Raw genomic sequence first — 72,089 nt, forward strand, 5'->3', positions numbered from 1 at the left:
TCTGTTGAGCTGTGTGGTGGGTGCCTCGGTCGAGCTGTGTGGTGGGTGCATAGGTGGAGCATCTGTGGTGGGTGCATTGGTGGAGCTGTGTGGTGGGTGCATCGGTGGAGCTGTGTGGTGGGTGCACTGGTGGAGCTGTGTGGTAGGTGCCTCGGTGGAGCTGTGTGGTAGGTGCCTCGGTGGAGCTGTGTGGTAGGTGCCTCGGTGGAGCTGTGTCTTGGGTGCATCAGTGGAGCTGTGTGGTGGGGTCATCTGTGGAGCTCTGTGGTGGGTGCATTGGTGGAGCTGTGTCGGAGGAGCTGTGTGGTGGTTGCATCAGTTGAGCTGTGTGGTGGTTGCATCAGTGGAGCTGTGTGGTGGGTGCATCAGTGGAGCTGTGTGGTGGGTGCATCAGTGGAGCTGTGTGGTGGGTGCATCAGTGGAGCTGTGTCGGTGGAGCTGTGTGGTGGGTGCATCAGTGGAGCTGTGTCAGTAGAGCTGTGTGGTGGGTGCATCGGTGGAGCTGGGTGGTGGGTGCATCAGTGGAGCTGTGTGGTGGGTGGAGCTGGGTGGTGGGTGCATCTGTGGAGCTGCGTGGTGGGTGCATCTGTGGAGCTGCGTGGTGGGTGCTTCTGTGGAGCTGCATGGTGGGTGCATCTGTGGAGCTGTGTGGTGGGTGCATCTGTGGAGCTGGGTGGTGGGTGCATCTGTGGAGCTGGGTGCATCTGTGGAGCTGTGTGGTGGGTGCATCTGTGGAGCTGTGTGGTGGGTGCCTCGGTGGAGCTGTGTGGTGGGTGCCTCAGTGGAGCTGTGTGGTGGGTGCCCCGGTGGAGCTGTGTGGTGGGTGCCTCGGTGGAGCTGTGTGGTGGGTGCCTCGGTGGAGCTGTGTGGTGGGTGCCTCGGTGGAGCTGTGTGGTGGGTGCCTCGGTGGAGCTGTGTGGTGGGTGCCTCGGTGCAGCTGTGTGGTGGGTGCATCTGTGGAGCTGTGTGGTGGGTGCATCTGTGGAGCTGTGTGGTGGGTGCCTCGGTAGAGCTGTGTGGTGGGTGCCTCGGTGGAGCTGGGTGGTGGGTGCATCAGTGGAGCTGTGTGGTGGGTGCATCGGTGGAGCTGGGTGGTGGGTGCATCTGTGGAGCTGTGTGGTGGGTGCATCTGTGAAGCTGTGTGGTGGGTGCATCTGTGGAGCTGTGTGGTGGGTGCATCTGTGGACCTGTGTGGTGGGTGCATCTGTGGTGCTGTGTGGTGGGTGCATCTGTGGAGCTGGGTGGTGGGTGCATCTGTGGAGCTGGGTGGTGGGTGCATCTGTGGAGCTGGGTGGTGGGTGCATCTGTGGAGCTGTGTGGTGGGTGCATCTGTGGAGCTGTGTGGTGGGTGCCTCGATGGAGCTGTGTGGTGGGTGCTTCAGTGGAGCTGTGTGGTGGGTGCATCGGTGGAGCTGTGTGGTAGGTGCCTTGGTGGAGCTGTGTGGTGGGTGCATAGGTGGAGCTGTGTGGTGGGTGCATAGGTGGAGCTGTGTGGTAGGTGCCTCGTGGAGCTGTGTGGTGGGTGCCTCGGTGGAGCTGTGTGGTGGAGGCATCTGTGGAGCTCTGTGGTGAGTTCATCGGTGGAGCTGTGTCGGTGGAGCTGTGTGGTGGTTGCATCAGTGGAGCTGTGTGGTGGGTGCATCTGTTGAGCTGTGTGGTGGGTGCCTCGGTCGAGCTGTGTGGTGGGTGCATAGGTGGAGCATGTGTGGTGGGTGCATTGGTGGAGCTGTGTGGTGGGTGCATCGGTGGAGCTGTGTGGTGGGTGCATCGGTGGAGCTGTGTGGTAGGTGCCTCGGTGGAGCTGTGTGGTAGGTGCCTCGGTGGAGCTGTGTGGTAGGTGCCTCGGTGGAGCTGTGTCTTGGGTGCATCAGTGGAGCTGTGTGGTGGGGTCATCTGTGGAGCTCTGTGGTGGGTGACTCGGTGGAGCTGTGTCGGAGGAGCTGTGTGGTGGTTGCATCAGTGGAGCTCTGTGGTGGTTGCATCAGTGGAGCTGTGTGGTGGGTGCATCAGTGGAGCTGTGTGGTGGGTGCATCAGTGGAGCTGTGTGGTGGGTGCATCAGTGGAGCTGTGTCGGTGGAGCTGTGTGGTGGGTGCATCAGTGGAGCTGTGTCGGTAGAGCTGTGTGGTGGGTGCATCGGTGGAGCTGGGTGGTGGGTGCATCAGTGGAGCTGTGTGGTGGGTGGAGCTGGGTGGTGGGTGCATCTGTGGAACTGCGTGGTGGGTGCATCTGTGGAGCTGCGTGGTGGGTGCATCTGTGGAGCTGCGTGGTGGGTGCATCTGTGGAGCTGTGTGGTGGGTGCATCTGTGGAGCTGGGTGGTGGGTGCATCTGTGGAGCTGGGTGCATCTGTGGAGCTGTGTGGTGGGTGCATCTGTGGAGCTGTGTGGTGGGTGCCTCGGTGGAGCTGTGTGGTGGGTGCCTCGGTGGAGCTGTGTGGTGGGTGCCCCGGTGGAGCTGTGTGGTGGGTGCCTCAGTGGAGCTGTGTGGTGGGTGCCTCAGTGGAGCTGTGTGGTGGGTGCCTCGGTGGAGCTGTGTGGTGGGTGCCTCGGTGGAGCTGTGTGGTGGGTGCCTCGGTGCAGCTGTGTGGTGGGTGCATCTGTGGAGCTGTGTGGTGGGTGCTCCTGTGAAGCTGTGTGGTGGGTGCCTCGGTGGAGCTGTGTGGTGGGTGCTTCAGTGGAGCTGTGTGGTGGGTGCATCGGTGGAGCTGTGTGGTGGGTGGCTCTGTGGAGCTGTGTGGTGGGTGGCTCTGTGGAGCTGTGTGGTGGGTGCCTCGGTGGAGCTGTGTGGTGGGTGCCTCGGTGGAGCTGTGTGTTGGATGCATAGGTGGAGCTGTGTGGTGGGTGCATAGGTGGAGCTGTGTGGTGAGTGCATCGGTGGAGCTGTGTGGTTGGTGCCTCGGTGGAGCTGTGTGGTGGGTGCATCGGTGGAGCTGGGTGGTGGGTGCATTGGTGGAGCTGTGTGGTGGGTGCATCGGTGGAGCTGTGTGGTGGGTGCATCAGTGGAGCTGTGTGGTGGGTGCCTCGGTGGAGCTGTGTGGTGGGTGCATCGGTGGAGCTGTGTGGTGGGTGGCTCTGTGGAGCTGTGTGGTGGGTGCCTCGGTGGAGCTGTGTGGTGGGTGCATCGGTGGAGCTGTGTGGTGGGTGCCTCGGTGGAGCTGTGTGGTGGGTGCCTCGGTGGAGCTGTGTGGTGGGTGCTTCGGTGGAGCTGTGTGGTGGGTGCATCAGTGGAGCTGTGTGGTGGGGTCATCTGTGGAGCTCTGTGGTGGGAGCATCAGTGGAGCTGTGTCGGTGGAGCTGTGTGGTGGTTGCATCAGTGGAGCTGTGTGGTGGGTGCATCGGTGGAGCTGTGTCAGTGGAGCTGTGTGGTGGGTGCATCGGTGGAGCTGTGTCGGTGGAGCTGTGTGGTGGGTGCATCTGTGGAGGTGGGTGCATCAGTGGAGCTGTGTGTTGGGTGCCTCGGTGGAGCTGTGTGGTGGGTGCCTCGGTGGAGCTGTGTGGTGGGTGCCTCGGTGGAGCTGTGTGGTGGGTGCATCTGTGGAGCTGTGTGGTGGGTGCATCTGTGGAGCTGTGTGGTGGGTGCATCTGTGGAGCTGTGTGGTGGGTGCCTCGGTGGAGCTGTGTGGTGGGTGCTTCGGTGGAGCTGTGTGGTGGGTGCATCGGTGGAGCTGTGTGGTGGGTGGCTCTGTGGAGCTGTGTGGTGGGTGCCTCGGTGGAGCTGTGTGGTGGGTGCATAGGTGGAGCTGTGTGGTGGGTGCCTCGGTGGAGCTGTGTGGTGGGTGCCTCGGTGGAGCTGTGTGGTGGGTGCCTCGGTGGAGCTGTGTGGTGGGTGCATCAGTGGAACTGTGTGGTGGGTGCATTGGTGGAGCTGTGTAGGTGGAGCTGTGTGGTGGGTGCCTTGGTGGAGCTGTATGGTGGGTGCCTTGGTGGAGCTGTGTGGTGGGTGCATTGGTGGAGGTGTGTGGTGGGTGCCTCTGTGGAGCTGTGTGGTGGGTGCCTCGGTGGAGCTGTGTGGTGGGTGCCTCTGTGGAGCTGTGTGGTGGGTGCCTCTGTGGAGCTGTGTGGTGGGTGCATTGGTGGAGCTGTGTCAGTGGAGCTGTGTGGTGGGTGCATCGGTGGAGCTGTGTGGTGGGTGCCTCGGTGGAGCTGTGTGGTGGGTGCATCGGTGGAGCTGTGTGGTGGGTGCATCGGTGGAGCTGTGTGGTTGGTGCCTCGGTGGAGCTGTGTGGTGGGTGCATCGGTAGAGCTGTGTGGTGGGTGCCTTGGTGGAGCTGTGTGGTGGGTGCATCGGTGGAGCTGTGTGGTGGGTGCATCGGTGGAGCTGTGTGGTGGGTGCATAGGTGGAGCTGTGTGGTGGGTGCATCGGTGGAGCTGTGTGGTGGGTGCCTCGGTCGGCCTGTGTGGTGGGTGCCTGGGTGGAGCTGTGTCTTGGGTGCATCAGTGGAGCTGTGTGGTGGGCTCATCTGTGGAGCTCTGTGGTGGGTGCATCGGTGGAGCTGTGTCGGTGGAGCTGTGTGGTGGTTGCATCAGTGGAGCTGTGTGGTGGGTGCATCGGTGGAGCTGTGTCGGTGGAGCTGTGTGGTGGGTGCATCGGTGGAGGTGGGTGCATCAGTTGAGCTGTGTGGTGGGTGCATCTGTGGAGCTGTGTGGTGGGTGCATCGGTGGAGCTGTGTGGTGGGTGCATTGGTGGAGCTGGGTGGTGGGTGCATCTGTGGAGCTGTGTGGTGGGTGCATCTGTGGAGCTGTGTGGTGGGTGCATCTGTGGAGCTGGGTGCATCTGTGGAGCTGGGTGGTGGGTTCATCTGTGGAGCTGGGTGGTGGGTGCATCTGTGGAGCTGGGTGGTGGGTGCATCTGTGGAGCTGTGTGGTGGGTGCCTCTGTGGAGCTGTGTGGTGGGTGCCTCGGTGGAGCTGTGTGGTGGGTGCTTCAGTGGAGCTGTGTGGTGGGTGCATCGGTGGAGCTGTGTGGTGGGTGGCTCTGTGGAGCTGTGTGGTGGGTGCCTTGGTGGAGCTGTGTGGTGGGTGCATAGGTGGAGCTGTGTTGTGGGTGCATCGGTGGAGCTGTGTGGTGGGTGCCTCGATGGAACTGTGTGGTGGGTGCATCGGTGGAGCTGTGTAGGTGGAGCTGTGTGGTGGGTGCCTTCGTGGAGCTGTGTGGTGGGTGCATCGGTGGAGCTGTGTGGTGGGTGCCTCTGTGGAGCTGTGTGGTGGGTGCATTGGTGGAGCTCGGCCAGTGGATCTGTGTGGTGGGTGCATCTGTGGAGCTGTGTGGTGGGTGCCTCGGTGGAGCTGTGTCAGTGGAGCTGTGTGGTGGGTGCATCGGTGGAGCTGTGTCGGTGGAGCTGTGTGGTGGGTGCATCTGTGGAGGTGGGTGCATCAGTGGAGCTGTGTGTTGGGTGCCTCGGTGGAGCTGTGTGGTGGGTGCCTCGGTGGAGCTGTGTGGTGGGTGCCTCGGTGGAGCTGTGTGGTGGGTGCATCTGTGGAGCTGTGTGGTGGGTGCATCTGTGGAGCTGTGTGGTGGGTGCATCTGTGGAGCTGTGTGGTGGGTGCCTCGGTGGAGCTGTGTGGTGGGTGCTTCGGTGGAGCTGTGTGGTGGGTGCATCGGTGGAGCTGTGTGGTGGGTGGCTCTGTGGAGCTGTGTGGTGGGTGCCTCGGTGGAGCTGTGTGGTGGGTGCATAGGTGGAGCTGTGTGGTGGGTGCCTCGGTGGAGCTGTGTGGTGGGTGCCTCGGTGGAGCTGTGTGGTGGGTGCCTCGGTGGAGCTGTGTGGTGGGTGCATCAGTGGAACTGTGTGGTGGGTGCATTGGTGGAGCTGTGTAGGTGGAGCTGTGTGGTGGGTGCCTTGGTGGAGCTGTATGGTGGGTGCCTTGGTGGAGCTGTGTGGTGGGTGCATTGGTGGAGGTGTGTGGTGGGTGCCTCTGTGGAGCTGTGTGGTGGGTGCCTCGGTGGAGCTGTGTGGTGGGTGCCTCTGTGGAGCTGTGTGGTGGGTGCCTCTGTGGAGCTGTGTGGTGGGTGCATTGGTGGAGCTGTGTCAGTGGAGCTGTGTGGTGGGTGCATCGGTGGAGCTGTGTGGTGGGTGCCTCGGTGGAGCTGTGTGGTGGGTGCATCGGTGGAGCTGTGTGGTGGGTGCATCGGTGGAGCTGTGTGGTTGGTGCCTCGGTGGAGCTGTGTGGTGGGTGCATCGGTAGAGCTGTGTGGTGGGTGCCTTGGTGGAGCTGTGTGGTGGGTGCATCGGTGGAGCTGTGTGGTGGGTGCATCGGTGGAGCTGTGTGGTGGGTGCATAGGTGGAGCTGTGTGGTGGGTGCATCGGTGGAGCTGTGTGGTGGGTGCCTCGGTCGGCCTGTGTGGTGGGTGCCTGGGTGGAGCTGTGTCTTGGGTGCATCAGTGGAGCTGTGTGGTGGGCTCATCTGTGGAGCTCTGTGGTGGGTGCATCGGTGGAGCTGTGTCGGTGGAGCTGTGTGGTGGTTGCATCAGTGGAGCTGTGTGGTGGGTGCATCGGTGGAGCTGTGTCGGTGGAGCTGTGTGGTGGGTGCATCGGTGGAGGTGGGTGCATCAGTTGAGCTGTGTGGTGGGTGCATCTGTGGAGCTGTGTGGTGGGTGCATCGGTGGAGCTGTGTGGTGGGTGCATTGGTGGAGCTGGGTGGTGGGTGCATCTGTGGAGCTGTGTGGTGGGTGCATCTGTGGAGCTGTGTGGTGGGTGCATCTGTGGAGCTGGGTGCATCTGTGGAGCTGGGTGGTGGGTTCATCTGTGGAGCTGGGTGGTGGGTGCATCTGTGGAGCTGGGTGGTGGGTGCATCTGTGGAGCTGTGTGGTGGGTGCCTCTGTGGAGCTGTGTGGTGGGTGCCTCGGTGGAGCTGTGTGGTGGGTGCTTCAGTGGAGCTGTGTGGTGGGTGCATCGGTGGAGCTGTGTGGTGGGTGGCTCTGTGGAGCTGTGTGGTGGGTGCCTTGGTGGAGCTGTGTGGTGGGTGCATAGGTGGAGCTGTGTTGTGGGTGCATCGGTGGAGCTGTGTGGTGGGTGCCTCGATGGAACTGTGTGGTGGGTGCATCGGTGGAGCTGTGTAGGTGGAGCTGTGTGGTGGGTGCCTTCGTGGAGCTGTGTGGTGGGTGCATCGGTGGAGCTGTGTGGTGGGTGCCTCTGTGGAGCTGTGTGGTGGGTGCATTGGTGGAGCTCGGCCAGTGGATCTGTGTGGTGGGTGCATCTGTGGAGCTGTGTGGTGGGTGCCTCGGTGGAGCTGTGTGGTCGGTGGCTCTGTGGAGCTGTGTGGTGGGTGCATAGGTGAAACTGTGTGGTGGGTGCATCAGTGGAGCTGTGTGGTGGGTGCCTCGGTGGAGCTGTGTGGTGGGTGCCTCCGTGGAGCTGTGTCTTGGGTGCATCAGTGGAGCTGTGTGGTGGGTGCCTCGATGGAACTGTGTGGTGGGTGCCTCTGTGGAGCTGTGTGGTGGGGTCATCTGTGGAGCTCTGTGGTGGGTGCATCGGTGGAGCTGTGTCGGTGGAGCTTTGTGGTGGTTGCATCAGTGGAGCTGTGTGGTGGGTGCATCGGTGGAGCTGTGTCGGTGGAGCTGTGTGGTGGGTGCATCGGTGGAGGTGGATGCATCAGTGGAGCTGTGTGGTGGGTTCCTCGGTGGAGCTGTGTGGTGGGTGCCTCAGTGGAGCTGTGTGGTGGGTGCCTCGGTGGAGCTGTGTGCTGGGTGCATCTGTGGAGCTGTGTGGTGGGTGCATAGGTGGAGCTGTCTGGTGGGTGCCTCGGTGGAGCTGTGTGGTGGGTGCCTCGGTGGAGCTGTGTGGTGGGTGCCTCGGTGGAGCTGTGTGCTGGGTGCATCTGTGGAGCTGTGTGGTGGGTGCATCTGTGGAGCTGTGTGGTGGGTGCATCTATGGAGCTGTGTGGTGGGTGCATCTGTGGAGCTGTGTGGTGGGTGCCTCGGTGGAGCTGTGTGGTGGGTGCTTCAGTGGAGCTGTGTGGTGGGTGCATCGGTGGAGCTGTGTGGTGGGTGGCACTCTGGAGCTGTGTGGTGGGTGCCTCGGTGGAGCTGTGTGGTGGGTGCATAGGTGGAGCTGTGTGGTGGGTGCCTCGGTGGAGCTGTGTGGTGGGTGCCTCGGTGGAGCTGTGTGGTGGGTGCCTTGGTGGAGCTGTGTGGTGGGTGGCTCGGTGGAGCTGTGTGGTGGGTGCATCGGTGGAACTGTGTGGTGGGTGCATCGGTGGAGCTGTGTAGGTGGAGCTGTGTGGTGGGTGCCTTGGTGGAGCTGTATGGTGGGTGCCTTGGTGGAGCTGTGTGGTGGGTGCATCGGTGGAGCTGTGTGGTGGGTGCCTCTCTGGAGCTGTGTGGTGGGTGCATTGGTGGAGCTGTGTCAGTGGAGCTGTGTGGTGGGTGCATCGGTGGAGCTGTGTGGTGGGTGCCTCAGTGGAGCTGTGTGGTGGGTGCATCGGTGGAGCTGTGTGGTTGGTGCCTCGGTGGAGCTGTGTGGTGGGTGCATCGGTGGAGCTGTGTGGTGGGTGCATCGGTGGAGCTGTGTGGTGGGTGCCACGGTGGAGCTGTGTGGTGGGTGCATTGGTGGAGCTGTGTGGTGGGTGGCTCTGTGGAGCTGTGTGGTGGGTGCCTCGGTGGAGCTGTGTGGTGGGTGCATAGGTGAAGCTGTGTGGTGGGTGCATCGGTGGAGCTGTGTGGTGGGTGCCTCGATCGAGCTGTGTGGTGGGTGCATCTGTGGAGCTGTGTGGTGGGTGCATCTGTGGAGCTGTGTGGTGGGTGCCTCGGTGGAGCTGTGTGGTGGGTGCTTTGGTGGAGCTGTGTGGTGGGTGCATCGGTGGAGCTGTGTGGTGGGTGGCTCTGTGGAGCTGTGTGGTGGGTGCCTCGGTGGAGCTGTGTGGTGGGTGCATAGGTGGAGCTGTGTGGTGGGTGCCTCGGTGGAGCTGTGTGGTGGGTGCCTCGGTGGAGCTGTGTGGTGGGTGCCTCGGTGGAGCTGTGTGGTGGGTGCATCAGTGGAACTGTGTGGTGGGTGCATTGGTGGAGCTGTGTAGGTGGAGCTGTGTGGTGGGTGCCTTGGTGGAGCTGTATGGTGGGTGCCTTGGTGGAGCTGTGTGGTGGGTGCATTGGTGGAGGTGTGTGGTGGGTGCCTCTGTGGAGCTGTGTGGTGGGTGCCTCGGTGGAGCTGTGTGGTGGGTGCCTCTGTGGAGCTGTGTGGTGGGTGCCTCTGTGGAGCTGTGTGGTGGGTGCATTGGTGGAGCTGTGTCAGTGGAGCTGTGTGGTGGGTGCATCGGTGGAGCTGTGTGGTGGGTGCCTCGGTGGAGCTGTGTGGTGGGTGCATCGGTGGAGCTGTGTGGTGGGTGCATCGGTGGAGCTGTGTGGTTGGTGCCTCGGTGGAGCTGTGTGGTGGGTGCATCGGTAGAGCTGTGTGGTGGGTGCCTTGGTGGAGCTGTGTGGTGGGTGCATCGGTGGAGCTGTGTGGTGGGTGCATCGGTGGAGCTGTGTGGTGGGTGCATAGGTGGAGCTGTGTGGTGGGTGCATCGGTGGAGCTGTGTGGTGGGTGCCTCGGTCGGCCTGTGTGGTGGGTGCCTGGGTGGAGCTGTGTCTTGGGTGCATCAGTGGAGCTGTGTGGTGGGCTCATCTGTGGAGCTCTGTGGTGGGTGCATCGGTGGAGCTGTGTCGGTGGAGCTGTGTGGTGGTTGCATCAGTGGAGCTGTGTGGTGGGTGCATCGGTGGAGCTGTGTCGGTGGAGCTGTGTGGTGGGTGCATCGGTGGAGGTGGGTGCATCAGTTGAGCTGTGTGGTGGGTGCATCTGTGGAGCTGTGTGGTGGGTGCATCGGTGGAGCTGTGTGGTGGGTGCATTGGTGGAGCTGGGTGGTGGGTGCATCTGTGGAGCTGTGTGGTGGGTGCATCTGTGGAGCTGTGTGGTGGGTGCATCTGTGGAGCTGGGTGCATCTGTGGAGCTGGGTGGTGGGTTCATCTGTGGAGCTGGGTGGTGGGTGCATCTGTGGAGCTGGGTGGTGGGTGCATCTGTGGAGCTGTGTGGTGGGTGCCTCTGTGGAGCTGTGTGGTGGGTGCCTCGGTGGAGCTGTGTGGTGGGTGCTTCAGTGGAGCTGTGTGGTGGGTGCATCGGTGGAGCTGTGTGGTGGGTGGCTCTGTGGAGCTGTGTGGTGGGTGCCTTGGTGGAGCTGTGTGGTGGGTGCATAGGTGGAGCTGTGTTGTGGGTGCATCGGTGGAGCTGTGTGGTGGGTGCCTCGATGGAACTGTGTGGTGGGTGCATCGGTGGAGCTGTGTAGGTGGAGCTGTGTGGTGGGTGCCTTCGTGGAGCTGTGTGGTGGGTGCATCGGTGGAGCTGTGTGGTGGGTGCCTCTGTGGAGCTGTGTGGTGGGTGCATTGGTGGAGCTCGGCCAGTGGATCTGTGTGGTGGGTGCATCTGTGGAGCTGTGTGGTGGGTGCCTCGGTGGAGCTGTGTGGTCGGTGGCTCTGTGGAGCTGTGTGGTGGGTGCATAGGTGAAACTGTGTGGTGGGTGCATCAGTGGAGCTGTGTGGTGGGTGCCTCGGTGGAGCTGTGTGGTGGGTGCCTCCGTGGAGCTGTGTCTTGGGTGCATCAGTGGAGCTGTGTGGTGGGTGCCTCGATGGAACTGTGTGGTGGGTGCCTCTGTGGAGCTGTGTGGTGGGGTCATCTGTGGAGCTCTGTGGTGGGTGCATCGGTGGAGCTGTGTCGGTGGAGCTTTGTGGTGGTTGCATCAGTGGAGCTGTGTGGTGGGTGCATCGGTGGAGCTGTGTCGGTGGAGCTGTGTGGTGGGTGCATCGGTGGAGGTGGGTGCATCAGTGGAGCTGTGTGGTGGGTTCCTCGGTGGAGCTGTGTGGTGGGTGCCTCAGTGGAGCTGTGTGGTGGGTGCCTCGGTGGAGCTGTGTGCTGGGTGCATCTGTGGAGCTGTGTGGTGGGTGCATAGGTGGAGCTGTCTGGTGGGTGCCTCGGTGGAGCTGTGTGGTGGGTGCCTCGGTGGAGCTGTGTGGTGGGTGCCTCGGTGGAGCTGTGTGCTGGGTGCATCTGTGGAGCTGTGTGGTGGGTGCATCTGTGGAGCTGTGTGGTGGGTGCATCTATGGAGCTGTGTGGTGGGTGCATCTGTGGAGCTGTGTGGTGGGTGCCTCGGTGGAGCTGTGTGGTGGGTGCTTCAGTGGAGCTGTGTGGTGGGTGCATCGGTGGAGCTGTGTGGTGGGTGGCACTCTGGAGCTGTGTGGTGGGTGCCTCGGTGGAGCTGTGTGGTGGGTGCATAGGTGGAGCTGTGTGGTGGGTGCCTCGGTGGAGCTGTGTGGTGGGTGCCTCGGTGGAGCTGTGTGGTGGGTGCCTTGGTGGAGCTGTGTGGTGGGTGGCTCGGTGGAGCTGTGTGGTGGGTGCATCGGTGGAACTGTGTGGTGGGTGCATCGGTGGAGCTGTGTAGGTGGAGCTGTGTGGTGGGTGCCTTGGTGGAGCTGTATGGTGGGTGCCTTGGTGGAGCTGTGTGGTGGGTGCATCGGTGGAGCTGTGTGGTGGGTGCCTCTCTGGAGCTGTGTGGTGGGTGCATTGGTGGAGCTGTGTCAGTGGAGCTGTGTGGTGGGTGCATCGGTGGAGCTGTGTGGTGGGTGCCTCAGTGGAGCTGTGTGGTGGGTGCATCGGTGGAGCTGTGTGGTTGGTGCCTCGGTGGAGCTGTGTGGTGGGTGCATCGGTGGAGCTGTGTGGTGGGTGCATCGGTGGAGCTGTGTGGTGGGTGCCACGGTGGAGCTGTGTGGTGGGTGCATTGGTGGAGCTGTGTGGTGGGTGGCTCTGTGGAGCTGTGTGGTGGGTGCCTCGGTGGAGCTGTGTGGTGGGTGCATAGGTGAAGCTGTGTGGTGGGTGCATCGGTGGAGCTGTGTGGTGGGTGCCTCGATCGAGCTGTGTGGTGGGTGCCTCGGTGGAGCTGTGTCTTGGGTGCATCAGTGGAGTTGTGTGGTGGGGTCATATGTGGAGCTCTGTGGTGGGTGCATCGGTGGAGCTGTGTCGGTGGAGCTGTGTGGTGGTTGCATCAGTGGAGCTGTGTGGTGGGTGCATCGGTGGAGCTGTGTCGGTGGAGCTGTGTGGTGGGTGCATCGTGGAGGTGGGTGCATCAGTGGAGCTGTGTGGTGGGTGCATCTGTGGAGCTGTGTGGTGGGTGCATCTGTGGAGCTGTGTGGTGGGTGCATCGGTGGAGCTGGGTGGTGGCTGCATCGGTGGAGCTGGGTGGTGGGTGCATCTGTGGAGCTGTGTGGTGGGTGCATCTGTGGAGCTGTGTGGTGGGTGCATCTGTGGAGCTGGGTGGTGGGTGCATCTGTGGAGCTGGGTGGTGGGTGCATCTGTGGAGCTGGGTGGTGGGTGCATCTGTGGAACTGTGTGGTGAGTGCATTGGTGGAACTGTGTGGTGGGTGCATCGGTGGAGCGGTGTGGTGGGTGCATCGGTGGAGCTGTGTAGGTGGAGCTGTGTGGTGGGTGGCACTTTTTATAAATCATTAGTAAAAGAGATCAATGAAATTCAACTAAAACCCATATATAGCAGAAGAGGAGAAAGCTCTAGTAACGGGATTCAGGATGAATGTATATCTTTGAAGCAAATCGCCAGCATGTGAAAGGTGTAAAATAGCAATCAGCATAAAACGAAAATGCCAGCAAAAGACTTTATAAAATTCTGTGTGGCCCTGATAAAATAATTAGAGCGTTAATAGCAATCAGCATAAAACGAAAATGCCAGCAAAAGACTTTATAAAATTCTGTGTGGCCCTGATAAAATAATTAGAGCGTTTATTATATCATGACCAACAATGGTTATTGTTTGAAGAGCAGCATGCGAGATGGTTAGGGGCTGCAGTATAAACAAGCCCTCTGCATTGCTGTGGTGGGAAGGGGGGCCGGGAGCAGCAGTCTTTGATGTGCTGACCGGCCGGCCGTGCATGACTAATTAGGGGAGGAGAAATGCCGGCAGGAGGAAGCTTGAGATGCCTGAGGAGGCTGGTGGCTTTGATGTGCACGCGCTCTCGGGCACTCAAAGAAATCGCCGAGTTGGTTTAACTCTGTTTAAGCTGCAATATAGCTCGCCAGCTATGCGCAAGCGCACAGCAGGCGAGCCCTAAAAATTATAGGGGGAACCCAGGATAACTCTAAGAATAATTGACATTACCACAGTATGTAAAACCATGTGTAATGGGTGTCCTCTAAGTTTAGGCGGTCCCCTTTCCTGATAGTAACAGATATAGGAGAATTTGTGAAATGTGTACATGTTAATTTATGAGATTGATAGGTGTAAGTGCCAGACAGAATGGCACAGGGCATTGATCAATGTGTTTACATTTTAGGGTAGTAGTTATTTGATGTATAAAAGCAGTAGGTCACCAACAACTGATATGAGTAATAATTGCATATATTGTTTTTGTAGAAAACTGTCCTGAAGAAGGTGAATATTCTAGACAAATCACCGAAACGCAGCGTCGACTTCTGTTTTCTTTAATTGTGAATTGTAATATTAATACCTTTTGATTGTGTAATTTGTTATGTTTTTAAATTTGTATTGATGGATTGTTTTTATCATGAAGTGATGGAATAAATTGTGTCCCATGTTTATCCTTTTGTTTTTGCATTTGTTATGATCAGCTGTTGGTTTGACCTTTTTTAAATGATATTTTTATATTAGATGCTGGTAACTGTATGGTTAATATATATTAGAACTTGTGGTGTGTGCCCTTTACTTATCTACATTCTTAATACTAGTGATTAGGGACGTCTTTTGTGTCTTTCTGCTTACCTCCAGGAAGAAAAAGGTTCTTCCCCTAGGGAATGACATCTTGTTTTCGACACCCAACTGGTGGCCAACTGATCTGTGAAGAAAGTTAAGAATATAGGGATCATCTTTGATGATAGATTGATGTTTAAGGACCACATTATTACCTTAACATCATCAGTATTTTTCATCTTAAAAATTATTAGGCAGATATGCCCTTTTATTGCCTTAGACCTTCAGAAGTCAGTGGTCACTGCACTTGCCCTGTCCAGGTTGGACTATGGTAATGCCTAATTCCTTAATATTAAGAACAAATGCTAATGAAACTATAGATGCTCCAGAATGCCGCCGCAAGAATGCTTTATGGCATTTCTAACTACAAATCAGTCTCCCAAGACCTATTAAATTACACTGGCTACCAACTCACAAAAGAATCCAGGTCAAATCTTTATGCATAGCTTTCAAAGCGCTGCATACTATTGACCCAGAAACTATAGATGCTCCAGAGTGCGGCCGCAAGAATGCTCCTTGGCATTCCTAAATATAAATCAGTCTCCAAAGAACTGATTAAATTACACTTGCTCCCAACTCACAAAAGAGTCCAGTTCAACTCTTTATGCATATCTTTCAAAGCGCTGCATAATATTTTCCTAGATTTTCTAAAAAAGTATATAATTTGGTCCTTCCAATGAGGTCACTTAAGATCATCCAGTGCCAAATTCCCTACTGTCACCCAGGATAAAAATGAGCTCAGTGGGGTGGATGAAGTTTCATTGCAGGATTAGCGAGACCCTGGAACTCCATTCCCATTATACTCAGAGACAGTACAAATCTTCTATCCTTCTGTAATTAAAAACGTGGCTCTTTAACAACTAGTCATTGTATATGTAAGATCCTTATGTGCCGAAAGCGCCAAGACGCATCTGAGCATTGAAGTTCTTTATAACATTGAAATCAAATCGAATCTTGTTTCAAAGGACACTTGGAAGGAGTGCAGTGAACCAAGAGAGAAAGTGAGGAAAAATGAGGAGGAGATACTATGAGAAGGTAGATAGAATTGGATGTAGGGAATTCTCCAGTCCTTAGCTATTGCATAAAAAAGATCTCACCCTACCACGACTTTCTCAGTAGACTCCTGTATCTGATATGGAAACATCTTGCAATAAGATTTGGCATGAGAGCTTGAAGAAAGAAAGCCAACACCCTGTGACTTATGCTGGCACCCGGGGACTAGAGCTGCTTTCCAAGTGTGAAGAGGTTGGCCTCCTGTCACCTCTAGTAACCTATCAAAATAGCAGTCTCTTGGAAATATGTTACCTTTTTACATTTGCCCTACGCATAAGATCAGCAATAAAAGAAATGGGTCCTGACCCCTTTTTTCTCTCATTTTCATTTTTGCATGCCCATGATGAATCGTGTTTGGCAAGTTGGTCTTCTGGCCCTGACAAAGTTGCTATTAAAGTCAGATGCAATTAAATATGTTGGCCAGTCGTAACCATTGGTCTTAGTGAAGAAGAAACCATGAAACTGCACCCTTACTCAACAGTGCTGTAGAGGCTCCTACATGGTAATCACACAGTAACATAATGTTTGTTTACTGTTAATAGGGCAGCCAATTTGGCTTAACAGATGCTTGTAGTATAAAATTTATGAGTAACAATATGATTAGAATTGCAACAAAAGTTTAAATTCTGATATGAGCAGTTGGGGCCCGTGGTTGGAGTTCAGTGGGGCGGAAAGGCGGTGCGGGGAGGGGCAGGTTGGAGTGGTAGTAAACACCGGAATATGGATGATTGCAGGTAAGTAAACAATTAAATGAATACAATGAATTTCGTAGCACGCGCAGCATGGCATTTTGCAATGCAGGGCGCGCAACAAAATTCATTTTATTCGTTTAATTGTTTACTTACCTGCAATCATCCATATTCTGGTGTGTACTACTCCCCACCCAGCTCCCCCCTCCCCCCCGCCCTGCCATCTGCCCCACGGACCTCCTTCCATGGCCCGCAACTGCAGAATGAGACAGTGAATTAAATATTGCTAAAGTCTCTAAGAGTAGTGATCTTCAAACTCTCAATCACCCCTGCCATCCGCTTCACAACACTTTCCTCTGCAGTCTCTTAGTCTGATAGACACGTATGCTATTTTCCTCCCCATGTTCCTGAAATCATCTGTTTGCATATTTAACGCCATCCCCTCATTCTTTAACTGTCTTTTCATGCTATCTGTGAGAAATTAAGATGTTGGTTGACTGGGGTGTGAGCCCTTTTCAGGCAGCAACCACAATCCTTTCAAGGGTGAGGCACAAACCAACCCTAAATCAACCTGTGCTCTACCTTTTGGTAGCTTGGTACAGAGCAGTCAGGCTAAATCCAGAGGTAATGTTTAAAGTATTTGTGCACCACTTCAAACAGTAACAAAATGAAGAGCACCACACAAAAATGATCCCACACCACTTTAGATAATTAGAACTTTCCTTAATGAATAAAACAATACCAAAACTACAAAATCCAATGAGTAGTACCAGAGATATGCAATTTTAAGGATTTTAGTAACAATAGCGCCAAAATGTACAAGGCACCAACTGTATATTTCTGGTCGCACCAGACAGGGAATAAGTCACAAGTTCAGACTCATCGTGATAGAATGTTGGCCAGCTACAGCGACTCAGTTAGGCCGACTAAAGAAAGTACCTTAAATCCTAGTTTGGGGTACTGAAACAATGCATCTGTTCTGAGATGCAGTAAGGCTGCGATGCAAGGATGTCATCAACGAGGCTTGTGATGCAAAGTACGGCCTTGAGGATGCAGTGCACAGTCAGGGCGAAGTGTCAATTCAATGAGCTCCGAGTCCACCATGCGGAGTCAGTCATCATCAAGGCTGTCGTCGACGAGCGATGTGAAGGCCTGTGCCAAGGATGCATTGCGCAGGTTCCACTGGCAAAGCAGGTCTTTGTGACGGGCCAAATCCATGCAGAAACGGGGATCCATGGGTTCTGCTTTGGGTTTCACCAGCAGCAAAGGAGATTCATTGGTTCCACTGGATCCCCAGAGGCTGACAGAGCACCATAAGCCCACTTCCAGCACTAGGGTGGCACCACTTGGCAGGGTAGACTCATAGATGGCAGGAGCAGGTGCAAGATGGTTGGAAGCCTGTTATGTGACTGGGGCTTCAGATCAGGAGGCCAGCCAACTAGCCCTTGGCATCCCTTTCCGGGTCGGACTGTCCGCAGCGGGCACTGGACGTTTCCCCGGTGGGCCGCCAGGGTGAGGCTGGTGTTGGACCCCTGGGAGACATTTTTGCTATGGGGGGCTGGTTTTAATCCAATATTGACCCCCTAAATCAAAAGCAGCAGGAGTGGTGCTTCCAACTAGCACCCCCCCCCCACCAGAGACTGGCTGAGCTGTGTCCTAGGGCCGGTTTAAATTCTCAATCCGGCCGTGGTCACTCTGGATTCAATAGATGCAGCTCCAGTCCTCCTCAACCAGGCAAGAGGTTAGCAGAGGAGGGCAGCAGTTACTTCAGAGCAGCAGTCCAACTGAGTAGCAGTCATTTCAGCAGAGTATCCACAGGTCCAAAGTTTACTGAAGCAATGGTGTCTGAGGTCCAGTTTTTATACCCAGATGTGCCGTTGAAGTGGGGAGAAGCTTCTAGAGGCATGCCTTTGAAGTGTGCAGGTGCTCTGCCTTCTTGACTACAGGGGTATGCAGCCCTTTGTGTGGAGAAATAACACAGCCTATTCAAGTGTAAGTGGGGCTGGGCCCAGCTCCGCCCTCCCATCCTGCCAGTGATGGTCCCTCCAGTCACCTCTAAGCTTTCCATTGTGTGTTGCTGTCTAAGAGGAATAAACAAAGCACAAGTGTCAACTACATACAAGCCATGTGGCCCAGAGTCAGGCTGCAGGCACCAAATGGTTAAGATAAGAAAATGCCAACATTCTAAAAGGAACGATACTAATCCAGTATAGGACCAATGAAACTAAATCAAAGGTTCCAAACCAATTGTATGTGAATTCTTAATTATATGTTCTAAATCCTTTAAATTACTTTAGAATAATACGAGACTTAAACTGTTTTGCTCAAGTTTGAAGTTTAGACAATTAATACAACTACATCTAATCACCATGGAGACACCACACTTACTCAATCATTTCATACAATCACTCCACACTCATTCATCACCCACTCAACTATCCAGGCGTATTACAAAAAGTTCACCAACTCGTTAGGCTACCATGATTTGTTTTTTTGGGGGAGGCACAACCAAGAAGGGAACACAGCGTTATAAGCCAAACAACAACAATATTATACTACAGTCTTAAGGAGGCACACAACATATAATAACAATGATAGCTTTCACAGTAAAACAAACTGTTATTTATAGTGCACCAACAACCAACTTATTGTCAACACGTTTGTTTGACATAAAAAACGCTAAGTCAGGTCGATGCATTTCGAACCCAATTAATAGCAGGGTTCTCTTCAGGACCAAAAAATCTTAGTCAAAAATCAGAGGGGCCTAGTCTGCTCTGCAAATTAACAGTGTGTACTGTGGTGTCTCGGTAAGAGACTTCTTAAAGCGTCTTCCACCAAAGCCGTCAAGTTCCCATATTGAAGACCGGTATTGTTTTTGAGTCTTTCTGTGCATGAGCGAGGCTGGTATTGAGGGTCTGGCTCACGAGTGGATGCGTACATTCTTGGCGAATAGGCAATTTCAAGTTCACTGTCCACCTTTTAAATCTGAGGTGCGTTCACTCAAACACGGGGTGCCTAAGGGCTCAATTTTGAGCCCGACTTTGTTTAATCTTTATATGGCGCCCCTGGCAAAACTGGTTGCGACGTACGGGGTTGAAATAGTGTCATATGCTGATGTCACCCAGCTGGTGGTGACACTGTCTCAGCCCCCGGAAGAGGCCTCAGCCAACTTTACAGCTTGTTTGAGCGGACTAGCAGGATTGATGCACACAAATTGTCTACACCTCAACGCTAATAAAACTGAACTCCTAGTGTTGGGGAAATCTCCATCCATTTGGTCGTCGGCATGGTGGCCTAAAGAACTTGGCTCCGTTCCTATACCATTGGAACAGGTTAAGAATTTAGGGGTCAAACTCGACGAGAACCTGTCCTTTGAACATCACACCAGAGGGATAGCAGGTAAATGCTATGGGATCCTCAAGATCTTACGCAAGACCCTGGACTCGCTTCCTGGAAATAGCAGGAAAACGCTAATCCATACTCTGGTGACGCCCCATCTCGACTATAGTAACGCTTTATACTTAGGTCTGAGTAGGAAAGGCCTTCATAGGCTTCAATGTGTTCAAAACGCAGCAGCAAGATTGGCTCTTAACCTCTTTAGAAGATCTTCAGGGAAACAAGCCTTAGCGCGACTCCACTGGCTCCCTATACCGGAGCACATCATATTTAAAAGCATGTGCATAACCTACCGCATTGCTTATGAGGGAGGCCCTGTCTATCTCCAAAAATTACTGACCAAGTACTACCCTAATCGTTATCTACGATCCCAGGGCTGTATGCTCTTTCAGGTGCCCAGAATCCAGCGGGCACGGATGGGTGGCCGGTCTTTCAAATATTTGGCCAGCAAACAGTGGAATGACCTCCCCCTTGAGCTCCGCATGGAGACATCTGAAGTACATTTTAGGCGCAAACTGAAAACTTACCTGTTTCCCAATCTCTAAGATCCTTTCGCCCTTTCCTTCAGCGGCCTCTGTCTCTGGGGTTCTGGTCTAGTAGTTAGTTTTAAAGCGCGGGGACACACTGTTGCCTAGTGTAACCAGGCGCTATACAAAAGGTTTTATTATTATTATTATTATGAGCAATTCAAAATACTTGTATAAGGAGGCACTTCCACAGCGTTGGACTTAGTTATTCTTCTGACCAACGAACGTCAAAGGAGAGAAACCGCCTGTCTGCTAACTTGAGAATTCATCGGCCGTTCTTCCATTAACTTTCCAACGCCAATGCTGAGGATGGTGAAGTCAAAAGGGTTGGGGATGACCCTGCAGAAAGGGCCAGGCTCAACTCTATCATTCAGCAGGTACTTCATTGCATCCTCTTCAACATGCCCTCTCTCTCACACTTGCACACCCACTTACTCTCTCTTCACCAACATCTTTTTTCCCTTTGGCTCTGGCAATATTTGAACAGCTGTATACTACCTTCACACACTTCCCTTTGAAGTCATAGTTATGCAACCCGCACTCTTCTTTTCACTTTGTAAGAGGTCAGGGATAGGAGAAGCATGTGGTCTGAACACTGTTATGACACACTGGCAGGTACTATGAGAAACTCACTCTGCCCTCAACCTCAATTCCAAAGCTGTAAATTGGGCCTTATCATGAACACCCACCCACAGTCTGAACTAGCCCAGGCACCAAGAGATGGCTCAGCTTACAGTGTCTACTATACAGCAATGATATGTGATATGTTGCATGAAGGTAACCCATTTAATAAACATCCAGAAAAGACAAATACTCATAGGAACACGAAATGAAATAAAGTATGTGAACAGTAAACAGGCACTACACTGCTTTCATGGAATACCTTAAGAATTGTTACAGGAATCATGGAAAATTGATCAGTGTTTTTGCCTGTAAAGTTAAGGAGATGGATATAGGTAGGTGATATTTTCAAAGTCAGTTGTTAATTACTGCTGGGTCTGAGAAATGCCAGGACCAGCCTCACTTAATGCCCTGACACCCACCCTCCAAGTTACAATTTGAAAATGATCAAGGGTGGATGGACAGGCTATCCACCCATAAATAGGGTATGAATGATGAGATCCCCTGGGTACATTTAAATAGGCCATATTGATATAACATCAGTGTAAAAGCAACACACATTATAACTGGTGAGATCCACTGGACACAATTGAATAAGTCATAAAATGTAACATCAGGCTGTAAAGAATTTGCTCCATTACTGGACTAATGATTTTAATTCACCAAGGAAATGGGCAACATTAGAAAAGTGTACCACTACGTTTGGGGAGAGTCACAAACACAGCACTTCCTAGATTGGATATTTGTATGTAACCTTAGCACATTTCCAAAGATTATTCTCAAAACTACATTTTTTCTGTGCACCAAAAAAGAGAAGTTGATAGGCACTTCTCAGGGGCTCGAACCCTAAACTCAAATTTCCCAGATACACCCTATAAACATAACAATCAAGATAGATCATGCATTGTGAGTAACCACAGAAGTCGACGTATCGCATGCAATGTCAACATCATGGTGCGTACATCTGAAGTTAGTGAGTGCACACTGATGCATCATGTGATGCAGTAGCTCACTATAAGTATGTAAGTCTCAGAAAGCCTCACAACACTTAACATGCAGGGGGTAGAGACTTCAGGTAGGCAAAACATGGGGAGCGATTAATAGAGTGGGAATATTTGAATCTCAGTCTCCTCATAAAGGCATCACACAGATTCCACTGACGTTCGTATGGACCATTGTTTGGCAACTTGAAGCGTTGAGAGGTAGCCAAAAACCGAAATACATTTCGAGAACCATGAAACCAATGTGGCTTTACAATAATGACAGAGAAAATGGCATTCTACCTAAAAGTTTCTTATCCAAGTATTAGTCAAATCATAATCAACGAAATTTGGAAAGATTAAGCAAATATATCAATGCAGCAAAAATATTGGGATGCTCAAGTACTCTAAAATTAGCTATTATAAAATGCGGAATAGTAAGTGTCAATGTGTAAAGAATATACCCAAAGTAGGTGTTCTATATAGAAACTTATCCTATCGAAATTAAAGAAAGTCAGGTATTTCTATGAGAAGGAAAGAAGGTCTCAGTATAAGGCAAACCTCACTATAGGTGCAGAGAAAATTAAAGAGTGTCCAGCATGAATCTTTCCACTTGGGGTGAAAAAATTAAGCATAGAGATGTGCTCTCTTCAAAGTCAGGGTAAAGGTCTGCCCTAAGTAACTATGGAACACTAATTAAAAGCACAATCAAAGGTTTCAGAACATCCATACTTCGCTCATACAGTCCAGAGCCAATTCCATGGTGAAATTTGCTGGGAGTTGGAAAACCCCCTGAATTCTTATCCTCATATAATTTTGTACACATCTGCTTGCCCTTGAGAGATGAATCTTCCTAGTACGCAAGGTAGAGGAGGTTCTGTTCACCATCATCCCTCCACTCCTGCTGCCAACTTTCCATTCTTACACCTTACTATCAGTCTAATACATAACAATAAACGTTTTCTCTGAATAACAAGGAACTTAATAAAACACTTGCAGAGAAAAGAAAAACAGCACAACGGCAAACTTTAAAGTTTGCAATGTTCAACTATGGCCTAATATCAAGCTAAGTTAACTCAAGAATCAAAATGGATGCACATTACAGTATTATTAATTATTCGCAGTTGAACAATCATCACTAAAGTGTAAATACATTCAGTAAATGTGTCTACATTCATTATTATTCAATTCAGTACAACTACATATAATTTCTTAATATGCTAAGAAATGGTGGCCGACTACAATTTTATTAAGGTGAAACACACAAGTTAATGAAGCTAAACACACATTGAATCTGTAAGCTACATGTAAATGCATATAAATGATGTATAAAAGTTGGAGCCTGAATTTACGTTGCTCCAATCCCCACTCTGATAGCTAGAATAGCCATCACAAATTGAAATTAATCTTTCTTCAAACCATCTAAGAAATGTGTTGTATTCAACATCTTGAAGCTGGAATTTTCCATTGTTTTACTTTCATTGTAGAACTTACACTGGCTCTCCTCTAGTTCTATATCGCTTCTCTTTCTCTTAACTCCCTTTCCTTCAACCACTACATTCATTAATCTTATACACGTAAAATCATTTAAACATAGTAAATAAGCAAATTAGACTAATTGAAATGATTATGATAGGCCTCCATTAAGCACATACAGGACCACTACCTATAATACTGAGCCGACTACTTACAGTAAATCCCTTTTCGGTACCTTCCCAAGTACCTAGAGTTTTCAAATCCTTCAAATCCTGTTTCAAGTCAGTGATGTTTTCCACAAACCCTTTTATCTCCCTAATCTTATCCGGTATATAGGTTGGCATTGCTGGACTTTCAGCATCTTACAGACTATGCCTTCCTTTGCCAACAAAATATCTATTGCAAGGTAGTTATCACCATTTCAGTATCAATAGCCAACAATGATCCAGCAGTACTAGTTGCTAATTTATCAACTATGGTAGAAAGCGTCCTAGTCTTCAATATCACCTACTGTTTCAGAAGCACTAGTACTACATTTAGGCCACCCAGAGAAACCCAGTTCATAATTGCCTAACTTCTCTACATGATAGATCTTTGGAAATACTACAGTTAAATAACAGTTGCAGGCCCAATTTCTGGGTAATTCAAAATATGTGTGTGGGCCGCACATGTAATAGACTCCAGGAATAATAAGACAACTCAAACGTTTGTTCACACCTCTTTTCTCTCATGAACTTATCAAATACCATATTTAATTGCCTATACACTCACAACTTGCCTCTGTGTTTGTCATGAATACGCAACTCACAACAAGTAGTAGCATTAAAATATTGTGAGAGGAAGAAGAGTATCCAGTAGCCCCCCTCCTGTGTCTCCCAAGCCCTGCGATCACCGGAGAGATACACAACTTTCCCAGTCACAACAGGCCTCAGGAGAAAAAGGAATTGGAAAAAGCAAAATACACAGAGGAATAATTGGGGTTCAAAACTGGATGTTCACTTAGACCTGAATGCCTCCACAGCCTCCCGGGCATCGGTTGGTCTGAAAAATACAATCATAATCAAAAAGTCTCTTTAAACATACAAGTCTTTTTCTTTCTTTGTGTTTATATTTTTAGGGCATGAACTGGTCCTACAAATTCCAGAGCAGAGAATATGTGCGCACATTTCAGTCTTGGATCAATGGATGAATAGTAAGTGACTACTGATGTTAATTGAAGCATGCGTTTTACCTAATTTAGAGGGATGGATTGCTTTTGGTAAATGCTTCTCTTACTTTGTTTTTTGCACAAGACCTCAAACAGGAAAGACAACATCAGTGCCAGCTGTTGCCACAATGAATGAATCAATGTATTTTATATAGCGCTCAGCTACTGTAACGACCAGATTTTCGGACCAGATAGAATCAGCTCACCAAGACACCACCAACCCGGCCGAAATGTAACCACCTCCCTCCTCAGGACCTACTTACCACGGTACCTGGGTACCTACCTGAGGATGGGGAATTAGCAATATACAAGTTTAGATTCTCTAAAACACCACCAAATCCATAGGGATTACTAAAAACAATCACTAATCGCTATGGAATTCCATATTCTAAACCACACTCGTATCTTATAGTCTTGCGGCAACGTAGGCCCAGACTAGGCTACCCTGGGGCAGTTCTGCTTACTTATCATTACACACTGACCACAATCAGTGCTCACACAAGCCACAATCCTGTGGGTATATACATTGACCTCAATCAATGCTCTCATTAATGCCACTCTCTCTAGCAGCAATCTCACTACGCACCGTATCCTCCCGGTGCTCTCACAAGCCACAATCATGTGGGTATACACATTGATCACAATGAATGCTCTCACTAATGCCACTCTCTCTAGCGGCAATCTCTGTCCTATAAATACCTTCAGCTCTCTCTCTCTCTGTTGGGAAGTTTCTCTATATATCTAATATCTACTGGGAATGTAATATTATATTTTATGTGGTAGACAGTTCAATCCTCTCACACAAGAATGGCCAAATCACAATATGCAAAGGTTATTCTCTGATTTAGGCGCTCCCTGCTCCCTTGCTCAGTTACCACTTACCGGGACGGGGAACACATCCGTCCACATAACAGCATCTGACTAGAAGAAAGGTTAGTTTAATCAAGAAACAACACTTGTACAGCTGAACTGGGGTCCCTTTATTACACAATAGCAAATTATAATATCACAATAACTAGCAATCTAGGCATAGCCTGAAAAGTAAAGGGAAATAGACACATCTAAGGAATACATAAAGCTTTATTACTAACACATCCACATATAGCTGACAGGAACTGTAGATAGCTAAAAAGGGAAATAGATTATAACAGACTGCACACCGCTGAAAGAAAAGGGATTAATCAGTGTAACAATACAGTAGGGAATATAGCTTAGGAAATAAAGGACACGATTAATGTATATATATATATATATATATATATATATATATTCGTTTCCCAACAGAACTCCTTCCGGATCCCTCGACCCGTGAAAGGTGGCGTGGACGCCGGCGGAGTGAAACCGACTAAAATAAGTTCTCAATAAGCACAGTCCATATCCCCTTGCCACTAATTGATCTCGCTCTGCTCCTTTGATATGGGATTCCTCTTCCCTTCACTATCCATTTGCAAATTCTGTGCGCATGCGCGCTTGTATTTCCATGCGCCTCTGAGTGAGCCCCGAGTCTTACACGCATTGCGATCCATGGGTGTAGGCAATATGTGACTTAGCGGTCTTTTTGGTGTTATTTGCCCCCTCTTTCCGCTGCGTTATTGCCGTGAGTAGGCAGCTTTCATTTACATGTTGGCATTGTTTGATTTACATGTGATGGTAACATTGTTCTCATAACATGTCGACAATTAACTTTATCAATACTTCAGTTTGTAAACGTACTACTTTACATACTTTACTCTCACTATGATATGAAAGGAAAGTCCTCTCTCTATTTCCACTGTTTTGTAATATATGGCACTGATTTGTTAACACCAATTCACGTGATCAAGCCGTTTGTCGGCGAAACGCGTTGTGAATTAAAACAGCACTGGCTCTAATGTGGTGTCTCCGAGTTGTTTCCTGAGAGCGTGGGATATGGACTGTGCTTATTGAGAACATATATATATATATATATATATATATATATATATTTATATATATATATATATATATTTATATATATATATATATATATATATATATATATATATATTACCTACTGGCGATAGCCAGTAGGTATATATAGTTAGGATTTTTTCTCCATGGAACTTTTGAAAATTCTATGCCTAATAACTTTGGCGTTTGTGGACGGAATTGGCTGAAATTTTCAGGAAAATGGCACATTTTGTTTCTGAGCAGCTCCTGGAAATTTGGGGGGGGTTCGTCAAGGGGGGCCGAGAAAAAAGGGGGGTCCCAAAACGCGTTTTTCCCATGTTAATTTCCATAGGGCGGTTGGCCTCACTTTTAGCCCGAACGGCTGAATGGATTTCCACGAAACTTGGCAAAATTGTAGGGACTGTTAGCCCGATGTGCCTTTGCTAGGTCTCAATATATGTGCTTCAGTGAATTTTGAGAAATTAACGTTTAAAACAAGATATATATCTGTAACAGCGCTCCGGGCAGCGCTCCGGTTCGCAAACTTTTCGCGTATCGGAACTTTGCGAAGCGAAGCTGATTGGCTCTCCGATGTCTGTCAACATTCTAAACAGTCCGGAGTGGCCGCCATCTTGTCTCTCGGTAGGATCGAGAGACAAGAGGAGGCCAAAACAAAGGGGGAAATGAAGGAAAGGGGGCAAGGTAGACCCCTTCTGACCCCCTAGGATTGATGAGGGGGATATTATAGAGCCACGCCGGGCCCAAAAAAAAAAAAAAATTCTGATTTTTTCGCCGTAGAGACGCGTCTTGGTACGCGAACCGGGCAGCTAACCAGGTAGCTAACCGGGAAGCTAACCGGCAGTGTAACGGGAGTCTGAGGAGTAGCTGATTGGCTGTCAACATTGTAAACAGTCCGGAGCGGACGCCATCTTGTCTCTCGGTAGGATCGAGAGACAAGAGGAGGCCAAAACAAAGGGGGAAATGAAGGCAAGAAAGCAAGGTAGACCCCTTCTGACCCCCTAGGATTGATGAGGGGGATATTATAAAGCCACGCGGGGCCAAAAAAAAAAAATCCGATTTTTTCGCCGTAGAGACGCGTCTTGGTACGCGAACCGGGCAGCTAACCGGGAAGCTAACCGGCAGTGTAACGGGAGTCTGAGGAGAAGCTGATTGGCTGTTATCATTGTAAACAGTCTGGAGCGGCCACCATCTTGTCTCTCTGTGGGATCGAGAGACAAGAGGTGGAAAAAAAAAAGGTGTAAATGAATGAAAGGGGTAAGGTAGACCCCTCCTGAACCCCTAGGATTGATGAGGGGGCTATTAAAGTTCCCTGGGGGGTGAAAAAAAAATTTTGATTTTTCGCGGTAAAGGTGCTTCCTGGTACGTTAACCGGGCAGCTAACCGGCAGCGTAACGGGAGTCCGACATATTGTGTTTTTTGAACGTTTGTGATATGTGCACGTGTGGATTTTGTCTAATTAAGATTAAAAAAATATATATATATCTTTAAGCGTTTTCTGGCGCGCTTACGTTTTGGGTTTGGTTTGCGCTGCAGAGACGATACGTCACGGTTATGCTATGCATCATGAGGCGTCTCACGGGCTACGTGATACGTCACTTAATAAAGAATATATTTTACAGCTATAGATATTAGCTTTTAAAAAACCAATGAAATTCACAGAAAAAACCATACGTTATAGACCATATATAGTTAGGAATTTGCTTTTACAAAACCTTGAAAATTCACTGAAAAAACCATAGGTTATAGACCATATATAGTTAGGGATTAGCATTTAAAAAACCTTATTTTATTTGCACAAAACCATTGAAATTCCATATATAGTTAGTTGCACTAACTATATATCGCGGACCCGCAATCCACTGCTAATGATGTCACATATTACATCATTCATGACATGGTCAGTGACATCACTGATGACATCACTGATGACATCTCAAATGACATCACTGATGACATCACTGATGACATCTCAAATGACATCACTGATGACATCACTGACATCTCATTTGACATTACTGATTACATCACTGATGATATCATTTATGTGATAATACATCTTCAGACTCTAATATAACCTTGATACACTCAGTGTAAACAGGCACTCACAGACTGTCACACATCCATGGAGTTACTCACACACCTAGTCAGTCATGCAAAGAATCAATCACATCTCCATTTCCTCAACTATACAGTTATACAAACTTTACTTATTCAAACATATAATAACACATATTTACTCTCTTATACAATCCCTGATACAAGTTCACAATGATCCATACAGCCACTCACACATTCACTGGCTCTTATGCACAGTTATTTATATATGTCAACTCTCACATGTACTGTGTTTTACATATGTACTTACTTTGACATGTAGCACTGCGATATCCATTCACTCACCAATACACTCATGCACACAGTCAACCGCCCATACAGCTGTTTCCACATGCACTTTTGAAACCATACATCTAGTGAATCAACTGCTCACACATCTATGCACAGAGTCATACACCTCCCAGCCACCCACACACACACTCAGTCTCCCATACAAATACTTGGGCAACCAATCAATAACCCATATAGTTACTCATATAGCTACTTATCAACACATGCAACAGTTTACAGAACAACCGACATAATGATGCACAAATTAAGACAGTTTAGTCACTAACCCATGCACTCAGTGAGACACATTTAATCACTCACTCATACAGTCAGTCATGCACCTACTAAATCCTTCATCCAGACACTTATACATCCACTCATTCTTCAATATGTAAGACATATTTTTACTTTACAGAAACATACAGTCACTGGATGTTGTCATCAGTGATGTCATCAGTGATGTCATTTGAGATGTCATCAGTGATGTCATCAGTGATGTCACTGACCATGTCATGAATGATGTAATATGTGACATCATTAGCAGTGGATTGCGGGTCCGCGATATATAGTTAGTGCAACTAACTATATATGGAATTTCAATGGTTTTGTGCAAATAAAATAAGGTTTTTTAAATGCTAATCCCTAACTATATATGGTCTATAACCTATGGTTTTTTCAGTGAATATATATATATATCAATCAATCAATCAATCAATCAAGCATTTATATAGCGCACTACTCACCCGGAGGGTCTCAAGGCGCTAGGGGAGGGGGATCCGCTACTGCTCGAACAGCCAGGTCTTGAGCTGCTTCCTGAAGGCGAGGTGGTCCTGGGTCAGGTGGAGGTGGGTCGGGAGGGAGTTCCATGTCTTGGCGGTGAGGTAGGAGAAGGACCGTCCCCCTGTGGTGGCTCTTCGGATTCGGGGGACGGCAGCGAGGGCGTGGCCGGTCGATCGAAGCTGGCGTTTGGGAGCGTAGAAGTTGAGGCGGCTGTTGAAGTATCCTGGTCCTTGGTTGTGTATGGCTTTGTGAGCGTGGGTGAGGAGACGGAAGGTGATTCTCTTGTTGACCGGGAGCCAGTGCAGGTCTCTCAGGTGTTCTGCGACGGGGGATGTCCAGGATGAGTCGTGCAGAGGCGTTCTGGATCCGCTGAAGTCTCTTCTGGAGTTTGGCGGTGGTTCCTGCATAGAGGCAGTTGCCGTTGTCCAGACGGCTGGTGATGAGGGCCTGGGTGACCGTCTTCCTGGTCTCGGTGGGGATCCACCGGAAGGTCTTACGTAGCATGCGCAGGATGTTGAAGCACGACGAGGAGATGGCGTTGACTTGTCTGGTCATGGAGAGGGAGGAGTCTAGGATGAAACCTAGGTTGCGTGCGTGGTCTGTTGGTTTGGGTGCGCTGCCTAGGGCGGGGGGCCACCAGGAGTCATCCCAGGCGGAGGGTGAGGATCCCAGGATGAGGACTTCCGTCTTTTCCGAGTTCAGTTTCAGGCGGCTGTTCTGCATCCATTTGGCTACCTCTTTCATCCCTTCGTGGAGGTTGGCTCTGGCGTTGGCGGGGTCGTTGGTGAGGGAGAGGATCAGCTGGGTGTCGTCGGCGTAGGAGATGATGTTGAGGTTGTGCTGGCGTGCGATGTCTGAGAGGGGGCTCATGTAGACGTTGAAGAGGGTTGGACTGAGCGAGGAGCCTTGAGGAACGCCGCAGATGACTTCGGTGGCTTCAGATCTGAACGGGGGGATGCGAACTCTCTGTCTCCTTCTGCCGAGGAAGGAGAGGATCCACTCCAGTGCCTTCTCCTGGATTCCGAAGTTGCTGAGTCACTTCACTAGTGTGCGGTGGCAGACAGTGTCGAAGGCCGCGGAGAGGTCTAGGAGGATGAGGGCTGCTGTTTCTCCGTTGTCAAGCAGGGCTCGGATGTCATCAGTGGCTGCGATCAGGGCGGTCTCGGTGCTGTGGTTGGCCCGGAAGCCAGACTGCGAGATGTCGAGGGATCCATTCGTCTCGAGGAAGGTGGCCAGCTGCTTGTTGACGGTCTTCTCGATGACTTTTGCAGGGAACAGGAGCAGCGAGATGGGGCGGCAGTTCTTGAGGTCGGTGGGGTCGGCTGATGGCTTCTTTAGTAGAGCGCTGAGTTTGGTGTGCTTCCAGCTCTCCGGGAAGGTGGCGGTGTCGAAAGAGGTGTTGATGATGTCCCGCAGGTGGGGTGCGATGACAGCATCGGCCTTGTTGAAGACGTGGTGAGGGCAGGGGTCGGTCGGAGATCCGGAGTGGATGGAGTTCATCGTGCGGACGGTGTCTTCGGTTCTGATCTGGGTCCAGGCGCGGAGGGTGGTGGTGGGGGGCGATGGTTCGGTCGTGGCGTGCGTCGGTTGAGTGCTGAATGAGTTCTGTTTGTCCGCGATCTTGTTGTGGAAGTAGGAGGCGAGGGAGTTGCAGAGGTCTTGCGAAGGGGTGATGTCGTTGTTTCCGGCGTTGGGGTTGGAGAGCTCTTTAACGATGTTGAAGAGTTCCTTGCTGTTGTGTGCGTTGTTGTCCAGTCGTTCCTTGAATGCAGTTTTCTTGGTTGCGTGGATGAGTTGGTGGTGTTTTCGGGTGGCGAGCTTGAGGGCAGTCATGTTGTCCGGTGTTGGGTCTCTGCGCCAGGTTCTCTCGAGGGCTCGGCAGTTCTTCTTGGACCTCTTGAGTTCTTCGGTGAACCATGGGGCTTTCTTGCTGCCGGGTCTGCTAGGCGGGGTCCTCAGGGGGCGAGGTCGTCAGCGCAGTCGCTGATCCACTTCGTGAGGTTGGTGGCCGCTTGGCTGGGGTTCATTGCGCTGGTGGGTGGGTTCTTGCTCAGGGAAGTCGTGAGCTGGTCGGCTGTGATCTTGTTCCAGCTTCTGCGTGCAACCTGTTGTTGGTGATGGTGGATCGTGGTCCTTCTGAAGCTGAAGTGGACGCAGCTGTGGTCCGTCCAGTGGAGTCCGGTGGCGTGGCTGAAGGCGATGTCCTTGCTGGGCACTAATATAACAGGACAGATATCACCTGATTATTATGAAGTCTTGTTCTAGCTGCCATCTGGGTCCCACTCTCGTCTGTGCCTTGGCTCATTTCAGATTCTCCCCTGCACTCTTGGACACACATCTGCGCCGATCACTCTGCACTGGATTCCTCTCTACCACAAACTGTCTTCACCTTCCAACTTCAGTCTAATGATATAGTTTCTGCCGCTCTGATAACCGTTCGCTCCACTAGCTTCTTCACTCTGTCTGATTGTTCCAGCTCCAATGTCCAACTCACTCCAGCTGCTCCCAAAGACTAATCCACGATATAACTTCAGTCTCTTCCAAAAGGTATCACTCCAAACTCCAGCGGTTAACTGCCTGCTCCAACTGATCACAACTCCTTCTGACAAGTAACTGCTTCTGACTGGTTTCTTCAGCTCCAAAAACCATCTGCCTTCTACCATTCCAAGATTCATCTGACTGCTCCAAGATCCATCTGACCGCTCTCTTCAACTCCAAACACCATCTGACTATTCTGCCTCTCTGCACTTCGCTAATATGGAATGCTCTCTCCTCATGGAAATTTCCAACAGAAACTCTCCCACCGAATTCCTGTGCCAGTTCCAAGGCTCTCCGCGCAACTGCAGTGGCCATTTGCATGTTACGTCTGGACCCAAGAGACAAACACATTTCTTCGATAAGAACCGGTCTCTGGTGGTTTTCCCCTAGCACACAACAGGCTTAACTATAAACATTACCTTTACCCTGCAAGCTCCTCAGTCAGCAGAGGCAGAAAGCAAAATGGAGACTCTCTGGTTCTGGGCCTTGTAGGCCCGAAAAGGATGAAATAGACACTTAGCTCTATACACAAACCCTACCAATAGGTAATGTAAAGTCAGAACTACAGGATCCACCCACTACTATAGGTAGAATGATGAAAGGACACATAATTATGTCAAAGCCAATAGGCAATAGATGGATTAGAGTCAGAAATAAGGGATCTATCATCATATAAAGCGGCTATCCTCTAGTTTATGCTTCTAGGTCTGAAAAGAGGCCTGAAAAGGACCAAAACAAGCTAAGAATAGGGATCTAGGATGGTAGCAATCTAAAGTCACCATCACTCAGAAATAGAGCCAAAAACCCGGTCACTACAGCTACTCAGAGAGTGTCCTGGCACTCACCATAGAAGAATAGGTGAGAAGGGGCGGTGCACCCAAAAGTGTACCCAGTCCTAAAGCTTAAAAAGATACAAATTCAGGGCCTTCTTGAAGGGTTGTTCCTCGGTTAATAATCTCACAGGAGCAGGCAGCTGGTTCCACTTACCTGCTGCTGTGACCATAAAGGAGGACCACTTCTCTGATGTTTTCGGAAACGGGGATTTTTAACAGGCCAGCACTACCAGACTGCAACAGTCTTCCTCGTCTGTACTCCTTGATCCTCTCGTTGGAGAAATCAAGTCAGCTTAACTTCAGCTGAGGGTCCTGCCAGCACATCAGGGCTCAGTACCAGATTGACATGCTGACTTGGACTCACCAACTTGGCCTGGATTTTGATGATCTTTTCTTCAAAGAAATCACTGAGTCCATCACAAAGGACCTGATTGTTATCACTCTCTGATGAGAGTCTTTGCGTTGCCAAATATCCAGGAGAAAAGACCAGAAAGAAATCCAGGAATAAAGCAAAAAATACAGGAATATTGCATACAAATACGCTTCAGGCTTTTAAATTGTTTCTAATTATAGGCTTCTGAACGCACTTTTTATGACAGTGTCTGAGAGTCCGTAATGCATCCAGCACAATCTAGGTGGGCGGGGCCACAAGAGGAGGACAAAAGACTAGATTGAGTCTCCTATACTGGTCTGCCCTTCTCCGGCTGTTGATTGCACCGCACTCCCAAGATTGGGATGCGTGGCAGCAACCCTTACAGTGCACAGTGTTGCCAATTTAAAGTTAATGTAGGTTGGGTTCCCATCTCTTTATGTTTCATTTCTTCCTTTGTCCATGTATGTTTCCCCACATCACTTCCCATTTCTTTTCTCTCCTCAATCATCCTTCTTCTATCTTCTAACTTGTCAGTAAATTTATTTTCAATTGCAGTCATGGAACAAGTCAAATTCTGTTTAGGGCATAAGCAGTGTCAAGCTCAGATATGGGACGAAAACTATTTCCATCTCATTGGCATTAGTGTGTGAACTCAAGTGTTTGGGCATAAGAGCTTCTGAAAAGGCTAAATCCTAATTCAAAAAGCAACACTCAAAGTAATCCTGTCGATATAAAAGACTAAGCAAATGATGACAAGTGATACCGCAGATAAGAGGAACATGATGAAAGGTAATACCCTCAGCTACTGAAGGAGACAATTGGGTGCAGACATAGCAATTCTTCACCTCCATTGTGCCAATATATTTATACACCAATCTAAAATACGCGTTACGGGGTGGGAAAGTTCCCCTTTGAAGCATCCTTATATAACAGCTTAAAAGTAAAATGGTGACATTTTTCTACAGCAGAAATAGGAGTGGTAGGTTTGGGGGTGGGCCTAATGGGATCAGTAGGAGTTGGGGAACTTAATCCTACAAGCAAAGCAGCTAATACTAAGATAGGAATGATTAATACTCCCGCTATTATCATTTACCTACACCTTTCAGGATTATAGGTATTCATTGCTTCACCTCAATTAGACTGCTGAGAGTAGAAATAACAGCAATCAGACTTATTCTCTGCAATATTTCTACTTGTGCAAAATGCAAAACTGATTTTGGTGATACAATATAGTTGTACTGTTACCACCAAATTCATAATGAACTTGGGCGATGTCACTGTAGGCATAATACATCAACTCAGGGTCTGAATACCTCCTGCAAGGCACCTGTATGTACCCCATTTCGGTCTTCTGACTAGTGGCTGTTTGTCATCACTGTCACTCAACTCGCTGCTCTCAGTTTCGTCTGTTACAGTTTGTGGTATGCTTGTTTGCTCTCTTCACCCCCCCCCACTGATCCTTGAGGGTGTCCAGCCAGTAATGGCCGTGCTTCAGTGATTGGCACTGTGACATCATCAATGGGACACTCCACTCGCTGAGTATGCAATCTGTGAACCCAATTAGGCAGTCTGCGGGATTTGTCAGCAATATTGGTCACAAGAATACATTGAAAAGGGCATTTCCAGCGAGGTTCCAGACCTGTCTTCCTGACATGTTTTTTCAACAGAACCCAATCTCCAGCACTAAGGTCATGGCACTGCTCCTGATGTTGGAGAGTGGTGACAGCTCCGACCTGGTGAGACACAGAATGCATAAAATTGATAGATCTGTTATGATGCACTTACCTGTTGTATAATCATAATCTTACAATAAGAATATATGAATTTAAACCCAAATTCTTATAAAATTGTAATTGTAATCCAACAGACTGCATGTGATGCCCTACTGTTGTTATAAAATATCTGGGTGATATGATATGATGTGCCCAGTGATGGTGTTATCCTCAGCGTTCTTATGACATGTGCAACTAAGAAGTGTTTGCTTTATTACACTAACTGTTATGTTAGGCATAATATTTTCAGTGTGGTGTTCATGACATGTGCCTTTATAGGTGTGCACTTAGTGCACTAACTTGTATGTTTATGAGCACTGCCTTATAGCAAAGTGATTTATGACAGTGTTATGACAATTGCCTAGTGGCAAAGTGACTTATGTGTCTGTGGTCTATGTGTTTTACATATAATACAAAGGATATTTTTATATAGCCTTGTGTGAAGTCTCTTTTGTGGTGTGCCTAGTGTGCCACTGGTTTGTTTATGTGTGTGACGTGCAAATGCATTGCACATTGCCTCTGGTATGAGCTTGACTGCTCTGCCAAGCTACCAAGGGGGTGAGCAGGGGTTATCTTGGGTGTGTAAATCCCTTACCTGACTAGAATGGTGGGTTCTGCTTGGCTTAGGTGCACACCCTAGCCAACCAGAAACCCCTTTTCTAACAGTGTGTTATAGATGTGTATCTATTTTATTTTTCTTCTGACTCCTTAAAAACTTCCTAATTAGACCGATTATGTTTCCCATTGTATTTATAGTTCCCCGATTAAAGTTTTTTTTCCTAAATGCATTGAGATTTAGAGCAAATTGTTAATATAAGAAGATGGGTATAGTGATACATTGTCATAAGTAGATTCTACAAGTGTGGCGCAACAATTGTGTATGAATCATGAAAGTTGAGATCATCATTTTCCAATAAACAGCTTAATGCATTGAAAAACGTCAGTCTCGTTTTAAAGAAGAGTTCGTCAACCATCAAGGAACAGGAGTAAAGATTGGTTATCCTGGAAGCCTGTTGGCCACACAGTTGTGCGCTTTGGGTCTAAGCCTGCAGGCCACACAGTTGTGCGCTGTGGGTCTGATCTACCTTTGTGGTTCAGCTGTTCATGGAACACAGAATGTATCTCATCAGCCAGTCCTTTGCAGTAGTCCAGAATCATATCATCTGTGATATTTACAAGTGGTTTCGCAGGTATGGCTGGCATCTTCATTGATCGGCCTGTGGTGATCTCATGAGGCAACAGCTCTGTTCTCCGATCAGGAGTACTGCAAAGGCTCATCAGCACCAAAGGCAGAGGATTCGGCCACTTCAGGGATGTAGAGCACACACTTTCGCCAGAAGAGACTTCAACATTCCATTAACCTGTTTAACAATTCGTGAAGCCTCAGATTGGTACATACAGTGCATCACTGTTCCACTTGCAAAGCTACACATAACAATTTCAAGATCTCATTATTAAAATGAGTCTCTCAGTCTTTTTCCAGAAACATCAGAAACCCAAAATGAGATATCAACTCCCTAAACAACTTTGCTTTGCTACAGTGAGACTGTCATTCTTCCTAGTTGTGTATGCTTAACTCAACAGGAGAAAATCCAAACGGTGACCAGGACTTATCTCAGCCCATTACCCACAGGCATGTCAATAAAATCCACTTGCAATCTGTTAAATGGACCTCCTGATCTCCACATGTGCCTCATTGTCACGGAGGTTCTTCTCCCTACATTCATCTGTTGACACACAACACATCGATGTCATAAATTCTCAGTCATCAACCTGAACCGGGGAATAACCCAATTATGTCGAAACAACCTGGCCATATCATCTCTCCCTACGTATGCGGGACCATGAAAATGTCTAGCCATTGGAGACAACAGGGAATCAGGCAACACTGGTCTTCCATATGTGGACACCCAAATATCATGCTTATACTTAACACAACCTACTCTGATCCAGCCCTCTCTGGCAACTAGTTTTGCAACCTTTTGACCTCCTCCCAAGTACCAGCTACAGACAGCAGAGGATTTAAATAGGGCTTGTTTGCTGGTTCATTTGCAAATATCCTGTTAAATGCACAGGACCCATGAGCACAGTACTGGGTGACTTCATCAGCATACCAGTTACCAGCTGTCAAATCATTATGTCCACTCCAATTACATTATGTCCAATTAGGGGCTCTCTGTATGCCATGAGGAACTTAGCACCACATCAAAACCCTATTTTTGGAACCTAAAGGAAAAGAAGAATTGGCTTGTAACAGAATGGAGAAAAAAGCTTGTCACAAATCGACGCAAATCAACAACAAAAAAACACTCAGCCTCACATGGTATCTGGAATAATATCACAGCTGGACTCAGTACCACAAGATAACAGAGGACAACAATATTATTAATTATCCTAACGTCCTGCATGACCTTGTATTTATGGTGGGTTTCTGCAGTCCCATAATGGGTATATTACACAGACTCCCCATTATTTCTCTCAGAAAGCCATGTTGTATCATTGACTGAATCACTACAGTGATTCCAGCTATAGTTTCGGATGTGAGATTGTATTGGGGCATTCTAGGGTACTCACTGTCTGCTCTAATAGTTATTAAAACAGGTTTGACACTTTTAATGAGACTAATGTCTTAATTTCTTTACCCAAAAAGACCCAGACTTCGGGTTTCACTGTATATTTAAGATATGAGGGTACGACTTCAACAGTCATCAACAGATACGTTCTGACAGCTGTCGCTTGTCTGGCTAGTTTATAATCAATGTCTTCATCATGAGTTTGAAACTTAACACTGTCTAGTTTGCAGTATATAGTACAATTCAACTTGCATAAGTAGTCCTCTCCTAGAACGTTTTCTGGACTGGAACACATATTACAAATTAATGGTCTACCTAAAACAACCCTACTTTTACAGGTACTTTTTCAAAATGGGATTAGTGATATGTTTATTGGAAAACTTCCACAATTTGGATCTGTTTTCACAAGAGGGGTAGGTTTGGGGTTTCCGCTGTTGAGTGGAACGGGTAGCACCAGTGTCGAGAAAGAACACTTGATGGCCATTCATCTTACCTTCTACAAATGGACGACCCTGGTCTACGTCCAAGACTGAGCCAAGTATGCAATCTTCCTCTCCCATCACGCACTGTCATTGTGATTGATAAGAGCTGTAGCCCTCTGAAGAAACAAATACAGTGGTATTGTTAAAAAGTGGCTTGGTTTAAAAAAGAATTTGAATTGGCATGTGGACTGTGATTTAAGTTAAACTGAAGGTTCTCCATGTTTTATTTGCAGAATTAGGGCTTGGGGTAGCTCTATCACTGAAGCCTGAGATATAGTAAGATTTTGAATTCTTTGCACTGGAGTACTCTGCATTTGCACAGAAGTAACATTCTTTATTGGTGTGGGATTTGCATTTTGTACCTGATTGTCATTTAGCCCCCTACAGGGATTTAAACGGCACTCCCGCTTCCAATGACCCAACTTATTACAATAATAGTATTGGTTAGATCTCTTCAACATTGTAATATCAATCCTGGTGTTTGTATCAACTGGACCATTACGACCTCTACCTTGTGAACCACCACTTCTACCATGCATTGTTTTCCCTCCAAATGGGTACTCTACACCTTGCATTGCACCAATATTTCCTACATAGTATCCATTCTGGAACCACTTCTGAGCCAATTTAGTTTGAACCAACATACATTTTTTAAAGCTGTTACTGCCTCATTTCCTGCTCATCACTGCAGTATTTCACATACCAAATGATCTCATCTAACGGCGTATTATGCCATCATATCATGTTTTGCTGGATATGTACACTGATCTATGGCCGTAAGCCAAGAACAGACAGAAAACTGCTCATATTTCCCCTTTCTGGATTGTAGACCCCACTATGTTCCTTAAACACCTTCAACAATTGCTCTTAATAAGCAGGCACTGACTCTATTGCCTCCTGGGTAGTACGAGTTATCTTCAACCAGACAATCACCTTCTGTGGAACCTTACCTTTCAAGAATGCTATCATCTACACATACATTGTCATCACCTGAGGAAAAGGGGCATTTGTCCTAGACATTCTTGGTGGTTCTGCATTTGACCACTGTATGGACACCTTATATTCAGCCCACAAATCCCTAGGACCCACTATTTCACATCCTCCCACAAGACTTTTTTTTAGAGTTTTACAAACCGATCATCTTGGGTATACCACTGATCAGGATTTTTCCTTCATTTTTTTAAACTATTCGTTTTATTGATAATAATGATGACACTTTACAAGCTTTATCATAAGTCTTCATACAGAGCAATATCTTCACAATGAATCCTGAATTATTGCATCTGTTCTTGTCCTATGTTGCCAGGGGAGGTGCACATATGTCTCTTCTATAAGCGTTCCAATATCCCCATATTTGTGACCACTTATTGGGACAACCCCTTGATTCATATATTGTCTTTTCCATTAACATACACCAATCCATGTCTCTTTTCCATGCAGTAGTAGTTGGTGCTTCTTGTGCTCCCTATGTTCTGGCAATGTTACATTTCGCAACTATCATTCCAAGCGTCACCCAGGTTTTCTCTTTGCTATTTAGGTCTGTGGGTTCCCAGATATGTAATAGGCATAACCCAATCTTGAGGTCTATCTTTGTTCCCAGCACTACTTCTATACATCGGATCACTTTTGCCTAATATCTTCTAATGCGTACACATTCCCAGATAGTATGGATAAATGTACTCCCCTGACCACACCACCTCCCACACTCGGGGTCGTCTCTGTAGCCCATTTTCACAAGTGCTTGACCTGATAAGTAAACTCTATGTAGCACTTCGAGTCGCACCAGCCTGAGTCTTGAGGAGATTGCAATTTCTCTTGGGGGTGCCAAGGCTTTCTGACAGTTATCGCCCTCCAAGTCCACAATATCTGTTTCCCAATGATTATGGAGTTGCAGGAGGAGATCGGGCATGTTATTGATTAGTTTCTGATATGTCATAGAAATAGCTTTTTTGTGCATGAATTCCTCAAGGATTCTATCTTCGAGTGAGGAAGACTCCGGGGGTGACAACCCTTGGGATAGCAGCTTGCTGGGCGGGTCTTATTTGTAAATACCTAAACCTCTCTGTACTTGCCAGTTCAAATTATTTTTGTAACTGCGCAAAGCGATCACCTCTCCCCTTTTCCACAAGTCCTCAGCCGGGAGATTCCGTTAATTTTATTATCAATTTGTAAATGTGGCACGATCACCACTGTTAAAAATAGGGTCTCTGGTTGGCAGTGGTCTGCACCCTGTCCAAGTAGGGACCCTCACTCTAGTCAGGGTAAGGGAGTCACACAGCTAAGATAAACCCTGCTCACCCCCTTGGTAGATTGGTGCAAGCAATAGGCTTATGTCAGAGGCAATGTGTAAAGCATTTGTACATACACTCACAGTAACACAGTGAAAACACTACAAAAGGACAACACGACAATATCACTTTTAAAAGGTTAAAAACAGTTCAGTTCATAGTCATCTATGGATCCTGCACTTTTAGCAAAAAGTACCTGGGATGTGTCAAAATAAAGACAAAAGCAGGTACAGTGGAGGTGAGGAGCAAGAAAAGCAAAGCAATGTGTTGCTTCCTTACTCTCAGGAGAGGTGATGCATCAGTTCCTTCCTGTGTGAGGAGGTGATGCATCTATCTTCTGACATGCAGCCTTGGTTCCTTACTGCTGTGTAACGTCGATGAAGAACCTGGTGCCCAGAGACGATGCATAGAAAATCCAGACGTGCTGTGTTGATGCGGCAGAACAGGCGCTTCTTCGATTTCACAGCCGCAATGCAGGTTATCCCATTATTTCTTCAGCCGCCCACAGCACCCGCATCGAACTTGAAGTGTGCGCCACAGACGTCGATGACACAGTACTTGGGCAGGGCCGGACTGGCTACCGGGCGCTTTGGTGTGCTGCCAAGCTGGGGGCTAAATTCACTGCGGTGGGGGCTGATTTCCTTGATGGGGACCTGCCTTTGCTTGGAATAAACACAGCAAAATGAATTGTATTAAAGCATACTTTAAAACCATCAACAAAATCAGCCCCTAGCTTGGCAGCACACCAAAACGCCATGTAGCCAGTACGGCCCTGTTCTTGGGACTCGGGTTATGGTGATCTTTTAGCCACACAGCATGTGCTGCATTGATTCTTCAGCCGCACAGCGGAGTGCATTGAGTTTTCAACCGCATAACAGTGCTGTGTCAGAAAAATGTTGCTGAGAGTCGATGTGTGGATTTTCTTCTCAGATTTACCAGATTCCATTTCCAAGGGCCCAGGGAATGGATTTGGCACCACTTGGCCAGTCAGGGCTCTCAGCAGGGCTCTCAGCAGGAGAGCCCAGGCACTGGTAGGTGAGGTCTTTGATGGCCCTGAGACTTTTTAACAGGAGGCAAGCACGCAACGGCCCTGGAGAACCTTGGAAAGTAGGATGTAGATCCAAAGTCCAGTCGTTTCACTCCCAGGCCAGAAGCAGGAAGCAACAGGCCAGCACAAAAAAGCAACAAGCAGAGTGTTAGTCCCTCCTACAGCATCCAGCTATTCTTCCTAGCAGAATGTCCTCTTAGTCTAGAAGTGTTCTGAAGATTTGGTGTCACAGCTCCAGTACTTATACCAGTTTCTGCCTTTGAAGTAGGCAAACTTCAAAGGAAAGTCTTTGTAGTGCACAATACCCTGCCTTTCCCTGACCTGGCTCTAGACACACTACAGGGGAGTGGAGAAAGCTTTGTGTGAGGACAGGCACAGCCCTATTTAGGTGTCAGTGACAACTCCTCCTGCCACTCTTGCTCAGGAACACCCATTAGCCTGGTGATGGGCCATCAAGATATGTAGGAGCACACCTCAGCTCACTTTTTGTGACTGTCTAAAGTGAATGCACAAACAGCCCAACTGTCACCCTCCCTAAGACGTGGATTCCACAGGCAGGAAGAGGCACACAATGGTAAAGCAAGAAAAAGCCCACTTTCTAAAAGTGGCATTTTCAAACACGCATTTTATAAAACAACTTCACTAAAAGATGTATTTTTAAATTGTGAGTTCCAGGATCCCAAACTTCAAATCTCTATCTCATCCTAATTGTAAGATATACTTGTTAGAATTTACAAGGTATCTCCAATGATAACCTATGGGTGAGCTAGTCCTTGCAAAAGTGAAAAACAAAATTAGCAATATTTCACTATCAGGATAGGGAAAACACACCAGTACATGTTCTACCTCTTAAATACACTACACCCTGCCCACGGGGAAACCTTGGGCCTACCTTAGGGATGCCTTACATGCCAAAAAAGGGAATGTTTGGGCCTGGCAAGTGGGTGCACTTGCCAAGTCTACATGAAAACTGCCCATACAGACACTGCAGTGGCAGGTCTGAGACATGGTTGCAGGACTGCTCATATGGGTAGCACAATCAGTGTTGCGGGCCCACTAGTAGCATTTGATTTACAGGCCCTGGGCACAGACAGTGCACTTTACTAGGGACTTACCAGTAAATCAAATATGCCAGTCATGGTTAACCAATTACAGATACAATTTACGCAGGGAGCACTTGCACTTTAGCACTGGATAGCATTGGTAAAGGGCCCAGAGTCCAAAAACAAGTAAAACTTAAATGCAGCTGAGAAAAGACCGGGGAAAAACATGCCAAAAATGCCAGGTCTAACCACCACCACTCCAGGGCACATGTACATATCCTTCTACAAGTACCTCTCTGAGGGGGAGCCAGAGGTGGCTTCTACTTCTCTCCTGGAGCAGATACCATTTTCTTCTTCTTTCCTGTTTCTTTGCCCATCTACTCTTCCATTTATGTAAATTACTCCACTTCTGTATGCTACGAACTAACTCTTCCACCTGCAGTTTCAGTCAAGAAGCCTGCATATTTAAGCTAACCTCATCATCTAGCTGAGCACTGAAATGTTTCTGCAAAGATTTAAATTAGGTATTATTTATGTCATGTGCATCTGTTAATTCAGCTAACTTGTCATGAGCTTGAGCTGCATGGCGAGTAATATCTTTACTGACATATTTGAGTTCATCTTCCTGATATTTCTCTATATGAGAAAAGTCAAGATTTCCCTAAATTATATCATCTAGTTTTATTTGCGATATAGCAACATCTAAGGGTGTCTCATCTGGTGTGGGCGTATGTGTATGTCGCCTGCTTCCACAGTCTCACCACTATCAGGAGATCTGTTAAATAAGTGAATCAGTTTGCCAATCTAGAATAGACTGGTCCCATTCTGTGGTCGAAGTTGTGAATACTAACCGCCCTCTGAACTTATTACTCTGTAATTTTGTTGTGCACCCCAAACAGTGATTTGGGAATATTGAGATGCAAGGATGAACTCAGTCATAGGCATTCCTCTCACTTCCCCTAACATTGTGGGAATAGGAGCACTAATCAATGGGGCCATTACAGTTTACGTGGACAACATAAGTGGTGTCAACCCAAAAACAGTAGTTGCTGGCCCCATGGTAACAGGGATAGTCTGAGTAACAGCAAACAAATCGGGCCCAGTAGTTACTTGAAGGGTTGAGAGGGTCCTCTAGCCTGAGTCACATTATGATCAACAGGGGATGTAGCAACGGTACCACTACTAGTGGCGGGCAACGAAATGACAATACGTTGTCCAAAAAATCATTGCTGGAGTCACTGTGTGTACCAGATTTGCATGGTTCATCCAGATCTTTCTCGCCATGTGTTTTCTGTTTCTTAGGTTTATCATTTGTCAATACAGAATAAGCCCTGGCCTCTTTGTTTACCTCCTTTCTCCATATTTGCTTTTCTGCAACCCATCTAGCATCCATATAACTTCAAACAGTTTTCTTAGCTCTGTTCTGATACTTCTCTTTGTCTTTGTCATGAGCATCAGGCTTGTGAGCATTCAAAGTCCTCATAGTGGGCAGGTCTAGGCAAAGGCTTCATATCTTATAATTCACGCCTCAAATTATCAATTATTCTTAAGTTAAATGTCCCGTATCAGGGGGGAAACATAATAGCCCTACTCCTAACAGGTTCAAAGAAATTCGACCATATGTCTCCACACCTTAAAGCTCTGATTTGGCTTTCTCTCCAGGCCAGAATCCAACTTAAGTTGGCTTGCCTCACTCACAAGGCTTTATACTCCAATTCCCAGGTAAATATCCTTTACAATAAATTTTTCATAACGAATACCTTTACCCCTCATGCCATTTAAACGCATGGTATTTAACAACGCAGTCTTTTACCCCGCATACCATTACAACGAATATACTATTACTACGCTTCATTTACAACGCATATTTGTTGTAATCGTATGAGGTAGAGCAGGTTCACTGCAAGCCCTGTGTCCCCAAAATACACAACAATGGCAATCCATACTCCAACTTCTGGTACTGGCTCTGCACCCCCACTCACTGTGATGCAATAACAGTATGCAGAGGCAGTGTTCACCAGCATGTTATGCAGTAACGGTATGCAGAGGCAGTGTTCACCGGCGCTATGTCATTTTTAAAAGTATATGCCTTGGTTGGGTGTTGTAGAGTGTGCAGTGCAGGGAAGGACTGAGGGTGAAGTGGTGGTTGGCCCTGGGTGTACAGTGTAGGATGGTATTGAGTACATGGAGGTGGGTGGCACCGAGTGTGCGGAGGCATGTGCTGATTGGTGGAGGATGTTTCCTCATTTTACCTTTGAAAAAGGACCCATGCTGATGCCGTTTCCTCCTCTTCAGCATGTCTCGGGCAGAAGTATGGTATGGAGGACTCTTCAATGCTACTCTGCCCTGTAACGATATGCGGAGGCAGTTCTCAGCGGAACTAAGTGCATTTTTTATGTTTATGCCTAAAATTAACGAAAGAGCTAGCATGTAAAATACATTCATTACAGAGTGTCTCAATCATGAACGGCTGCATGAGAGATCTGCTCAAAGGTAAGAAAAGATTAATTTTGATAGTAAGAGAGTAAAAGAATAACACTAAAATGAAAGAAAATAATGTGTATTGATTTAGCATGCCGTGCCAGTACGTAACTGACTAATTTATATTTGCACATTTATTTTTCGGAGTACTAGCATGCGTTATTTAAATGCGCGTGGTAAATGTACTTTTAGTTGTTTGGATTGAAAATGCGTTGTATATGCTTCGTTATAATAACTTGCGAGGTTATTGTATTTGCGTTGAGAAAAATTTGTGGTGACGGTATGCGGAGTGTTTGTTTGCGGGATAACGTCGTATATTTAACCTGTATTTCCTGCCCAGAAACTCGTGATATCCAGAGGAGCCAGACACTCCCAGTCCGCCAGAGACCTCTTGCTCCAACCAGCACGATTGCGAGAAAAAAAAAGAACAATCGGACCTTCTCTGGGGCCGCACCAAGAATATGTAACTCATTCACGCCCGCCATTAGTAGAATTCCGTTTCTGGCACGCTTCAGAAAGGATGCCAAAACCTACCTAATGGGCAAATTCCTCTTCTAACTCTTGCATTACAGTCACCTCAGCGACTTTGTTCTAGCTCCTATTTCGGCCTCACCGTGTTTTTTCCAGATAATATCCACCCGGCACATCTGGGCATCCCACCCTGGGATCTGAGATCACGTATTTCTTTTAAAATGTTTCTACCTGTTTTCATCCCAAATGTAAACATCCTGGGATCTGAGACCGCTTGTTTTTTGTAAAATGTATCTACCTGTTTTATCCCTAATGTATCCACCCCTCCTAAGTCTTTTGTATACCCTTGCTGGTCTAGCTCGTGCTCTATGAAAAACACAAAAATCAATAAATGTGTAGAGTCCCACATTTAAGGGCATGTAATGACCTGGTATGCCTTCCGGTGGAGCCTCCGAGTCATCTTTTATGGGAACTCTCACATAGCCTCTCATCAAGCCTCTATTAGCTCTGAAACTTCATTTTTATAATAATTCAACAATCAAGTTATATTAAACATGACATTTTTAACAACCACAGATTCTTGTCAAACAAGAATTTGCCTATTTTTTCTGCCTTCAGTACCCAATCTTTGCGCAGGACTTTCGATCCTGACCTATCTCAGCGTAACTCCTGGTGACGCAACAACCAATGCCAGCGTGGCACCTACACCAACCATTCAATACCAGTGAGGCACATTATTTTCCGTTTTTATGGATTTTACAGATAAATACAGACAGAAAACAATGCGTTTTCTGCCTGCATTTATTTTTAAAGGTGGATAAATACAGAAAATGCTGTATCTTTAAGTGAACCTCTGTGCTGTCTTTCATGAATTATAGCCCAACAGCTGAGAAGATAGACTGCATGGGAAATGAAAACACATTATAAAATTTCTTTAAATAACGGCATATGTCAACATACATTTGTGGTATAATCCTAATATTTACCAGTGGATGTATTGGTATGTAATATTTGGCAGTTTAACTAGCTAAAACACGAGACATCAAAGTAAGAGTGCATGTCAATCAGTTTAATAAATATGGAAATGTACAGATATAGAACTTCAGTTTTACACAAAACACAAAATAAATATGTATTAATACAGATAAAATGGCCAAAAAATGCCGAAAAATAAATATGGATCAACACAGACGGACATCTTAAAAAAATAAACTCCATAAAACCAAATGCCCTAGTTATGATGCAACTCTTGCTCCTCACAGCAGTTCACCCTCTTCCACGTTTCCCTACATGCAACTCTTTCAAAGCATTAAAGCAAGCACCTTCAATAAAAAATAATTGTCTGCTTCATTAAGAAAAATTAAAGTGAACACTCATACAAGGGAACAATAGGAACATTTTCCAACGTTAACATGCACACAGATAAGATCTCGGTCAGCGGGAAAACACCTTGACTAATGCAGTGACCCAAAAGTGTCTACCGGCAACAGTCATTATTAGTACTCTCACAACAACGTTGAAGTTCCCTATCTACTGTGCGGTTGATGGTACCTCATGAACTGACACAGCAAACATTTAGCAGACAAGTGAACAAGATATACTCTTATCTAACCAGGGATCTTAGACTGCGACAAGCCTGAAAACAACTTCAACTGCTCAAAATTACACACATATTGGATGCAATTTCAGCACAACGCCATAAGTTTCACATGCACAATTTCGACATGCAAACTTATTAATACTCACTCCTCAGCTACCGCAAACTCCTTCAAAACAGAATCCTCTGACCTGGGCCATAGATTTTAAGGTCATGTCGAGGGCATGGGCAACTCCAAATTTCCTCTAGAGTTTTCTAGCTTCCTACACTTCAGTGGCAAACCATCCTCTGATCACTACCACCTGATTAAGCAGGGATATTTGAATTTCAATCTCTTAGAAAAGTCATCAAACAGAATCTCACACTGGTCATATGGAACTTTGGTTGTTGACTTGAAAGCTTTGAGAGGGAGCTAACGTTGGAAATACATTTCAAATACTGTGAAACAAATGTGGCTTAACAATACTGACAGAGATGCTTTCATTGAACCATAACGTTGTATTGTCCACGTATTAGTCAAATCACAATCAACTAAATTTGCAATGATTAAGGAAGTATATCAATACAGCAAAAATATTAAGATGCTAAAATGCTTTAAATGTACGTATTATGAAATACAGAATAGTAAACAAGAATATGTAAAGAATGCAAAATATCCAAATTAGGTGTTCCATAAAGAAACCTGCCCTGCCTAAGTTAACAAACAAAAGAAATCTGAGATTTCTAACGAAAGGAAAAGAAGGCATCAGCATAATGCAAACCTCAGAGAAGTTCAGAGGAAATGAAAGAGCTTCTAGCATGAAGCTTTCCACTTGGGGGGGAAAACCCAGCAGAAAAATATACTCTCTTCAAAGTTGGAGTAAAAAGCCTGCTCTAACTATCTATTGAAAACTAATTGAAAGCACAATCAAAGGTTACAGAACATCCACATCTTGCTCCCACAGTCCGGAGCCAATCCCATGGTGGCATTTGCTGGGAGTCGGTAAACCCCCTAAATTCCTAACTTCACACAGTTGGGAACACATCTGCTTGTCCTTGAGAGTTGGATCTTCCTAGTACACCAAGCCAGGAGGCTCTTTTCACTGTCATACCTCCATGCCTGCTGCCAACCTTTCATTCTCAGGCCTCACTAACAGTCTAATTCATTACAATAAACCTTTTCTCTAACTAACGAGGAACCTGATAACACACCTGCAGAGAGTTGAAAAAATACATACTGGCAAACTTTTAAGTGTGCAATGCTCAGCTAAGGCCTAACGTCAAGCTAAGTTAACTTGAGAACCAAATGGAAACAAGTTACAGTACTAGTAATCAATAGCAATTGAACGATCATCACTGAAGTGCAAATGTATTCAGTAAATGTAGCTACATTCATTATTATTCAATTCATCAGTACAGCTAATTATGATTATGATTATGATTTTTAAAATGCTCAAAAGTGGTGGCCTACACACACAGGTTAATTAAGTTAAACACGCATTGAATATATAGGTTACATGTAAATGCACATAAATGATGTACAGAAGGTGGAGCCTCAAAGTGCGCTGCTCCACGACCTTTGATCAAGTAAGTGCACTAACCACTTGTTCTTACACATATAGTAATTTGCGTAAAAATATGGTCGCAGAGAATGTGACTATAAGGTCTGCCCATCTCTAGCACCCTATGGGTCTGTTTTCCAAATAAGTTTTTAAAGATGTGTGGATTTAATTGTTTTGTTACTTACCGGTAATCTTAATTTCCCCGATTAACAAGTCCATTCACAAAAACAGTAATAGGACTGGGACAAGGAGGACCCTAATCAGGGTAATGAAGATTACCGGTAAGTAACAAAATATTTCCCCCTCATATATCCTCCTCGTCCTTACAATGTGAGGACCTCACAAGCAGAAAAAACATGAAGAAAAATACAGCACACCAGGGATCCATGAAAAAGTACAAAACCGAACCAAACCGAAGACAAAGGTCCAGGAACAGAGGAACAGACAGATGGAACTAAATAGAGTACGGAAGGTTGCGATTCAAGCTGTCTGCATGGCAGTTCATGTGGCCCTGAATGTAAACAGCCCTCAATGCAAACAGGTGACACTCCTCCCAGACACAAATCATGGAAGACATCAGATTCAGGGATGCGCACTGGGTCAAGTAACAATGAGCCACCTGATTGTCTGTACAAACCAGAAGATTCGCACCTTGAAGTTTGAAAGAACAGCATCGCCTGCCAAACGGCCGACAACTCCCACCATTCCAAGGAACAGGTGCTGTCCTTCTGAAACCACTGACCCTTGGCCTCCAAGGACCACAGCAAGACCCCCCAGCCCCAAAGACTGGCATCCGTTGTCAACAAGAGGGGAGGAGGAAGCTGAAAATGCACCCCTTTCTCCAGATTGGGAGTGCAAAGCCACCAGTCCAAGTTCTGAACCAGACAGGGGAGAGAGGAACCAGAGTGTTGTAACTTGCCCGCGAGGGGTCCCACTGAGACAACAGATGATTCACCAAGGGTTTGAGGTGCAGGAAAGCCCAAGGAACCACAGCCGTGGTTGCAGCCATCAACCTCAGGATCTGTAACCAAACCAGAGCCGGGGCAGATGGGCGACTCAGCAGCTCCCTAGAACAAGCTGTAGGGTAAAGATCCAAGCAGGAGGGTGAAACACTGCCCCCAACAAGTGTTGAAAAGTCCCCCAATAAACTGAAGTCTCTGGATAGGGACAGATGAACTTTCACCAGATTCAGCTTGAACCCCAGACCCTGGAACATGGCCGTCATCGCCTCCACTGCCAAAAGAGGCATAGGAACGGTGGAAGCAGAGATCAAACAATCATAAATATAGGGAAACACAGAGAAACCCTGAAGCTGCAAAACCCCCACAGCAGGACCCAATACCTTGGTAAAAGTCCAGGGAGCAGTAGAGAAGCAGAAAGGCACAACCCGAAACTGGTAATGGACCCCGTTTACTGCAAACTTCAGGAACCCCTGGCTTACGGATTGGACAGGAATGGTAAAATAAGAATCATCTAAGTTCAGAGAAGGCACAAAACTGCCCATTTGGATGACTGGATTGACGTACTGCAAGGTGACCATCTGAAAATGATCCTGCTGCACCAATTTGTTCAAGGCAATGAGATTCATAATCAGGCAGAATTAACCATCTGGCTTTGGGACCAGGAAGAGAGTGGAGTAGAACCCCAGACCCCGTTCTGCCTCAGGAACCAGGAGAACAGCGCCCTTTGCCAGCAACAGGTCCACACCTGACAACATAGCAGACCTTTACACAAGGTCTTCTGACAACAGGGTAACCTGAAAACAGTCCAAAGGGGGAGGTCCCGGGAACAGAATCTGGTAACCCTGATCGAGCACTGACATGACCCAATGGTCGGAAATCAAACTTGAAAAATTATCCAGGAATAAACGGAGCCGAGCCACCACCTTGGCATAGTCACTCTTGCCCAGCACCCGGGGGCTGCTCCTGAGGCCGGGATTTATAATGGAATGCCGCCCCCGACTACAGGCCCATACACAAAAGGCTGAGAAGAAGACAGAGCACCCTGAAACCCTTGCTTAAGGACAAAGAACTTCTTCTTTTGCACACTCTGAAATGGCTTCAACAACGTCTTCTCCTCTTCAGGTCGCTAGATTATCGTGTTCAAATCGTCCCCAAAAACCCAGGGACCATCAAAAGGCAGTTTATGAATCAAGGCCTTCTGAGCAGCGTCAAGACGCCAAGGCTTTGTCCGAAGAGACTTTCGACCAGCTACCGCTGCCCGAGCAGCCAAGGAGAAGGCCCACAGGGTATCAAAAGTCACATTGGACAGAAACCGAGCCAAGACCTCCATCTGTGCCAAGTTAAGTGTGGTATCCCCCTGATCCTGAAGACAGTCCAACAACTTCTCGAAATCGTTGATTAGGACCTGCAAGGCAATGGCAGAGCAAGTGCTAGCCGGAACCCTAAAATGAGAAACAGCATAGGAACGCTTCAGAGCGGACTCCACCTTCCCCTCAACTGGGTCACCAATAGAAGCCTCCTCCAAAGACAAAGAAGAAGAAGAAGCCATGGAGGACAAAATAGAATTGACTTTAGGAACTTGAGGAATCTGGGAATCAAACTCCACCAGGTGACACCTTTTCCCCAAAAAGCAAGGAATCCCCTGCTTGTTGACCTCAAACTGTTCCTTAGCCAGAATGTCCTTAATGACATCATGAAAGGGCAGGTTATTCACCACCGAGGTACAATACTGGGAGTAAAAACCATCATCTGCCAAGGACTTAGGATCAAACCACAGCACCTCACGAATATGGACCAACATTTCTGAAAAAACCTCATTGTGGATAAACTTTCCTTAGGGGAATTGTCCATGTCCTCATCCTCATCCTTCTCCACCTTAGATTTATTGGCAAAAGACTCAAGCAGCGCAGCCAGCACAGCAGAGTTAATTAATTCCTGGAAAAAGGACCTGGAAATCTGCAACAGTTCATCCTCCTGCAGATCCTGTACATTATTCCTCTTGGTCAGAGACTTTGCTTACACCAGAGAGGAATCCTCATTCCCCATGGCAAAAGCAGGAAGAACAAATACCAGACAGGAAACCACAGAACACACCAGGAAGTGTCCAGCAACTCCTTTTAAATACCGCCTTCAGGCAAACAAGTCTCAACCCACACTAGACTTGAATCCCCAAAAAGGCCAACCCTGCTGCCTTTCCCTAATCCACAGAAACAAAGAACATGGCTGCAGGAGCTGGTTGCTGCTGGAAACCTCAGCACCGGAACGACCCGCAAACAGAACGTGTTAGACCGGGGACCCCCGGCTGGCCAAGGCTCACGCCAAAGTCAGTCAGAGATCACCATGTCTAAGGTCAGGGCAAGGGAGTTACACACCAGGATAACCCCTGCTCACCCTCTAGGTAACATGACGCGAGCTGCAAGGCTAATCTCTGAGGCGATGTGTAAAGCGTTTGCGCGCGCACCCAGCAACAACACCCAAGGCCCACCACAAAGGAAACTCCACACAAGGTTATATAACAAATAGCCTTTGTATTATAGTAAAAACACATTAGATAACACCATACACTTTACAATGTGCCAACAGGCATGGGCAGAATTTACAAGAGATTATGTACAGGACAGGGCCACATGGACCACTGTCAGGGGTAGGCACTTTTTAGAAATAATACTTGTAGGTATAACACTTAGCACATAAACATATAATGACTGTAGCGCCAAAATAGTAAATGTAGCACACAACCAGTAATTACTGGTAAGGGTAAATACCTCCTTCGCAACCCTAAACACTGTAGGAAAATTACGCAGGGAAATAGGACCTTATCATTAGGACCTATAGAAGGAAAACCATCCCCTAAGCAGGTCACTTTTAGCAAAGGGAAGGAAACCTAAACAATCACCTAAGCAGGTCACATTTAGCAAAGGTAATGCATAAACAATCCTCTAAGAAGATCACTTTTAGCAAAGGGGATAAAACATAAACAATCACCTAAGCAGGTCACTTTTAGCAAAGGGGATAAAACATAAAACACATTGCACATGAGGCATTAACACACATTCAGAGGTGCAGGTAGAACATTTGCGCAGGAATCACATAAGCAAGTAAATCACAATGCGCAGGGTGCATGTAGCACAACACTAGAACTGTCCCTCAGGCCAACTGGCCTCGCAAGGGCTGAAATGCCCTGAGTCCAAATGTCAGGGTAGGCTGCGCAGGCAGCACAGAACACAAGCCTAAACATAGCAACTGTCCACTAAGTGCTGGACAGTTGAATATCAAAGATGGCCAACGTTGGAGCCTCGTGGGCTCAAGAACACGGGGGAGGGCAACACAGCGTGGGAGCCACGGGGCTCTAAACAACTCACTGCCCCTCAAGAACCTCGCTGGGCTCTAACAAATATGATGTCACTCAAGAGCCTATCTGGGGCTCATAAATCAATATGGCTGGGCGATGAGCCTCTCTCAGGGCTCACAGAACAAGGGGGGGGAGCTCGGAGCTTCGTGGGCTCGAAAATGAAGATATGCCGCCTGAGCCTCGTGGGCTCTGATTAACACAAAACTGCCCCCTCAAGTCTCTCGGGACTCGTGACGAATATGGGCGGGAGCCTCGGGGTTCTACACACAAGAAAATGCCCCTGGAGCCTCTCTGGGCTCTCTCGCAATTGTAGGCGAAACGTTGGAGTCCCTCACGGGGGACTCGAAAGCTAGTGATGCCCCCGAAGCCCTCACAGGGCTCTAAACATAACGGGGGCCTCGCTCGGCCAGGCCCGCACACTAGAGGGGAAGGGCGGGCACCAGCAATATGCCCTGACGCCCTCCTCCCTTCACTCCACTCACTGGCTGTCTCGCTGGCGGGACGGCTCTCCTCTCCCGGGCCTTCCCCTTCGCTCGGGAGCCTCGGGACGGCCAATGCAGGCTGCTTCCTGCTTCCTCCTCCGATGACGCGGCGGAAGGCTCGGCCGGCTGGGCCAATCCCAGCGCGGCTCTCCCAGCAGCTTCTCTCGGCGGTTCTTTGTCCTGGGCTGCGGGTGTGAACACACGGGGCAATGCCGGGTGGGCACCGGCTTCTAATTAAAATATAAAGCGAGGTGGGCACTCGCTAGTGGCAGAAAAGCGCTATTGAGCGCTTGGGGGAATAAATATCAGCGCGCCCAGCGCTATAAGCAAGGTAAAGCGCTCCCCAGCACTAGCAGAGAGAGGAAAGCGCTCCCAGGCGCCAGGAGACAGAATCAAGCGCCCACTGCGCTATGGGTCAAAAGCAAAGCTCCAGCAAGGTCTGGAGGCAGGCAGGGGGCAAGGCTGGGCCCAGAGCCAGCTCACTGGGTCTCCAGGCAGGGAGACAATCCAAGTGGCGATCCTCTAGGTCCCAGCAACAGCAGCAGCCCCCTCAGCTAGGATCCAAAAGCAGAACAAATTGTATGGGGACACAGCCCCTTCTTATACTGTAAATTCCTTTGTCTGTAGTTGCAGGGTGGGGGAGAAACCAGTCGCAGCTGGTTTTGGAGCCCCCTTGATGGCTCAACCACCCATTTCATTCACTGGCAGGGCTAGGGTCATCAGTCGCACCACAGGAGGTGGAGCCAGCATTGTGTGGGGAAAGTCCAGCCCCATCAGGGTACAATTGCACTCCTCCCCAGCCATCAACATGCTAATCTCACACTCACCACCGGGCAGACCCATCCAGCCTTCCTGGAGCCAGGCTCACCAGCCAGCTCCAGCCAATCACACGCCAGGCATATTTTACATTAATATGCCAAGTCCTAGAAGTGGCAGTTCCGCACAAGACACACTCATGCCACATACCAAATTCAAGTCTGCACTCCCCACGCATCAGGAACTACCAGGGACACAGACATTCCCCATGCATTCCTATGGGAGAGCAGGCCAGCCTAACTACATGCACGCACTTTACTCTGGGACACAGGGAAAAAATGCGCAGAGACCAGAAAATCACTGACACAGATCACAGATTAAAAGCAAAAAGATTAGGGGTGAACCTGCCAGAAGGGCCAAGTCCAACACAACCCCCTTCTAGCCAAAACGCAGGGCAGACCAATCACCACCGTGATGGGCTTCCCTGCTTGGGGCGATAAAACACGGACGCTGGCCCGCAACTGCAGGGACACCCTCCTGTTTTACGCCACGGTGAACCCCTGGGGTTCTTTCTAAAACTATAGTACGGACTAACTGGGCTACCCCACTGGTACTCTCCAGCTGCCTCGGCCAGGACCAGGCCCTAGGCCACCCAGGTGCCACTGGTTCCTGCCTACTCACAAAGTGGGGGGTAGTAACCCCTGGCACATAATAGCCATTCTCCACTCTTCCCGCTTGCAAGACAGGGCTAGACTGCCACTGGTTTTCCAGCCTAGGGTCTACAACCTTAGGTGGACCAGGAGTCTCAGGGAAGGCTCTCCTCCCCCTACCTCTTCTCCTAGGTTTCCTCCTCCTCCTTCAAGGGGTACCCTCTAAACACCATTCTCCCAACCTAGGGTTTAACCCCTCAGGTGGTACCGGGGTCAGAGGTGGGCTCTCCCACCCTCTGCACCCCCTTCCATAGTCCTGCTCCCTCCCAACCGGGGCGGTACCTCTGGAGAAAGAACTGGTCAGGACACTGATTACAGTATTCCCACCCTTCAGGTCAGGCAAACCCTGAACCTGAACCTCCAACCTCCGGTCTAGAACCTTTGGTGGAATCACTGCCTGGCACTCCAGGACTTCTGGGGACTCACATACCATCCCCCAATCACTCTTTTCGCTGGACTTCTGTACCCTCCCTGCTGGAGCAGTACTGCCAGACTCTATAACCATAGAAGCTTCGCTTACAGATGCTCCAGGTCCTCTACACACTAGGAGATCTCCCTCAAGTGAACTAACAGGTAAGCTTAGGTCCCCATCCTGTTGTTCCCTAAAGAAACCAACCAGGCTCTGAGGCAGGGCTTCGGGCATCTGGGGACTCTCAGTCTCACACTCACTCCCGCTCCACTGAGACAAGCAATAAGCCCCTACACCCTCCTCACTATACTGGGACCTAGCTGGGCTACTCTCACCCTACTCCACCACGCTGGGTTGGAGGACACCTGACCCACTACTGTTGGAATCACTCACTAGTGACGCTAAAGAACCTCTCGCACTGTCCCAGCGATCTGCTTCCTCCGCAAGCTCACCTGGTGTAGAGAATCCACATCCTAACAGGTGTTGGCGCAATCCTGGACAAACAACACTGAGCAACTGCTCCTTGAAAACCATATCAAACAATATGTCCTAATCACATTTCGTGGGTACCCGTACCCAATCACACAGTGCCACACAACAGTCATCCACAAAATCTTCCCAAGACTGGTGAGGTGGTTTCCTAAGGTTCCTGAACCTCAACCTATTCTCCTCTTCTCGGGAAATAGGTACCATACTTGGGGAACTGGGAGTGGGACTGTCTACACTGAAATTCAAATAGCTGCCACCACTGGACCCCACCCTCCCTGGAGAATCTAGACAATTACAACTGCACTCAGGGGATAACCTACTCTAGAGTTACCTTCTCCCTGAACAAGGCCCTTTCAGCCTCTAGCTTGGCATGCTCAGACCTGAGCTGTTCCATCGCTAGCTGATGCTCCCGCTCTTCCTTCCTACCCAACCACTCTTCTGGGGACAGGGAAAGGGATGGGGCGCTGGTACTGACACTGGACCCAGCAAGGGACTCCCTATCTATGGGGTCCTCACCATCTGCTGGTACCCATTCACTGTCATTGTCATCAAACTCACATTCTTCAGGGCTCCCCACAGACTCACCACCATCATGGCGCACGGCACTGGCCCTATCTCTCTCACTGTGCTCAAGATCCCACTACCCTTTTGCCATAGGATCAGGCTGTCCCTAAACTGGGAATGAGTAGCCGACTCACTCACCTCTATGCCTCCCTTTTCACAGAATCTGACCAGCTCTAACCTACTGTATCTAAAAAGACCACAGAGATCAAAAGCAGGCTCCATTTTGGCGGACGTTCTCAAGAAAAGTTTGACACAGGGAACCTGGGGGTCTGAGCTTAACAGGAGTATACAAGTAACAAAATTCAGCAAGATTCCTATCTCAGAGAACTTGCACTCCTCTGTCCAGTGTAACACACCATTCATTCACACCCCCCCCCCCTTGGTAAGGCAGTTTCTACCACCCCTGATTTCTCAACCTGACCATAAGCGACACAGGTACCAATATGGGAGCAGGGCGGGGAACAAGGTACTGGACACAATCACAAAATGACACCTTTCAGGAGAAGCAATACTGAACTTCACCTAAAAAACAATAATCCCCAAAATGTGGTTATCTAAAAATGTAGAGTTTTGTAGTGTGGCCTGTCGCCACTGTGGTACGGCGCAAACGCAAGTCCAATCCCACCGCTGCCACCAATGTTAAACCCGGCCGGGACCCCCGGCTGGCCAAGGCTCACACCAAAGTCAGTCAGAGATCACCATGTCTAAGGTCAGGGCAAGGGAGTTACACACCAAGATAACCCCTGCTCACCCTCTAGGTAACGTGACGCGAGCAGCAAGGCTAATCTCGGAGGCGATGTGTAAAGCGTTTGCGCGAGCACCCAGCAACAACACCCAAGGCCCACCACAAAGGAAACTCCACACAAGGTTATATAAAAAATAGCCTTTGTATTATAGCAAAAACACATGAGATAACACCACACACTTTACAATGTGCCAACAGGCATGGACAGAATTTACAAGGGATTATGTTCAGGACAGGGCCACATGGACCACTGTCAGGGGTAGGCACTTTTTAGAAATAATACTTGTAGGTATAACACTTAGCACATAAACATATAATGACTGTAGCACCAAAATAGTAAATGTAGCACACAACCAGTAATTACTGGTAAGGGTAAATACCTCCTTCGCAACCGTAAACACTGTAGGAAAATTACGCAGGGAACTAGGACCTTATCATCAGGACCTATAGAAGGAAAACCATCCCCTAGGCAGGTCAATTTTAGCAAAGGGAAGGAAACCTAAACAATCACCTAAGCAGGTCACATTTAGCAAAGGTAAATACCGCCTTCAGGCAAACAAGTCTCAACCCACACTAGACTTGAATCCCCAAAAAGGCCAACCCTGCTGCCTTTCCCTAATCCACAGAAACAAAGAACATGGCTGCAGGAGCTGGTTGCTGCTGGAAACCTCAGCACCGGAACGACCCGCAAACAGAACGTCTTAGACCGGGGACCCCTGGCTGGCCAAGGCTCACGCCAAAGTCAGTCAGAGATCACCATGTCTAAGGTCAGGGCAAGGGAGTTACACACCAAGATAACCCCTGCTCACCCTCTAGGTAACGTGACGCGAGCAGCAAGGCTAATCTCGGAGGCAATGTGTAAAGCGTTTGCGCGCGCACCCAGCAACAACACCCAAGGCCCACCACAAAGGAAACTCCACACAAGGTTATATAAAAAATAGCCTTTGTATTATAGCAAAAACACATTAGATAACACCATACACTTTACAATGTGCCAACAGGCATGGGCAGCATTTACAAGGGATTATGTACAGGACAGGGCCACATGGACCACTGTCAGGGGTAGGCACTTTTTAGAAATAATACTTGTAGGTATAACACACTGTAGGTATAGCACACAACCAGTAATTACTGGTAAGGGTAAATACCTCCTTCGCAACCCTAAACACTGTAGGAAAATTACGCAGGGAACTAGGACCTTATCATCAGGACCTATAGAAGGAAACCCATCCCCTAAGCAGGTCACTTTTAGCAAAGGGAAGGAAACCTAAACAATCACCTAAGCAGGTCACATTTAGCAAAGGTAATACATAAACAATCCTCTAAGCAGATCACTTTTAGCAAAGGGGATAAAACATAAACAATCACCTAAGCAGGTCACTTTTAGCAAAGGGGATAAAACATAAAATACATTGCACATGAGGCATTAACACACATTCAGAGGGGCAGGTAGAACATTTGCGCAGGAATCACATAAGCAAGTGAATCACAATGCGCAGGGTGCATGTAGCACAGCACTAGAACTGTCCCTCAGGCCAACTGGCCTCGCAAGGGCTGAAATGCCCTGAGTCCAAATGTCAGGGTAGGCTGCGCAGGCAGGACAGAACACAAGCCTAAACGTAGCAACTGTCCACTAAGTGCTGGACAGTTGAAAATCAAAGATGGCCAACGTTGGAGCCTCGTGGGCTCAAGAACACGAGGGAGGGCAACACAGCGTGGGAGCCACGGGGCTCTAACCAACTCACTGCCCCTCAAGAACCTCGCTGGGCTCTAACAAATATGATGTCACTCAAGAGCCTATCTGGGGCTCATAAATCAATATGGCTGGGCGATGAGCCTCTCTCAGGGCTCACAGAACAAGGGGGGGGAGCTCGGAGCTTCGTGGGCTCGAAAATGAAGATATGCCGCCTGAGCCTCGTGGGCTCTGATTAACACAAAACTGCCCCCTCAAGTCTCTCGGGACTCGTGACGAATATGGGCGGGAGCCTCGGGGTTCTACACACAAGAAAATGCCCCTGGAGCCTCTCTGGGCTCTCTCGCAATTGTAGGCGAAACGTTGGAGTCCCTCACGGGGGACTCGAAAGCTAGTGATGCCCCCGAAGCCCTCACAGGGCTCTAAACATAACGGGGGCCTCGCTCGGCCAGGCCCGCACACTAGAGGGGAGGGGCGGGCACCAGCAATATGCCCTGACGCCCTCCTCCCTTCACTCCACTCACTGGCTGTCTCGCTGGCTCTCCTCTCCCGGGGCTTCCCCTTCGCTCGGGAGCCTCGGGACGGCAAATGCAGGCTGCTTCCTGCTTCCTCCTCCGATGGCGCGGCGGGAGGCTCGGCCGGCTGGGCCAATCCCAGCGCGGCTCTCCCAGCAGCTTCTCTCTGTGGTTCTTTGTCCTGGGCTGCGGCGCTGAACACACGGGGCAATGCCGGGTGGGCACCGGCTTCTAATTTAAATATAAAGCGAGGTGAGCACTCGCTCGTGGCAGAAAAGCACTATTAAGCGCTTGGGGGAATAAATATCAGCGCGCCCAGCGCTATAAGCAAGGTAAAGCGCTCCCCAGCGCTAGCAGAGAGAGGAAAGCGCTCCCAGGCGCCAGGGGACAGAATCAAGTGCCCACAGCGCTATGGGTCAAAAGCAAAGCTCCAGCAAGGTCTGGAGGCAGGCAGGGGGCAAGGCTGGGCCCAGAGCCAGCTCACTGGGTCTCCAGGCAGGGAGACAATCCAAGTGGCGGTCCTCTAGGCCCCAGCAACAGCGACAGCCCCCTCAGCTAGGATCCAAAAGCAGACCAAATTGTATGGGGACACAGCCCCTTCTTATACTGTAAATTCCTTTGTCTGTAGGTGCAGGGTGGGGGAGAAACCAGTCGCAGCTGGTTTTGGAGCCCCCTTGATGCCTCAACCACCCATTTCATTCACTGGCAGGGCTAGGGTCATCAGTCGCACCACAGGAGGTGGAACCAGCACTGTGTGGGGAAAGTCCAGCCCCATCAGGGTACAGGTGCACTCCTCCCCAGCCATCAACATGCTAATCTCACACTCACCACCGGGCAGACCCATCCAGCCTTCCTGGAGTCCGGCTCACCAGCCAGCTCCAGCCAATCACACGCCAGGCATATTTTACATTAATATGCCAAGTCCTAGAAGTACACAAAGGGAGATAGGTCCTTAATGGGGCTGAGGGAGGGCTGGACCATATATGAATCAACAAACAAAACTTTGCCCTCTCTCTCAATCACTTTATACTGGGGACCAAATAAACATTGACTTTAAATTTGGTCCGGTACGTTTATTTTATACCTTTTCTTTGAATGATTATTTCAAGATTTTTTTAAGCAGAAAGAGAATACACCATACAAAATTATTCACAAGTTAACAGACCATAATTCACACAATGACATTTACAAGCTGTGAAAAGAGGAAGATTTCAAGTGTTCCATCCCTCAAACAATATACAACACAGTGCTAGACCATAAACATTACAGTATGACAATTTTATGCAGAAATCAAACAAATTAGCAAAAAACAAATCAATCTGTGAAAAGAGCCAATTCAGAGCAAGAGCAAAACGAGGACGTGAAGCAATTATATTTTTGATAACCATTCAATGTCTATAATTAGCTCTTGCTGGGTTGCCGACGCGTTTCAAGTTTAGGCCAGAGGTGTCCAAACTATCATCAGGGCTCTTGTTGTTATTCTGTTGGGATGTAGAAAAACAACCGTTTTAATACAACCGAATGGCCTCCTCAAAAGAAATAACACCGTTTGGATATAATTAAAAGTACCTGAGTATTGTTGTGTGGTTGGTCAGTAGGGGTTTCTAAAAATGGACCGAATCCTTTGTCAAGACACAACCAGGAATACTTCAGTGACAGCACCAATCTGGGAAACAAGAGGTGTTGTCTGTATTTACAATATATACTCTAGGGGATCTCATGGCACCCTATAAATTGTTAACATAAACAAGGGATTAATTCATACCTTCTGTTGAGCAATCTTGTGCCAAAAGGAGGGGGTGGAGGAATGTCTTTTCTTTGGATCCTGTATAAAAAATATGTACCCATTTGTCATAAACGAAAATGCTTAAATCGTTATGTGGGTATTTTTAGTGTGACGGGATTGCCATACCTGTCCTGTTCTTCACTTGTAGGGCAGCGGGTACTTTTCCCTTTAAGCCTGTGAAGGCAATACACTAAATGAATATGAAGTTGTTTAAAATGCACACAAAGTGTTAATACACTTTGAGATATTTCAGTACGCCGAAACAATATCGCACGTCCCCTCAATCCTGCTGGATGCGGCACACACCTCTCGCCCCCCGTCTACGGCCCCAGCCGGGGCTGTAGGAAATCTCAGTAACTTAGTAACACTCGCCGCTAAACAGTCACGGAAACGTCGTGATCTGGAAGAAAGCGCAGATGATTAATGTGCGGGGCACATACACGATGTGAAAATAAGGGTGGCCTCGACTGCCGTGCGTTTTGCTCACCTCAAAAGTCTTTTACTAGCGCTGCATGGACACAAAGCTGCTCTGGCGGTCACTATTAGTGCAAAGGAGCGGCGGCCATCTTTACCATACTTAAGGAAACGCCGCCTGGGGCAGGGTGCATTCTGGGATTTGTAGTGCATAATTAATTGTGGTGCATTAAAAACAGACCAAAGTGGATTAATTGGCGGGCTACATGAATTGTTTATGAAGTTACATCGATTCTGAATTATAAAATTCACAGGTGGCTTCATCACAGCTATTCTTGATGATGTTTTATGAAACTGACTTTTATCAGGACCTGGCGGATTGAGTCATTCCTAATGGCAAGGAAGGGAATTTAGTGACAAGACGGCAGTATGATACCAAGTCTCAGATTCTTGACAGTTCAGACATATTGTTGAGGCCAGTCATAGTGCAATTAAATTTCAATATGAGGTAAGCCTCCTTTTGCAGTAACAGTCCGCAGGGCGCTGTACATGACTCATGGTGTGTAGAACAGTCCACTTGAAATCGTTCTCATTGTGGGACATCTCAATAAAATGTTCTACCACCGGAGCTGTTAATACTCTCTTTTTGATCCTTGATCTATGCTGTCCTATGCGGAGATTAACCTGCTGATTCGTTTTCCCTATATACAGCCTAGGGCAGGGACAGATTAGGGCATAAATGACATTTTTCGTTTTACAATTTGAAAACCCAAGGTGTTTCCATTTGGTTCCTTGGTGTAAAAACTCAGTGCCATCGACAGTGCTGCCACACGAAACACAATTCCCGCATTTATGGTGTCCCTCTACCGGTTTCATGTCCCACAATGTACGGAGATCATATTTCGGTTGGGACCTCGGGAGATCTGCTCGCACAATTTGTTGGCCCACACTGCGGTTCTTTTTATATGCAAAAATTGGGCGTGGAAAGGGACATTCTAAGTCCTCCAGCAAATGCCAATTGTTGAGGACTGCCTGTCTAAGCTTATGGGTGTCAGGCCCAAAGGTGGTTACGCACACCAATCTGTCCAATTCTTTTTTCTCATTGGTTTGCAATAAGGTTTCACGGGGAGTACAACGCGCCCTTTTGTATGAATTCTTCAAGAGCTTACGAGGATAGCCTCTGTGGATCATTTCATTGCAAAATGCCTGTGCATGTTGGTCATAATCGCATAGCTCGGAGCAATTCCTACGAATGCGTAGCATTTGCCTGTACGGCAGGTTTGCCTTCAGACTTCTTGGGTGATAGCTTTTATGGTGGAGGATGGTATTCTTGTCAGTTGGTTTCTTGAACAAAGATGTTTTGAGTTTACCATCCTCACACGTGACCTCGACGTCCAAAAACGTCATTTTTGTAGTGCTTGTTTCAATAGAGAATTTGATGTCACAGTGTCTATTGTTAATCCAATCATGGAACGCCAGAAGTTCGGTCTGGCTCCCCTGCCACAGGAGCCAGACGTCATCAATGTATCTCAACCATTGAAGGATATTATCCTTATATGGGTTGTTGTTATCTACAAACAGAGTCTCATATTGTGCCATGTACAGCACTGCCATTTCTGGGGCATAAGGACACCCCATGGCTGTGCCCTTGATTTGCATGTAAAACTGGCCATTAAAAGTAAAATAATTATTTTGAAGAGCAATGGCTGCAAGTTTGAGAATGAATGTCGTGGGCACCCTATGTGGCCTTTCTCTTTTGTCTAAGAACAATTCGATGACTTCTAGCGCCTCTTCCTGAGGAATTTGAGTGTAAAGGGACGTAACGTCCATAGTTGCCATGATATGTTTGGATGAATCAAACCAGATTCCCTCCACCTTCGTTAGGAAGTCGGTCGTGTCTCTGAGATATGATTTGACCTCCGTCAAAAAGGGCTTTAAAAAGAAATCCACATACTTGGACAGTGGTTCTAAGCAAGAGTCAACGCCCGACACTATCGGGCGCCCTGGTGGTTCGGCTAGGTTTTTGTGGATTTTGGGGAGCAGATACAATACAGTTATACGAGGAAATTTTTTGTTCAAAAACTCAAACTCTTTGCTGCCCAAAAAACCTACATCTTTACCTTGTGTAAGAACATCGGTGATCAAACCCTGAATCTGTTTTGTGGGGTCCTCATTTAAAGGTCGATACCAAGTAATGTTATTGACTTGTTTAAGTCCTTCAGCGACATATTTTTCGCGAGGCCAAATGACGACCGCACCACCCTTGTCAGCTTGTTTTATATCAATTCAATTCAAAAAGTGCTTTATTCGAGTATTACTCATAAAAGCAGACAAACATACATACAATTAAAAAAACAATTAAATTTGCATAATCAATCAAACAAGCACGTACATATTTTGACAATTTAAAAACAATGACACATCGTATATACAGGTGCAGAAAACATTATCGTCGACAAATAGAGACCAGAGGGGAATGATCATAATAACAATGTAAATATCCCCGGGAGATCATTCATTAAAAAAAGAATTAATTGCATTAAAAAATCAATATTAAGCCGATGACAGATTACATAAACAGAGAATAGACGAATGTCTAGCAGTCTCCGGTCAGTTAAAATTTACAGAGAATAAACGTTAGTTTAGCAGTCTCTGGCTATTACTAAGCAGTTACAGAGAATAGACAAATGTCTAGCAGTCTCTGAGCGACTTGTTGGCAGTATTTAATTTGCCAGCAGTCTCATCCTTAAAACCCACGCCCATCCCAGGTACTTTGCGATTGCAATATTGATCCATTCTTCAGTGGTAGATTTTACTATACGCAGTGCCACCATGCTACTTTTTGTACCTAAATTCCTACACATAGGAGCCAACCAGGCTTGCCTTGGGGCAGCGTATACTGGGCAACAAAACAGAAAATGACCTAGGGTTTCTTTACCTACCCCACAGGCTGGACATAGTACAGCCCCCCCTGTTTTCCATTTAGCTGTTAGGTTACAGAGTGGGAGCGAACCTACCCTCATTTGAAATAACAATTTCCTGTCCAGGGGGTTCATTATGTAGTCCCAGTACTTTTCATAAATGGGGAACATTTTAGTTTCTAAGTAGCCAGTGGTCATAGTCCCACTGTTGGTATTAAGTAAGCTACTATTAGCTACGTGTTCCCAAAATATGTCTTTTAACACAGTCTTAGAGGGAAATAAAGCCCCGGCAGGATCTGTCCATAAGGCCTGAAGTCCTAGATTGAACAATGCAATCTTTAATGTTTTAAACCACCTGATTTTATTGTAGTGATCAGCTTTAATGACATCAAAGAACCCCTCCGCATAATGAGAGAGTTCTGGTGTGGTCCAAAGTCTGCGCCAGAATAATATCGGGCGCAGTTTGGCCTTTTCCGTGAGCTCTCTTCTACCTAACTCGTAACGCAGGGGTAATAGTGGGCTACTCTGTGGAGTACCCGTCAATGACCTCAAAAATTTATTTTCGGATAATTGGAGTTCATGGAGGTTTTCATACCCCCATAGCTACGCACCATACAAGGCAGACCCAATTGCTTTTGCCTCGTATATTATCAGTGGTGGTTTAATTGGTTTAGTCATTGACTTCCTATGCTCCTTAATTATAGCCCCAGATAGCTGCTTGTGCCTTAATGTGGCGATATTAAGGTGTTGCTGCCACTTATTGTCATTGGAGATCAAGATCCCCAGATAGGTAAAGGATTTTACAACTTCTAGAATGCGGCCACTCATGGTAATATTCGATTTAAAATTTCTATGTGGGTTAAAAGCCATGAGTTTTGTCTTGGTCGCATTCACCTCAAGTCCGTGGTCAGTACAGAACCCATCAAATATTGCCAATGCTTTTTGTAAGCCACTGGGGGTTTTTGATAAAATTAAAGTGTCATCGGCGAACATTAAAATGGGGACCTTCTCCCCAGCGAGAGAAGGGGCATCCACAGCCTGAGATTGCATGCGGGAAACAACACCATTAATAAAGAGGGTAAACAGAGTTGGGGCCATTGAACATCCCTGCCGAACCCCGCGCTCAACAGGAAATTCGGCAGTGTTGTTCCCGTATCCTCCCCATCTTATTTTGGCATAGTTGCCCTCATGCAGTCGCATAATTAAAATCAACAGATCCCCAGGGACCCCTAGTGTCTCAAGCACTTCCCACAGTTTCGCCCTTGGTACCAGGTCGAAGGCAGCCCGCAAATCAACAAATGCTGCATACAGGCTGCCTCCCCCTAGCACCACAGTCTTCCACTGTATTAGGTGAAAACGGAAGACTTGATCCACAGTGCTGGTTGCCCTGCGGAATCCGGCCTGAAAGGGGGATAAGATATTATGTTCATCAACCCAATCCAGCAACCTGTTGACAACTACTCGGCCCACTATTTTCTGGATGGTATCTATTAAACTAATGGGGCGATAGTTACCGGGCTGTGCCCGATCTCCTTTTTTGTATATAGGGATGATTTCAGCACCCCTCCAAGTCACTGGGATATCTGCACCCCTTGCAATCAAATTTATCAACAAAAGTATGTATCTGCACCATCTATCAGTGTCATTCAGGAAAACATCTGCCGGCACCCCGTCAATACCAGGAGCCCGCCCACTACGAACAGTTTTTAAGGCAGCGAGTATTTCATTCTTAGTGAAGATGTCATCCCCAGTAAGTAAACCGTGCGTGCACCTTCTATCCACTGCCTGATTTCTAGAAGCATACTGCTCGCTAACGAACTTTACCCAAGCATCCTGGGGGACATTATTAGTGCTTGCTTCTTCTATCCTATCATGTCCCCATTTAACTATATGCCAAAATAACCTGGAGTCCTTACGGTCGCTAGCATTTTTCAGGTTGTTCCAGTGTGCCTCATCCCAGTCTTTTTTCGCTCTTATTATACATTGTTTGTAATGCTTCCTGGCAGATCTAATTACCTCTAGGTTCTTGTACTTAATAGCATCACCCAAAGAGGTTCTTGCCAGCCTACATTCGTGATTGTACCAACGTGCAGGTCTGTGGGCATGCATCTTTTTATTTGCCGGTTTCAGGAAATGGCCTCTAATTTCATCAAAGAGAGCTTCATGGACCTTAGTGACATTATTTATACTGGAAAAAAGCCCAGTTTCACCCTCAAGGGCCATGATAGCCTTGTCAGTTGCCATGTTTATTTTTTCCATAACCAGCTCATCTGTTTTAACACTAGTCCACCTCAGCCTACGTAAACCGTTTGTAGGTACAATCAACGGGGGTAAGGGATCGATAGCAACACTGGGAGCAATCACATCAGACAGCCACCACTTGTGGAGGACGCAAAGAGGATTATGGTCGCTCTCAAGCCTTTCCTTAACCTCCATATCAATAATGGATGACCATAGGGCCATACAGCATATAACATAGTCAATACGACTCTTAGATCTTCCATTATCAAAGGTCATGGCTGATACTCTGTCTGACTTGGTACGACCATTCAGAGCCCTTAGCCTATATTCAAGGCACATAGCATTCAAGCTTAAGATATCCTCGGTCCAGCGAGTTATAGGGGTTAAATCAAGTGCAGGGATTTCCCACAAGTTATCTTCCTCCGCACCTAAAAAAGCCTCACCAGTATCAAGGGGTTCAAAAGTACGGTTTAGGTCTCCTGCCAGTATGATGTTATTCCCAGAAGAGTGAGTGTCTAGGTAACTGTACAGTGACGATAAAACCGTAGATTTACCAACATTTCCCCCTCTAACATATAAGTTATAGATGTCAATGGGAGTAGAGGAGTCCCTCTCTAGTCGAATGAGCTGGATGTCTTTGTGATTTAGCTCTATATTTTTTACTAGGATCTTCAGGGACTGACGGACCCATATAGTGAGACCTCCCATTGGTCTCCCCTTGGGACCTTTGGTGGCCGGTACATAATAATTCAGATATCCCAATGCATATACAGGATCACAGGCCCAAGTTTCTTGGAAAATGCAGACATCATACTTGCTAATGAATTCAAACCACTCTCCACAGTCCATTTTGGAACATAGCCCAGCTATATTCCAAGATAGTAGGTTCCCAAAGGCACCCTCCCCACATATATCAGAGCTGGGAACAGGCCTGTTCGTATTTACATCCATAATGACATTACCATCTACTGTTAGATTTGTTAATCCTACTAAAACATCTGGAGTACATAGCTCGTTTGAAGAGCCAGTGGCTTCATTCTGCCCCCCTGTTACACACAAGGATGGAGGTATTTGCAGCTGAGGCATACAATTAGTTATTTGTCAATCACAAGCATCTAGATTGGAAAGAGCAGAGAATCTGTTTTCTAAACCTAGTCCCCACTCAACGGAACCAAAATTCTTACTAGCCCTTTTGGTTACGACGTTCCATTTTGTTCTTAAGGTGCTTGGATTGGGGCCTCTGCCTTTTCGAGGATAAAAAAAGTCAAGGGTCAGTGGTACGATAGAAGTGGAGCGTCTCTGTGGTGGAAAAATATTAGGCAGTATGTTTGGTAGTGCATCAGGGTGTGAGAGATTAAGCACAACGCAATCGCCCTTGAACTTTTTTTCTCTGTTCCCAATCCACTCCACTCTTCTTGCATTTACCAGTTCCTCGGCCAGTTGCTGTTTCCCCCACGAAGATATGGCCATGTTATTGGTTAGCCAAGATAAAGATTTATTCACAAGCGATGCTGTTGATTCAGCTTCACCGGAAGCCAGAGGGGGTACATTTGCTAAAACAAGAACTAATGGCGAGGCTTCCACCACCAGTTCAAATGACCCTTTCGAGGTGTTAGGTTCAACAATAGGATGGGCGGGGGGTGCAACACCAGAGCTAATTTCCGGAAGGATCATCAGGGGAGCCACTGGGAGGTTTGGAATAACAGTGGGTGGCAATTTATTTGCCAAAATGTCATTAACCATAGGTTGTACATTGGACGTAATGACTTCCGGGAGTTTCTCTACTTCGCCCAGCGTTTTACCAAGGAGACCTTCCAGTTTAGTCACTTCAGCGGATAGCTTATCAATTTTGCTTATCAGAGGTTTGACTATACCTTTGATTTTTATGTCCATCAGACTGCAAAATTTCTGAAGTAGAATATTAGAGAAGGTTGCATTTGTTTCCCCCGAGGGATCATCCTCCTCCACACAAGAGGTTTTCCTTGGTGGTGTTGCAATTCTGTTTTTAGCTGACCTTAGCCCCGGTCGTTTTTGTATAGCTTTTCTTTTAACCCCTGTAATCCTTGGTGCTGGAATTGGAACAATGGGAGGGGTAATAAGCTCGCAGATCATAGGACTCAGAGGCACTACGTCGATATCGCTGATATCTTCGGTGCTGGCCACTATGCCACTTGGTTGAATGGTGACAGTATCCTGTGAGGGAGCTTGTGCCACTCCAGAGAGGCTAGTGTTTGTCAGGTTAAAAGGATCCTCTGTTTCTATGTCTACTAGTGGGGGTTGTGTGGAAGAATCCAAACCCAGAGAGGACCTTCTGTCACTGTTTATTTTCGCTACTACCTGGACTAAATAGTTCTCCATAGTGTTGGTAGCAGGCGTTGACTTTTTACCAGGCAAACCAGGCATGTGTGCAGATGGCTAGATAACAGAACGTAGTGTTGGAAAATGAAAAAGCGGGTTACCTGACAGACGATAAGCTTGCAGCTCAATGAAGGTCAGTAGGCCTGTAACTGTTTGGGCAGAGTTCCTGGCCCAACCCAACCTTGTCCGACCTCGGACGGCCTCAGACGGCCCGCCCTTTGCCCGGGCTTCGCCCCGGGCGTCCCGCTCGCGTCCCGCGACGCGGGGTTTGCCGGTCTTTGTATCCGCGTTGGCGCTCTCTGGGCGCGAGGCGCGTCACTCTGCACGCGCTGCCGCGTTGCCTGCCGGGATTTGTGGTCTCCCGGAGCGGCGGCGCGGAGTCCGGTGCCCTGGGACTCTTGGCGGTGGCGGCGATGTCCGTTGGAGCTCCCTGGTGCTCCCTGCTGCTGTCTCAGCCTTCAACTGACTCTCGGCGGTGGCGGCAAAGGTTAGTGCTTCCCCCCGCTCTGCCGAGTTTGCCGGTCTTTGTATCCGCGTTGGCGCTCTCTGGGCGCGAGGCGCGTCACTCTGCACGCGCCGCCGCGTTGCCTGCCAGGATTTGTGGTCTCCCGGAGCGGCGGCGCGGAGTCCGGTACCCTGGGACTCTTGGCGGCGGAGGCGATGTCCGTTGGAGCTCCCTGGTGCTCCCTGCTGCTGTCTCAGCCTTCAACTGACTCTCGGCGGTGGCGGCAAAGGTTAGCAATTGGTTGATTGAAAAAAAAGGCTTTCAGTCTAAGTTTCCTACAAAACTCAAGAGTTTCTATTTTCAATTTGGTGTAATCCGTGCATTCACAGGGGACGAATTTCAAGCCCAAATTTAATAAGGATTCCTCATGTGGACTGTTCTACACACCATGAGTCATGTACAGCGCCCTGCGGACATTGAAAAAAAGTTACTGGAAAAGGAGGCTTACCTCATATTGAAATTTAATTGCACTATGACTGGCCTCAACAATATGTCTGAACTGTCAAGAATCTGAGACTTGGTATCATACTGCCGTCTTGTCACTAAATTCCCTTCCTTGCCATTAGGAATGACTCAATCCGCCAGGTCCTGATAAAAGTCAGTTTCATAAAACATCATCAAGAATAGCTGTGATGAAGCCACCTGTGAATTTTATAATTCAGATTCGATGTAACTTCATAAACAATTCATGTAGCCTGCCAATTACTCCACTTTGGTCTGTTTTTAATGCACCACAATTAATTATGCACTACAAATCCCAGAATGCACCCTGCCCCAGGCGGCGTTTCCTTAAGTATGGTAAAGATGGCCGCCGCTCCTTTGCACTAATAGTGACCGCCAGAGCAGCTTCGTGTCCATGCAGCGCTAGTAAAAGACTTTTGAGGTGAGCAAAATGCATGGCAGTCGAGGCCACCCTTATTTTCACATCGTGTATGTGCCCCACACATTAATCATCTGCGCTTTCTTTCAGATCACGACGTTTCCGTAACTGTTTAGCGGCGAGTGTTACTAAGTTACTGAGATTTCCTACAGCCCCGGCTGGGGCCGTAGACGGGGGGCGAGAGGTGTGTGCCGCATCCAGCAGGATTGAAGGTACGTGCAATATTTTTTCGGCGTGCTGAAATATCTCAAAGTGTATTAACACTTTGTGTGCATTTTAAACAACTTCATATTCATTTAGTGTATTGCCTTCACAGGCTTAAAGGGAAAAGTACCCGCTGCCCTACAAGTGAAGAACAGGACAGGTATGGCAATCCCGTCACACTAAAAATACCCACATAACGATTTAAGCATTTTCGTTTATGACAAATGGGTACATATTTTTTATACAGGATCCAAAGAAAAGACATTCCTCCACCCCCTCCTTTTGGCACAAGATTGCTCAACAGAAGGTATGAATTAATCCCTTGTTTATGTTAACAATTTATAGGGTGCCATGAGATCCCCTAGAGTATATATTGTAAATACGGACAACACCTCTTGTTTCCCAGATTGGTGCTGTCACTGAAGTATTCCTGGTTGTGTCTTGACAAGGGATTCGGTCCATTTTTAGAAACCCCTACTGACCAACCGCACAACAATACTCAGGTACTTTTAATTATATCCAAACGGTGTTATTTCTTTCGAGGAGGCCATTCGGTTGTATTAAAACGGTTGTTTTTCTACATCCCAACAGAATAACAACAAGAGCCCTGATGATAGTTTGGACACCTCTGGCCCAAACTTGAAACGCGTCGGCAACCCAGCAAGAGCTAATTATAGACATTGAATGGTTATCAAAAATATAATTGCTTCACGTCCTCGTTTTGCTCTTGCTCTGAATTGGCTCTTTTCACAGATTGATTAGTTTTTTGATAATTTGTTTGATTTCTGCATAAAATTGTCGTACTGTAATGTTTATGGTCTACCACTGTGTTGTACATTGTTTGAGGGATGAAACACTTGAAATCTTCCTCTTTTCACAGCTTGTAAATGTCATTGTGTGAATTATGGTCTGTTAAATTGTGAATAATTTTGTATGGTGTATTCTCTTTCTGCTTAAAAAAATCTTGAAATAATCATTCAAAGAAAAGGTATAAAATAAACGTACCGGACCAAATTTAAAGTCAATGTTTATTTGGTCCCCAGTATAAAGTGATTGAGAGAGAGGGCAAAGTTTTGTTTGTTGATTCATATATGGTCCAGCCCTCCCTCAGCCCCATTAAGGACCTATCTCCCTTTGTTGTGCTGCTAAGAGCGGATACCATATCCGCGAGAGAGTTAGGGGCACAAAGACAATTGATTTTGTAGAAGCACCTTGAGTCCTTCGAATATTATGGCAGAGAAAGGCACACTTTCTTTCAGCGAGAGTCATATCCAGTCTCTCATAGCCTCCTCACCGTTTGAATCCATCTCTTTGAGTACAGATGCAAAGCAACAAAACGAGTCTGAGAAATTGACCCGTCTGTGTAAAAAGCACGTTAGAACAGAACTTCATGGGTATTTCTTATTAAAACATCTACAGGGTGGAACCATCCCCTGGGGTCTCCAGGTTAAGAACACCCCTGTCATCTTCGTGGAAGACGCGGAATATAAAAGGGGATTTAGTCAGATTAATACTAAATGCAGCCGGGACTTTATGGTTCACACCATTGAGACGGCGCAAAGGTTGTGCAAAAAGGAATTGGAGGAAATTGAGGAATTAACCAAAGCAATAGCTGACAATCCGGCAGTCACTGATGCCAAGACTCTTCTTGGCAAGATCCAAAAGGATATACAGGTGTTTAAGGACATCAGTATAAACAACAAATCTTTGAAATACGAGAAGGATAGTAAATCCTTCAAGCTTGAATCAGTGTATCCGTTCCTCAAAGAGGATTATTACACCCAGGCCGAGTCACGCAGGGCGCTGTACGACTTCCAGGGTAGATCTAGAAATCGTTTTTCTACTTTCTCTGACACTTCGTCATCAGGGTCATCTGATCCTGACACCAGAGGCAACAATTCAAGAAAGCAGGTGGCTTTTTTAGACAGGGGCCAGCAAGGAAAAACCAGGCCCAAAGCCCCTTGGCAAATGCGAACACGGAAACGATTCTACCAATCTTAAGTAAACCAAATGTGGTAGTGAATCTCTCTGATCGGGCATTAACCACACATGAGGAATCCTTATTAAATTTGGGCTTGAAATTCGTCCCCTGTGAACGCACGGATTACACCAAATTGAAAATAGAAACTCTTGAGTTTTGTAGGAAACTTAGACTGAAAGCCTTTTTTTTCAATCAACCAATTGCTCAAAATATGGAAACAACAGGGTTGAGGAACAAATCCACTTTCGTTCCACACCAAAACATTCCCAAACAGATAATAGCGTTTGAGCAAATTATGCTTTCCTCCA

This window comes from Lissotriton vulgaris, chromosome 2_1 (assembly GCF_964263255.1).
Source record: "Lissotriton vulgaris chromosome 2_1, aLisVul1.2, whole genome shotgun sequence".
In the NCBI taxonomy this organism is placed as follows: domain Eukaryota; kingdom Metazoa; phylum Chordata; class Amphibia; order Caudata; family Salamandridae; genus Lissotriton; species Lissotriton vulgaris.